General features: G+C 46.3%; 1 protein-coding gene across 4 annotated transcripts; it reads right to left on the bottom strand.

Moving 5' to 3' along the window:
- Positions 1-12,956: 12,956 nt before the first annotated feature.
- Positions 12,957-69,675, bottom strand: Hlf (HLF transcription factor, PAR bZIP family member). Of its 4 annotated transcripts, none has more exons than XM_075991124.1 (4): positions 69,103-69,675; positions 66,500-66,835; positions 22,172-22,392; positions 12,957-17,365 (listed from the first exon to the last, which is right to left on the bottom strand). In XM_075991124.1, exons 1-4 carry the CDS (start codon positions 69,215-69,217, stop codon positions 17,147-17,149), a joined length of 891 nt encoding a protein of 296 aa, XP_075847239.1. In that variant the 5' UTR covers positions 69,218-69,675; the 3' UTR covers positions 12,957-17,146. The 4 variants fall into 4 exon arrangements, with proteins under 4 accessions (XP_075847239.1, XP_075847240.1, XP_075847242.1 ...); XM_075991125.1 differs by having other exon boundaries at positions 12,957-17,362; positions 69,103-69,664; XM_075991127.1 differs by having other exon boundaries at positions 12,957-17,362; positions 68,462-69,126.
- Positions 69,676-72,089: the final 2,414 nt, after the last annotated feature.

The raw sequence follows: 72,089 nt of genomic DNA, 5'->3' as shown, positions 1-72,089 counted from the left end.
TTCTCTAACAGCAGCTACCAAATGCCAATAATTCCTCAGCTAAGGGTGGGACTTAGTGGCTACCTCCTCCCTCTGTGTTGGTTTTTTTTCCTGCCTTGAGTTTCTACTGGTCTTGTGTACACTGTCACAACCACTGTGAGTTCATATGCCCTATTGTGTCTGGAAACCAGTCTTTTCTTGTAGTCATCTGCCCCTTTAGAATGTAGTCATTCTAAACCTTTCTGCCCCTTCTTTTGAGATGATCCCTGAGCCTTGAGGATGTGTGTGTAGATGTCCCATTTAGGGCCAGGCACTCCACAGTCTCTTATTCTTTATACCTTGATCAGGAGTGGGTTTCTGTGTTAATTGCCATCTATCGGGAGGAAGGTTCTTTACATACAGCCTAGGCTGGCCTCAAATTCGACACCCCCCTGCCTCAGCCTTCTGAGTGATGGGATCACAGGTATGCACCACCATACCTGGAAGGAACCGTTCTCTTATGTATGGGTTCTTCTGGAGGAAAGGATCCATGGCTACCCTCATTTTTTTTTAAATCATCTGTAACCAACAGAGATTAAAAACAATCCTTTGGTTCTTCAGTAATGTCATATTACTAACGGTAGAGCAGCTTTTTGTGGATTGCCTACTGCAAAGAGGTCCTTGGGTATGGCCCAAGGCTGCTAAAGCATATAAGACCCCTTTCAAGATGGCCATTCTCCCACAGAAAAGGCAAACCTATAGAGAAAGGATTACAATAGGGTGTAACATGTAATAGTGAGACCCTCGGTAGAATAGCGTTGATGTTCCCAGGATGTCTGGGCAACCTAGAACTCGTAGAAATGTTTGGAAATTGTATTCTTACCTGCAGGGGAGCTGTGAATTTATAGAAAAAGGGGGGTTTTGGGGTTTTTGCTGCAGGGTCTCACTGCGGGAAACATACACCCTCAAGTTCCTCTGAAAGTCCAAGTCGCCGGCCTTCTCGTGCTCAGCACCTTCTGTCTTCCATCTCCTTCCTTCTGCTGTCATCCACATTGTCAGTCTTTGATGGACATGGGCCTCTTCTTTACTGTCTCCTGTGTCTTCTTCACACTTCTGTGGGGTCAGATGCTCCACATGAATGAGTTCAGTGTCTCTCAGCTCTTTTTTGCCCTCTGCCCTTTTCTGGTGGCCTCCCATGGCCTATTCTGTGACCCACGTTCCAGGAAGGTAGATGTCAGAGATGCTGGTACACGATCACGGCCCACACTACGTTACTGTAGCTACTGTGGAGACATTAGCGGTCCTCATTGACCAGGTCACCTGGCAGAAAGCACTGTTGGCGGGCTGGGCGGGGAGTTTCAGGCATATTTACACTGGCGTATAGTACGCCTGGAGCAGATGGTTCAGCGGGCTTGAACACTATTTCCTATTCTCTTACTTGCCTGTTTGGTTCAGGCCTTCCCATAGTGTCACTACCTGCAGTCCAGGCTGCCCTCACCTCTGCCATGGACTTTTCCACTCAACTTGCGTGCAAGCCTCGTTCTAATTCATTCGCCATATGGCAGCCAGAGGGACCACTTTGAAATGTAAACCAGAACCAGCCTGCCCTCTGTTAAAACTTTCCAAATATTTTCACTGCTTTTAGAGTGGAACCCGAGCTTCATACCATGCCCCCATAACCTCTTCCATGCGTTGGCATCTGCCCCCTCTTCTCTGCCCCTGTGCTGGACCTCTCTCCATCCCACCAAGCGCACTGATGTGCCCATCCCTGAATCAAGGTTCTTTGCACTTGCTGTCTTCTCTCCTCTTTCCTCGGATGGAGGCATGGTGTCTTCCCCTTCTGAACCATGTCTCAGTTTTAAAAGCTTTTTATTTTAGATTCTCTCCTGACTGTCGACCTCTTCCCCATCATCACAACCCTTTATCTCCACTCTCATTCAGTCTCTGCACAGTTTTCATCATAATCTGAGATCATCCTTTCAATCGCTTGCCTGTCCTCCCTGCCATCTTCATTACCGCTCACTGCTCCATCCCCGTCATCTGGATTACAGACTAGCAGGCAAGAGATGATGAACAATTCCTTGTTGGATGGTTATGGTAAAAGACATGTGATAGATACATCTGAGACCCCACAATTCTGTAGCAGAGAAACAGAGAAAGGAAAAATGGCTGCATAGGTAATCAATCATCTATAACCCTTAGAACAAGCAGATGCAGTAATAGAGTCACGTGACTGTTAAAGACCTGCAAAGTCAGGGCCTGGGGAGATGGCTCAGTTGGTAAAGTGCTTGTAACAGACACGGGGACCAGATTTCAATTTAAAAGCAGGGTGCATGCCGCACACAGCAGGCAGAGACTAGAAGATCCCTCGGACCTGCTGGTCAGCCAGTCTATCTACCTCAGCAAGCCCAGTGGTCCGCAGGAGACCCTATTTCAAAAACTAAAGTGGAGAGCAATTAAGGGGGATGCCTAGTGTTACCCTCTGGCTTCCAGAGATGCATGGACACAGATGCACAAGGACACACTCACACACACAAAGAAATGCAAAGTCAGGTGGCTTAAGAATTTTGACTGAAATCATAGTTGTAGGCTGAAATACGTTTTCATCAAGAGTTAGAAAAGAAAGGCAGGGGAAAGGAACTTTAAAGAAATACATTCCAAATTTTAAGTCTTGGTAAAATGATAGTCATTCACTGATAGTGGAACTCTACATTACAAGTGACTCAAAAATGCAGTCTGTGGTTCGGGCCGTGTTCGAATATGTTGATACTCCTTACACGTCCGATTCACTCTGAACACCTCCACCACGCTCACCATTCACTCAGGTGCACATAGGCTCTATCCTATCTCTACTGTTAACAGCCAGACAGCATATCAGGTGAATGGCGGCTGCAGGGACGAGTCACTGTCATGCTAAGGGCATGCTCCCTGACAGCTCCTGAAGAATGCAGTTCCCAATTAGATCAGTTGCTCAGACTCTCTCCTCTTGACCAAGTAAGATAATGGCTATGATGCCCATTGCCCAGGATTCTGGCATGGAGGAGAATTTTTTCCCCTACCAGATCCATCCTATTAAAAAAAAAATACAGTTCACATGACTCTTGTGGTCTTTTCTTAATCCACAATCTGTACAAGCAACTGAAAGTAATAAGCATAATTTAAGTGCTGTGTCTTCCCTAATTAAAATCTACCCCAAAAGGGATTCCAGAGTTATTTTAGTCTATGTGGCCGAGGAAGTTCCAGTATACAAATCCAGGCTTCTAAACCAAGTCCAAGGGGAGGCGCTCCCATGCATGTGTGTATCACATGCCTGTAGTATAATTTTGGGGGGCACCACCAGGAATGCGAAGTTGGCCCTGAACAGGTTGGAGGATCTGAATTTCCAAAGGCAACTGCTGACAGAGCTTTGGGAGTTGCTTTGGAGGTTCCTGCGGCTAGTAAAAAAAAAAAAAAAGTCCTGGAGTCTGCCCTGGCCTCCTCTGGTGGTTCTGAAGAAACAGACTTGAATGGTTTTTCCATGACGGAATGTTGTCTGAGCTCTCTCAGGAGAGGCCCCACATGCTTGGCGACCCTCCTTGGAAACACTGGTTGCCAGTGCAGCTGTATCAGTCTGGCTTTCCCCGGAAAAGAAGAAAGACGGTCAGCAAGCCCTCTGCTCACCCAAGGGCGTCCTCCCAGGTTCAGTCCACACAGGAAAGCAATCCAGGGGGACGGCCCATGACAGTGGAAGAAGGAGGGTAGAGGAAGGACAGCTCAGAAAAGCAAGAGGTTTTTCAAAGCTCAAGCTGCCGTCTCTCCAAGGGTGGGTTTGGATTTTCAAGGGCAACAGACTATTTCCGCGTGGGAGGACAGTTGGCAGAAGTCTGAAGATAATGTGGAACATTCTTTTTCATTTTCACAGAATTCTTCCCATCACCTGGCCATGAACCCTCACCACAACTCTGTGAGTGTTTTGGAAATGGACATCAATCTTTTGATACATCTGCTATCCCTTGAAAGGAACAACAACAACAAAATGTTTCCTAGATTAGCGTAGATAAATTGTTAAAGGAGTGTTCTACTTAATTATGGGTGTCAACTTGACATAGCCCAGAGTCACCTAAAAAGGAGTCACGACTGAGGGACTATCCATATCACATTGGCTTCGTTGCTAATTTGTGTAGGAGGGCCCAACCCATTATGGGCAGCACCTTCTCTAGGCATGCTGCCCTGGTCTGGATAAGAAATGCTAAACCAATAAATGAGCCAACAAGTCAATCTCTATGGCTTCTGCTTCAAGTTCCTGCTTGAGTTTTGCTCTGACTTCCCTCGGTGATGGACTGGGACCTGGAAGGATGAGCCAAATAAACCCTTTCTGGTTCGAATTTTATCATAACAGAAAGAAAACTAGAATAGTGGGAAAAAACCATGATGGCGCATACCTGGATCACCAGCATTTGAGAGGTTGAGGCAGGAGCATTGTGAGTTCAAGGCTATCCAGGGCTCCGTGATGCGACCTTGACTCAAAATGAAAAGGTAAAGAAATTCCCTACTCAGCAGGGGGAGAGGTAGGGGTAGTGGTTGTAGTTCTGAGGAGGTTCAGAATGGAACAAGTGTAAAGGAAGAAAGGATGAGGAGGAGGAGCACACGGGTGAGGAAATAGAAAAATCATTTACACCTGACCTAAAGAGAGTCCTTGGTCCACCCAGTTCAGCCTCCAAGAAGGCTTCAAGGCAGCAGGGTAAGGGCTGGGAAAGTGTCTGCATAAGTTGGCTTGAAGCCCTATATGCTAATCTGTGCAGATTCTAGTTGATGTAGGGGGGGACACCAAAGCTGAAAGAAATGAAGGACAAGAACAGACTAGGTGATCAATAACGTGACCTCAGGATGCAGAGACTCCACTCCTAGAGGCCATGTCTGGGAAGACACGTGAATCTCCAGAGAACAAGATGAACACTACGACTCCAGTCTCAAATATCCCGGAGATTAGCACAGACCTGAGGCCAACATGGGGTTCGAAACTCTACCATTCACTATCACAGGACTGATAAGTTACACCTGACCCCAATAGACAACCTTGAGAAAGATGCCAAGGAGAGAAAAATCATGAACATTTGACCTTTGAATTGATCTTCAAAGGGATTGTGCTGAGTGGAAGGAACTATTTTAATTTAGAAAAGAAGAAATTACCTTTAACCGAACAATTGAGTTTTGAGGGACTGAAATAATGAAGTCAGCTATAGATCTTTTGAAGAGATCCCTTTGCCCCGCCAATTGAGTCGTTACATCCAGTTCTTGACCTGTGTATCACAATGACTTTATGCAGCTGTACAAGTCACATCCCTGTGTGTTATCTTTCGTAAACTTTACAACAGATCAGAATAGCTGGCAATATTCCCTTTCTAGGGGACGGGGAGAAGAGGGAGGAAAAAGAGGAGTGCTCAACAACAGTTGGAGCCTTAGCCAAGTTCAGCAACACAAAAGGAACCCTTTCAACAAAGCTGTGCTGGGACCCAGTCTCTTGCAGTGGTTTTCAACTGGGTGATTTCTGGCGGGAAATCCTGTTGTTGTAATCAAGGGGGGAGTACTACTGGTATTTAGTGGGGGGACACCAGGGATGTAGCTGAACATTCTATGGTGCTCAAGGCAGTTCCCCCCAATAAATTGTCTAACCTTAAATGTCAATAGCGTCAATGTGGAGAAACCGCCTACCATGGGACAGGAGGTCCTGAGGATGGAAACACTTCTGAAAATGGACAAGGGCCAGAAATTTAATAAGAAGCTCCAAGCAATACACCTCCTTGCCAGAGATAGCACTTTAATTGAGTTTTGTTTCCAAAATTCTGTGGGGGATGTTGGAGGTCTTGTCAAAGAATGGATCTCCACAGCAGGGGAGTACCCAGTATTGTTTGGAAAGCAGCTAGCTTTTAATTTCCTCTCCTCTGTCTGTCTAGAGTAATTATTTTTAGTAATGTTGCAACTTTTAAAAAGTAATACTAGCCAGACAGTGGTGGTGCACGCCTTTAATTCCAGCACTCAGAAGGCAGAGGCAGGCGGATCTCTGTGAGTTCTAGGCCAAGCGTGGTCTATAAGAGCTAGTTCCAGGACAGGCACCAAAGCTACATAGAGAAACCCTGTCTCGAAAAACCGAAAAAAGTAATACTATTGGCTAGAAAGCCATAATTTGGTTCTTCAATTGACTGTCTTATTTTTTAAAAAAAATCATGGTAGTAAGATAAATATAATGAATTGGGGAAAAAAGAGTAGTTATAATGTTTTAAAATTTTCATTATTTTTTGTTTGTCTATTGTTTTAAGATAGTATCTCACTATTTAGAAGAGGCTGGTTCTTACTCCTCGTGATCCCCGTGCTTCAGACACTCAGGGAGCAGAGATTATAGGCAGGTGCGGCCAGATCTTTCTTTTAGCGTGTTTTGTATGTGTGCAGTGTATGTGTGTGTTTGCACATGTGTGGTGCACATCCTTGTGCATGTGTGTAGAGGCCAAAGGCCCACCTCCAGTGCCATTATCAGGAGCCATCCACCTTGGTCTCTTAGACAACCTCTCCCTGGTACCTAGGGCTCACTGACTAGTCTGGCTGGCCACTGGGCCCCAGGGAGCCTCCTGTCTGTCCTCCCAGTGCCAAGATTACAAAGGCATGCCTTCACACTTGCCTTTCATATGGGTGCTGGGGAAGGACTTGAGCTACATTACAGACCCAGCTATCTCCCCAGTCCCTCACTACTATATTTCGAAAGGGAAAACACTCACACTTGAATATTGGCCTGTTTCAAAATTATTTTTATTATAGAATTTATGTTTATGCTTTAACATAGGTAATTACTTTGACTGACTGACTAGCTGTCAAAACTTAACATTTTAGCATATTCAGTCAGTGGATGGGATAGCTTTTTTCATATCATGCTTTTTTCACGTGTGGGCAGTTGGAGAAGTTTAACAATCTAATCTCTAAAATTCTCTTTCACATAAAGTGACGAGGTTACAAATAGGAATCTCCCAAAAAGAATTTGAATATTCATGTGTGTCCAAGATCAGCAGTGATTCATTTTTTAAAAATCCCATTTCCCACTAGATTCTTCCAAATGACAACACTCCCAATGTCTTTGTTTCCTCCAGGGTCTAGTCGGACAGTGTTCCAAGTTTCTGCAAGTAAAACTTTCCACTAAAATACCTTCAGCAGAAATTTCATAAGTCTGATTGTATTTTGGTAAGTGTTTAGATCAATTTAGTCTGAGAAAAGATAAAATGGTTGGATAATAACGACTATTCTCTCATTTCAGATCACTTCAAGATAGGCCTGGCGGCACACTCCTGTGATCCTAGTACTTGTAACGTGGAGGCAGAAGGATGAAGGGGTCAGCGCCACCCTAAGCTGCAGGACTAGTGAAGAGACAGTCTGGGATGCATGAAAATCCTATTTCAACAAGACAGAACAAAACAAAATCACTTCTGAACAACTGGCTTCTTATTAGCTATCCCCGGGCTAACCCATCCTCCCACCAGCCTTTGGTGTGCACCTCTTGAGGGGAATCCCTTGAGGAGGAGTTTTGTTAGGGTTGGGCTATATGTGGCAAGGAGGCCTCCATTAACAAAAATGGTGCTCTGAGATTAGATTCTTTACTAAGTTTGCTGTGTTTCCTGTGTGTTTAAGTGTGCATGTTTCTGTGTATACATGTGTACAAGCATGTATGTGTGTATGGGTTTAGAGATCGGAGGCCAATTTCAGCTATTGTTTCTTAACTATAATCCACCTTGGGTTTTTTTCTTGTTTGGTTGTTTTTGTTATTGCTTTGAGACAGGGTCTCTTGTTGGCCTGGGACTTGTCAGGTAGGCTAGCCTGCCTGGCCAGCGGGGGTGACAGTCCACTCACCACACGCAGCTTTTTCAATGTCTAGTTATCATTTGTTTTATTTATGTTTTAGTACATTCTGGGGGATCAAAATCAGGTCCTCGTTCTTGCAAGACAAACACTTGACTGACTAACCATCTTCCCAATCTTTCGTTGTGTTTCTCACTTAATCTTCACCAAAAGCCAAGAAGAGTTTGTTGAGTTTCTTTTAAAAAAATAAAATCTTTGCAAGCCAAATCTGTGAAAATACAGAAGCACATTTTTAAAAAGATCACACAATGAAGTAGTTAGGGTTTAATACAATCACAGCTGCAGGCCCCAAGCCTCTGTCCTCAGAGATGCTGGCATCTTTTGAATCAGTGACAAAATGGACCAATGTACTCAGTCCCCATTATAGGACGTCAGCCATCACAAGGGAAGAACATAAGCAGCTTTCGTGGAAATGGGGGAAATTCTAAGGAGGGACCAACCACTGTCAACATGGGAGACTACAGGACATTTCAGAGAAAGGGATTTCAATTTATAATGAAGAGTGGGCAGGGCTTAGATATATAGAGCATATACTCGATCCTAGGAGGGAGTGGACAGAAGGGATGAAGGCCTTCCTGTGCTCATTTCTCCATCTGCAAAGCAAAAATCAGGCCAACTTCGTCCTTTGGGTCTAGTATGGGGAGACAGCCAAAGGAGAGAGAGGGTACCACATTAAACACTGTGGGCTGGACAGCGGGGGCTGTTCAAATGTGATTGTGTGTAACTGTGCGCAGTATTCTGCAAGACACCTTTCTTGTCAAGACCACAGACTTCTCGTCCAGAGTGTGAAGTGATTTGCTAAATGAAACACAGAAAGCGCACCTTCTGATCATGTTGTGATGCCAGGAATTAGTATTTTAAGATGGGAAATTACGCTGTCGTTTTGGTGAAGGGGTCTCAAAGCTATGGCATGTATATGAGGTCACTGTCAGAGGGCCAGGAGGTCTTGGGTGCCATCTGGCTTTTCCTCTTTGCCATCCTCTGCCTGGAATTATGAACCACATCCTCACTTTCCCTGATACCATCCCCACCTCTTGTCCACGTGCAGTTATCCCCTGGCACACAGCGGGAAGGAAGTGAGAAAGCAGGGGAGCAGAGAAGAAAGGAAAAGGGGGAGATGAAAGACCGTAAGATGGAGAGGGAGATGGGCTCTCAGCACACAAATATCTCAGATTCAAGGCTCCCCCAGGGAGCTGGGAACCCAAGGAACAGCTTGTCTTCTTTCTGTACACCCACCTATCTCCTCTTTCACACAGCAGCCTCTGCTTCTAAGGGTCATCTTCATTCAAAAGAATGAAAAGCCTTTGGTCTTCTAAGAGTTCTTTCATGCATCTCTTCTGTGTCTCTGCTCCTGCTCTGCTCCGTCTGTAGCTGTGGGAGAAGGCGACCTGAAAGAAGGGTCGCAGGGTTCTACAGCGCTGCCCGGTTAAGAGGTAGGCATCTGCAGACAGGGAGGGGCATTGCAGGAAGCTCTGGCAAAGAACACTCATTTTAACTGCAAAGTTTTGAACCGAAAAATTAGGGAGAACTAGATTCCAGGTGAAGGAGGTTCATTTCGGGAAAGGCAGCCCTGTCTCGGATGGAGTCAGCCCCAGACTGTCCTCTCCTTTCCAAATCATAGTCTTCCATTTCAGGGGGAGTGGGTGGAAACGCACTGGGGCGCAGGCTAGGGACTCGGCAAACTGCTTCCGTTGTTCATTTTCTTGAATGTATTCGAGATCATATAGTTAGGACAGCGGACTCTGAGTGTGTGCGCGGAGGACTGAGAGTGACATGTGCCCCCCCCCCCCGACCCACAGCAAATGAGGCTGGGTCATGATGCACCCCCTTAGGAATACAGAGATGTCAGCTCGCCTTGCCACAGAGGTCTGTCCCACTTCTCAGACCTTTGGGCGTGGCTTGCCATCCTGAGATCTGTTTCTTTGTTCTGCCCTGAATACCTCCCAGGGTTTCTGAAAGGGCCCTGATGAAAACCAGGTGAGGGAATATCGTTCATCGTGTGCAGTGATATTCAAACGTGGTGGAATCCTCCTTATTGGGAAGGGAGCAAGCCGTGACCCCCTCCTCCACTGCTGCCTCCTCCTAGGAGTTCCTGGGAAGACTGGCTACTTTCCCTCCTCCCTCTTGCTCCTTTCCAAGACATGAGATCCTGACAAAAAGGTGATTGATTTCTGGGGAACGAAACTGATTGCATCTGTGCCTTGTGGCTCACACCACGGTCCACCCAATCGACTTCCAAGGAAAACAGCACAGTTTCTAATTGGCTGGTGACGGCAGGTTCATCTACAGGACACAGATGTTCAGTCAGGGGTTCTTCATCGAAGAGGCTTGGGGGTTGCACTCTGAGTGGAGAGGTTACAGAACTGAAACAAAGCTATGTTAGCAAAAAAAAAAAAAAGCAACCTGTTCACAAAATTGGTGTGCCTTTGGGGAAGATGTGGGTAGAAAAGTCCACAGGGCTTACACTACTACATCACCTTGGGGGTGGATGGTGATGATTGTTAAGAAGCTGTCTTAGTTACTTCTTTAGTTATATTGATAAAATATTCAGATAATAGCAGCTTAGGCAGGAAGGGTTTATTATTATTCCAAGTTCAGGGCTCTGTTTATCACAGTGGGATAGTCACAGGAACTTGAGGCAGCTGGCTACGGTACACCTATAGTCAGACATGGGGAGTGAGGAATGCTTGCTCAGCTCATCATCCCACCCCATCCCATGGAATGGTGCCACTGTGGTGGGTGGGTGAGTCTTCCCACCTCCATTAACTAACCTCACCAAGGTCATCCCTCAAACGTATGCCCAGAGACTCATCTCCCAGATAATTCTAGGTGTCATAAGGTTGACAGTTGACATTAACCATCACAGAGGTGTATTGGTGACTTTTCTCATTAAGGTGACCAGATAGATAGCAGATATTAAAAAAAAAATTAAAGAAGGTAGCAATTATTTTGCTTGATGGTTGCAAAGCATTTGGCCCATGGCCCCTTGGTCCTTGTGCTTGGCAAAACAATATGGCGGCAAGAACGGGCAGCAAAAAGAGGAGTTCACATCAGACAGGAAGGAGAGGGGTTGGGGGTGGGGGAAGGCAAGAAGGAAACGGTGATCCCAAGCATCTGTCCCAGTGACTTACATCTTCCTTCTAGGTCCCAGCTCCCAGAGATTTTGAAACCTCCAAGAATAGCTTCCCTGGCTGGTGACCAAACATTCAAACTACAACTCTGGGATGGTCACGATTGCTAAACGGATCATAACAGATATACGGACATAGTGGGACTATTAATCCACTTCTTGTCCTCTAGTACAGGAGAAACCTTGCAAGTGAAGCTAGCCTGAGGGACAAAATGGCTAAATGGGCTCTTTGTTTCCTTATGCCCCTCCTGCTGCTCATTTGATTTTCAAAGGCCAGATAGAGGACACTAATCCTGAGCCAGTTCATTCTAGGGACTTCTTATCTGTCATTTGGAATGTTCAAAGAAGAGGAGAGAGGACTGGACAGTATTGGGGAGCAACTCATATTTGCTAGGAATTATATATCTGCCAAGTGATACATACATACATACATACATACATATGCACTCACACACATATATGTATATATACAATCACATATATATGTATGTATGTAATCTGATATGATGTAAATGATAATAAAATAACATTAATACTCCAATTCAGAAATATTAACTATAAAGTTACCAGCTAGGAAGAACTGGTTGTAAGAAATTGAAGCCCTCTCAAATTAGCCCTTTACAGGGTGGAGTTGGAGAGGGTAATTACACGGCTATTGATTTTAAGGGAATTTGAACAATGAGGCACTGGGAAGGTCAAAACTTGGAAAGTCTTGGAACACTGAAGAAACACAAAGGCCTTTATAAGACTGTCACTCATTGCTGCCCTGGTCCCTTTAGTGCCTCTCCATCATTTTGAGGCGTATTTTGCAAACTTGAGTGTGCACAGGGATTAGCTTGCTTTAACCAACCGTCAAACTGGTACAGCTGGTGGAGGGCAACGTATTCCCAAGAAACAGATGTACACAGGCAAAATGTAAAGGGGTTCCTGCCACTTTTATATGTAATTTTTATCCTGAAAATTGATCTGTCTAAGAAAGTACTTGATGAAGGCTCCAGCTGGATGTTGTTCTTACTTGCTGTGTAGTTGGGCCGAGGATGATTGTGTCTACACTGCACATGCTCGGACCTCCCCCCTCTTCATCATCCCCTACAAGTGCATCTTCTTACATAACGCTTACGCTGTAGCAGGAGTAGGCATCTCAGAGGTGATTTACAGCATCAGTTGGAGGGCAGATATAGGCTACATGCAAACACTGCACCACATAATATAGAGGCTTGAGCTTCACAGGTTTTAGCTACCATTGAGAGCCAATCCCCTTCAGATCTGGAGGGTCAGCATGCTCGATCACAGGTAGCAATTAGCTGGGAGCAGAAAAAAAATTCAGATTTCTGGGCTCCCACTCAAACCAGTTTCATAATCTGGGCCCCTATAACCTACCCCTGTAATATAATATATAATATATCTTGTGTTTGAGCACAGACCCAGACTAGCTTTTGTGATCTTCCTCTGTATGGTACCTTAGTCAACAGATCAGTACGCACTTCTGTAGCTTCTACGTTCATCACTTAGAGAGCACTTTATTTTTAAATTTTTATTTTATGTGCATGGGTAAGTTTTGGCTGTAGAAATGTCTGCACCCACAAAGACCAGAAGAAAGTGTCAGATCCCCTGGAACTGGAGTCATAGGTGGTTGTAAACTGCCATGTGGGTGCAGAAAATTGAACCTGGGTCCTCTGAAATAGCAGCCATGGCTCTTAACCATTGAGCCAGCTTTCCATCTTCTTATGTAAGTTTCTTAACTTACCCACATTATCATTTCCTCGTCTATAACAATTGTTACTTCATTTCATTATTTATTTTGGGACTTCAATATTCCATGTGTATGAGGCAGTATTTGTTACATAAGTCACTCACAAATGATACTTTATTACTAATTATATGGTATAATTATTATCATCTATGCAAATCTTTGTATATGACTTGTTGGTTATAGTGACAGAAACAGAATCAACTGCTAGCCGGCTGTTCATAAAAAAAATACATGAAAAAAAGGAAAAAAGTCAGTTTATTAAACATTTAGAAGAACAAATAAAGTTTTGGACTTGACAGCATAAATACCACCAACATCATGGTGTACAATTACACTAACCTCCAGCTAACTTGATCCTGTTTAACAGATGCAATCTTTGTGGTGTTGCCAAAAGGATAATAGCTCATTGTTGTGTCTGGTGAGGTGGTAAAAATTTACAATTTTACGTCTCCACTGAGGTATCCATACACAAACACACATTGCCTTGCGTACATTTTGGCAAACTCCATTGGCTGTAGGTACTAAAACTTCAATCCATAAGGACCTATGTCTTGTTCATTTGTGAAGGACACTGACTTAACAAAACTCCTGGAGTCGAATTTGGCTTCACCAGAGGGATGTACTCAGGAGCTCTCAGCAGGAAACGAGCAATGTCAGAGCCAGAGCAGAAGGCATCTGCCACAGAACGGGCATGGCATCTCAGCCCGCTGAGGACCAATCTCAAAGTCAAATACTGGCCTATGGAGACAGGCCACATACAGTCCAGTTGGCCCCTGCCTGGGGACCTTATATCTAACTCTGACAAAGTTCGAGTTTTCCCTCAAAGGAACAACAAGGATAAAAATAGATGAACCCTTAGAAACATCAAAGTCTACCTTGCACAATGTCAGTTGCTTCACTTTGGGGCAGGAGAGCAGTTGATATCAACAACTCACCTCATCCCGCAAGATCTCCCAAAAACAAGGCTGTGGCCCTTTCAAGGGCATATTTAGAATTAATGTAAGTTTCTACACCATGCTAATGGGCTAGAAGGACCCTCTGGGTTCTCTAATCTAGTTTCCCACTCACCTGGTGACTGAATCCCATCACGACATTCTCAGACACAGGGTCCTTCTGCTTCATGGGATGGTCCCTTAAGAGCCTGTGCTTTTTAAAGACAAAGCCTAGGCCAGCCATGCCTGATGTGGTTTGTGAATGGCTCAAAGCGCCACTTCCTCTAGAGTCAGAGATCATCATTATAGCCTTCCCATCCCCTCAAGGCAGCATGAGCAGAGAGACTCGCTGATCAGCCATTTGTTTGTTTTTATTTTTTACTTTCTTTAAAAATAGTTGAAAAGGGACACGATGTGACCTGATAAGAAAGTGCTATATGATTCATTCCAAATCATGCCTACCTGACATGGCATGCTATAGCTTGAATACATTTTTAATAGCCAAACAGTCATTGAAAGATGCCTGGGTTGAAATGGTGACAGTTGAAAACAGGACTTTCCTAATGGCCATGACCTCCTGTAATCATCTGACCCTGGGTCCCAACTTCTCGGGACATTCAGCTGCATTGCCTCATCTAGTTAATGTCCATGGACAGACAGAAATCAGCCTGGGAAAGGAGGGGTGACAATGACCTACATATAAGGCACCTGTGGAGACTCCAAAGTGTTGTTTTATATTGTTTTTAGTGAGGTAGGTTTCTAAAACCTTTCCTGGCATACAAAAGAGTAAGTTTTATTATGGTCTTTTTATGTCTTATGCAGAAAACATTTGTAATGTTCATTTGGTGCAAACAATTCCAAGAAAGACCAGTATGCTTTTCTGTCAGTTACTACTTAAGAGTTCCATGAATCTGGATGGTCCACGATACAACACTTCAACACTCTTCGACTTAAGCCTAGATAGATTCGTCTTTGCTCTGATGAATATTGTCATTGAACAGTTCTACAGTTCACCTCTTTATCTTCAGAAAGACCAACTCTCTGTCACCTCAGGGCTATTACCAAATGATCTCTGATTCAGTTCCACGTGATATTGTCAAAGTATTTTTTTAATTAGTAATCTGCTTGGAAAATGTATTGCAAGTCTTATACTCTCTCATCTCCTGCCATTATCTATGGCTTGAAACAAAACAGGTACCCGGGAATCAATCCTAAAGGTCTCATCTTCCAGAACTCTAACACTAGCCAGAAGTGTGGCTGATGGAATGGGAAGGGCACCACCAGCTCTGCAGAGAATTCCGATACCGAGGAGGCAGAAAACTGGAAAACATCCACGGATGAAAGGGGATTTTAATCAAGCACAAAATGTGCCTTTGAAGAAACAGTAGACTCTCTTGACATACAACTCAGTGAAACAAAAGTCCAACCATCTTTATCATCAAAACATCTATCAAATCATAAGCCATACACATAGCACCGAGGTCAACCTTACACTGCATGAGATACACAGGCCAAAAGAGAGCAAAATCACTTGGGGCTCTGGCAACAACACTTCAATCCAGCAACTCAGAATTTTTCAGTGAACATTTATGTGGCAGATGCGTTTCCTAAAAAACACTGTAGCATCCAATAAATATTTGACTAAAACCCATTTTGTGCTTTTGGGTGACGTTAACTGACTTCCTTCTGAGACCTAATAAGAAACAAGAAAGCGTTGGAGTAGGATTCGTCACAGCAAACCTCAATATTGTCATAAAATTTTAATTTTAAGCAGAAAACATGCTGATGTGTCAGTAATAGGTTTAAAATATTAAAGACTTCAAAAACCCCCAAGCACTCCTCTGAACAGCATTGGTGAATATATATCTTTGCTATATAATTTTAAAACATGGAATAGTTTTCCTTTTTCTCTTTTCTATATATAATATATGTCTTCCAAAATACATTGTCAGTATTTATATCTGAAAAATACTGTACAAAAAAAAGAACTTCCTATAATTACTCTGTATAAACATTAAACAATTTAATAATCTCTCCTTTTGGTCTATAGTAAACATTTAAATCGATTGGCTAAACCACAGTTTGTGACAACACCATCCCCTTCTGAGATACACCAGTGTCTTTTACATTCATTTTTCAGAAGTCCACTTGGTAGGCGCACATATGTTCAAAAGCAAACAGAGGGTAAGAAACACAGGCTCCAGGATCGTTAATTTGTGAGGCATTCAAAGAGGACACCACAGAGGGAAGGGGGGCTTTACAAAACACCAACTTTTTAACCTAATTAACTGATTTCTAAAAACAGCAAAATATCCTCCCAAAAAATACATGTTACAAAAAGAAAGTGGGTGAATTGAATCTCAAGTAATTCAATCGTTTTGAATATCAAGAGGGAAATGGAACAACGTTAACTAGAAACGTGGGAGTGGGCCGGGTGTGGGAGAAGGGAGACGGCAGAACGAAGCACATCCATGGCAAAGGCTTCTCCAAGATGCATTATTTTTTGGCTTCCATACCGATAAATCAACCCCTCATTCTGAGGCCTCCCATTGCCCTCTGCTTCCCTGTCCTGAGAAAATTCTGGTCATGCGCAAATGCATTACTTTAATTTTGATTTTTTAAAAGACAGTGAGATTCCTAGGTAGGGAGAAATTCCTACGTCCACTAGTAATACTCAGGCAGCATGCTCTAGCGTACACTAGGATTATTGCTTTAGGTACAGACAGTGCAAAACACACTCTGTGTTCTATAATGGTACTTACTTATCTGGGGTTGGTAGGATGAAAAGGAAACTTAGTAGGTAGCAGTAAGTAAATACGGGATCTACTAAATCTAAACAGCACTTTAAATTTGACGACAATTATCACCAAAACTTAAAGGAAAAATGAGAAAGGGTGGGAGAGAGGAAGAGGGGCCAGGGAGGGAGGGGAGGCAACCTATGAAGGGATTCAGCTGCGGCGTAGTGCTAGTAACGGTATGTTGTGCACCTTTGTAGCATGGTAACTCATGTTTGGGACAGAAACAAGAGCTTATGTTCTAGGTAACTGAGATCCACTGCTTTGCCAGGGCCCTGCTTCCTGAAGCCACGCAGACCCTGGAAAAGTAAGTTCGCAGGAACATGAAGCCAGGAGGAAAGGGGCAGGAGTGGAGAAGGGAAGGGAGGAAACCCCACAGGGGTCCCAAGAGTCTAATAAAAACATGGCACCTTTCTTGTTCGGAACTAAAAGACAACAAGAGGACTATCTTCCAATGGCAGGTGTGAAGGAACACACACACACACGCACACACATGCACACCGCTGAGCACACACGGGACCGTAAGCACGTGTACACGCACATACACACATACACACACAGATGCACACCGAAACATGAGTCGGTCGCATTTATGCCTCTGGTAAAGTGCTGATGTCGGAAAGGTTGGTTTGGGTGTGGTGCTACCAGACAGGAAACAAGCTGTCCATCTATTCAAAAGCCAGCCCACAGAAATGCCATCCTACAGGGGCCCGTGCCTGGCCTCGTACTTGGCAAGTATGTTCTTGCATTTGCCCAGCTCCTTCCTTAAGTCAGCCACCTCCTGGCGGAGGGCCGAGTTCTCCTTCTCCAGGAACGAAGCCCGGATGGCAATCTGGTTCTCCTTCAGCCGCCGGGCATCACGGGAGCGCTTGGCCGCCATGTTGTTCTTTCTGCGCCTCGCCCAGTACTTGTCATCCTGCTCATAGTTACAGAAGGAAAAAAGAAACAAGATATTAGGTTTCAGCCGCACGCACTGGGTGTCAGCCAGCGGTGTGCTGGGACACCCGCCTGGGCTTCTTCATTCCTGTCTCCTTCCTTCACAGCTTACACGTCTGCGGGAATGGTCTGCCAGCCATGGCTTCCTTCCTAGAGAAAGGACCGACCTGTCACAACAGGCTTGTGTGCCCAGCAAAGCAGAGATCAGAGCTCAGCTGAGAGCCGGAGGCTCGCCACACACCCTAAATTCTGTTCCAATTTTCTTCACTCTCTCGGTTGAAAGTCTTTTATAAAAACTTATTTTTTTCTTCAATAAATACACAGGTAGGCTTTTTTTAGGTTGGGACCCTGTCCCTGGAAGGCAATATGGTGATGTTTCTCAATATTATACATACATAATTTTTTTGTTTTTTAACTAACTAATTACCACCTCATGATAGTGTCTTGCATTACCCAGGCTGGTCTTGAACTCGCTATGTAGCCAAAGGTGGCCTTGAACTCCTGCCATTGGCTCCTTAGCACCATCATGCCAATTCTCTCTAAAATCTAGCTTCATGAATACTCAGCTGATAAAGCAACTCCAACTCTATGGTTTCGTCTCACATTCTCCATTTACATAGACCCAGGCACAATTTTTTTTTAACTATAGAATTGTTTGTAAAAGCTAAAAATGAGAAAAACCAATCATCTACATTAGAGGTGATAGCTACATTATCACAGAGCCACACAAAGGGATACTTTACAGTCATTAAAAATAAAGACCTTAGGGTGGGGGAGGCCACAAAGATGTGTGTGATACACTATGTTGTAGGGAGAAACAACAGCAATCTGCTGGAAAACACGCATGTTTATCACAGTTCGATTAAAATTATCCTTTACTAATAATGAGAGGCCCAGGTGGATTTGTAGTGGCCAATAAAGGTGCCTCTAAAAGAGGGACCAAACCAGTGAAGTAACAGACAAGAGGAGGATCCCCCACCCTTTTAGTTCATATCCTGAGCTATCAGAACGTCACATAAGGGGCATGTACACTGCGGGAATTGAAAACAGAAAATTAAAAAACGTATTAGCTCACATTACTCAATGTACTCATACCAGTGGCTAGCATTTAAATAATGTATTCTAATTTCCTATTCAATCGAAGCTTCCTGGGCTTCAATGACCCTATCTGGAATTCCCAGATCTGCCTCCATCATTGCTCTCTCCACCAAGAAAGCTCCTAGGAGGATTGAGGGGGATCTTTGGGACCTTCTTAATCCATTGACGGGATGATGCCAAAAGGACTCCTTTCGTATCAACAACTGCTACAACGCGGTACCCCTGTCTTAGCAAGGCTGAGACTGCAGTTCATGTCACCTAGAATAAATGGGTGAGGCCAACCCATCCCTGCTCTCAGGATGCCAAGAGACAGTTGGCGTTGGAGAAAGTCGTTTACAAGGGTGGGGCTCAAGCTGCAAAAGAAGTGCAGGATCCGTGGTCCGCCCCTACTCCTGCCCATTATCCTCAGCAGACATGCACCTTGGGTGAGGACTGTGTGTGAGATGGAAAGTGTGAAAGGCGCTTCCTGTCTGCTGGTCACAAGATTGTCCCTTGTTCCTAAAGTGTCTCTAGACTTCCATATGTTCCATAATGTGTCACGGGAGGAAAAAGTGATCTTCACTATGGCTGGCATGAGAATTCTTAGGGAGGAGGCAGCTCTTTGAGGAATAGTTGAGCAAGTGTGGACAGGTATGCTGTGGCTGTTGATAGAACTTGTTGCTTGTGCTTCTCAAAACTGGTGGGAAAGGCAGAAAGGGAGAATGGCTGGGAGGTCCTGGGAAACCCGGTGCCATCACTTAGGAGAGGGGACCCAAAGGTATCTTCATGCCGCCAGCTTTGACGGAGGCCGTTTGTCCCACTCGGTTGCCATCCTCCATTCCACCCCCGTTGGCGTGTCAGGAAGCCTACCACACTTGCTTGGAACCCAGCAGTATGGTTTCCAAGAACATTCCGATGAAGGGCTGAGTCAGAATGGAGCAGAAACTACACACAAGGCAACATGAGGGCAGGAGGGGAGGCTGTCCGTGAGAACAAGCCCTTGGGAAGCTACAGAATGGATCTGTCACCCTACGACAATTCTGACCATGTCTCTAGGGACTACGGAATCATCAACTGACCTTAGTGTAACAACCAACTCTTCTTACCCAGCTCTCTTCAGACTTAACTCGGTTTGTGTTCGGACCTCTTATCACATGGAAGGTGCTTTCTCCCCAGTCCCATCTGCCCACAAGTGCATATGAGCTACACATGTGGAATGGAGAAGAAAGCTCGGAAGCAGGAGGGAAGCAGAGAACAGAGGTGGCACGAAAAGATGGAGAAGACAGGAGTGATGGGAGAAGGGATGCTCTAGCCTAGAAAAGCCAGCTCACTTCCTTCTGTCATTCTGATGGGAGCCAGGAAGGCAGGATCTCTAGTAGGAATGATAGATTTGACACAGGGTTTCCTGTTCCATCCTCTGCCTGCCAGGAGCTGATGCTATCTGGCTATTCAGTTACCTTCACACAGCAGGGACCTACTTGTCCCTCCCACTTTTAACAGACTGGCACTCCCCTCTTCTCTACAGACTAGAATTCCTATAGGCCCAAAGACAGTGATCAGTGATGGTGTTGGCTCACTTTAGCATCCCCCAAACCTCTGAAAGATGTCTGTCAGGCGAATGAATGACCTTTAAGCGTGGTAAGAAATAGATGTGACTATGTTACATCTATTATGGTATCCATTAGGGACCCCTGTATATCACCATTTAGCTCTCCCTCTGTATGCACGCTAACCAAAGACAAAAGTTAAGCACTTGTAGGGAAAACCATTCTTGATTTTCCACCCCATTCTATTGGTTTTCTTGTCATCCAAATGCTGAGGGCACCACACACCTTGTCTCCCACCACCCCAGCTCAGCCCTGCCTGAGGAAAGAACACCTCCCAGCTCTTCTTCCCGCTTCTCAGCAGCTCCTCATTTGGGCCTTGTGGCTCCACCTGCAATTGAAAAAAACCCCTAAGGGCACATTGAAGGAGAAGGTTCCTGCCAGTTCCCTACCCAGCATGTGAAAAGGGCAGGCTTAGCCATGACAGCAGTAATATGTATCATTCCAGCACAGATGGTTTATCACGGCCTCTTTGCTGCCAAGAGTACACGGGCCATTAAGTAGGCTCACTCTTCAAACACGCAAACTTGGAGACTCTGAAGGTCTGGCTAGAGGTTCAGTCTACTACTTGTTAGCATCCTGTCAAACCACCTTCCAGTCAAGAAGTAGCCCCAGCTGAACAGGCTTCCTGGTTTAGGTGAAGGGCGAAAACTCTGAAATACACAGAATTAGATGACTAAGAACTCAAGAGACCGGAAGGCATCCAACTGCATGAAGGTATTTAACTTGGCTCGGACCTAATCTCATAGCCCCTTACAGTCTAATCATCCAAGCCTTGAGAGGTTTCATTTTTCGGGAATTTTTCTTGTAGATTTTCTTAGTTTTGATTCTTAGGGTGACAGCTCTTGATGTTTTTATGCAAGGGCCCCTTGTCTGGGCTTACATGCTACAGTGCCCTTTCCAGAACTCACCTTACTCTAAAAGTAGAATTCACCTCAGTTCCCCTTTCTACATCCTCCACTGTAAAGGGATAACTTTGGACTTCAGCCCTGACACTTGCCCGTTGTGTAGCAATTAAGGAGTTCTCAGATGTGAGGATAACAGCTGTCTTTAGATCTTCTGGGTACATCTGCCTCCTGTGTTCTTTCTAGATACAAAAAGATGGAAACACTGGCCTACACCAGTTCCCCCAATGAGTGTCCCACACACTCATTTTCCTAGGGAGTATCTCTACATATGAAGCATATTTAGGGCTTGGCAATGGGGATTGGGTGTCAAAAAGGACTAATTATGCTTGGTACTAATGCTTTGCATGCATAGAATCATATATATTACAATATAATAATTATAATATAAAATGCATATAATCACTTATTGTTCTCATGATCGGAAAGAAGCATGAACAGAAAATTTCCTATGAAATGGCTAATCATAAATAGTTCTGTGCTGGCATAATTTTCAGGAATCTCTCTCATCCCAAGGTAAATGTATCAGAATAAACAAGCAAGTCTGTTTCCCTGGATAAATGATGCATCCCCTTCAACACGGTTGAGGAAACCCACTTGGAGCTAACTGCTGAGTTAACATCAAAAGAACATGACTTGGCACGCACATTGATGGCCATGGACCCACTGTCTCTGCCCACAATAAGCTATCCTGGTCACCCAGAGCTGGCAATATGGAGGGGGCAGTTCAGACTTGTTTAGACTCCAAGGCACTCGGGAAAATGGTAACGTTCACTATCAGCAAACAATGAACAAAGGAGGTATGCCTCAGAAAACTGAGGTCCAGGTTCCCTTCTCAAATCATCTTTTACTATTATTAATTATTATTATTTTCCTTTGCACCCTTAAAAGATTTGGGGTTGATACATGGAGCTCATGGGATCCCTTGTAAAGAGGAGCCAATGTGTTTCCTTTGGGGACTTTATCTCTCTCCAGTCTTTTATTGCTTCTCCTTACTCCTGATCAGTATCAAGACATGAAAGCATATTTCAGAAAACTCCTAGAGAAGAAGTATCATGCCAAGAAGTCACATGCCAACAAACACAATGAGAACTCACTGGCCCTTGCTTTCCAAGTGTGTGTAGCGTTCCTGGAACCACCCCTTTAATTTCTCCTAATCCCGCCTTCCGTCTACCCACAACCTGATTACCAGTTCCAATTTACCTTCAAATCATCTGGAATGAAGACTTTGCGAGCTTTCTTAATCATGGGCTGTGGCTTCAGTTCTTCCTCAGAGAACTTGCGTTTGCGAGGGTCAAACATTTCCTGCCCTGGGATGCTGGAGAGGGCAAGATCTGCTGGGTCTGGTTCATACCCGACAGGAACCTGGATGGCGTCAGGATCAATGGGACTTGGTGTATTTCGGTTTGCTGGCAGCAGCTGGCCTGGAACAACATAGGAGTTTTCATTTATATTGACTCTAAGTCAACACAAGACACAGCCACTTAGTGATTCTCTAGGCGAGTTGAGAATCTTTAACCAGCTTATATCTGGCCCTACTGTCATTTGTCCTTATTCATCTTCATTGTGTTTCTGAGAACACAGTAGGCAGAATATGATTGACTCATGTCTTATCAGGCAAAACATGGCATATACATACTTGTTCACAAACAGGATTAAGAAAGGTTAAAAAATATATACATCCTTATTTTCCTATTACGTTCATTGTGCTGGTTAGTTTTATGTCAACTTGACACAAGCTGGTCATTTGGGAAGAGGGAACTCAGTTGAGAAAATGCCTCCACTAGGTTGGTCTGGGCAAGACTATGATGCATTTTCATAATTGATGATTAATGTGGGAGGACCCAGCTCACTGTGGATGGTGCCGCCTCTCCATGCTAGTGGTCCTGGGTGAGATAAGAAAGCAGGCTGCGCAAGCCTTAAGGGACAAGCTAGTAAGCAACACTCCTCCACGGTCTCTGCATCAACTCCCGCCTCTAGGGTCCTGCTCTGTTTTTGCTCCTGTCCTGACATCTTTCTGTAATGGACTGTGAGGCTGATGTGTAAGCTAAATAAACCCTTTCCTCTCCAAGTTATTTTTGGCCATGGGGTTTTATCACAAAAATAATAATCCTAATAAGAAAGAAATTGATACCAGAGAGTAGGATGTTGCTGTGACAACGCTGTTTTGGGAAGGTCTGTGGAAGGACTTTGGTGTTTGGGCTGGAAGAGCCAATGAACGCTCAGAGATCAGTGGATTATTCTATGGGAGTTGGGAAGATAACGCTCCACAGAATAGATTATGGAGGCCTGGTGTGTGAAGTTTCAGAGGAAAGTGTGCATTCCTTAAAGACTCCATCAATGCCATTTGAGAATCTGTGGTTCTGGCCAACAGGGTCTGAAGAGTCAGCTGTGATTAACCAGAGACCAAGACCACGGATGTGAGACCTTTGCTTTACTAGGGACAACTGATGCTGGGTATCTGGGTTAAGAATTTTGGTGATTAAGAAGAGACTAACATCACTGAGATGAAATCTTCTAAGAAATGTTTCCTTGGAGTCAGCACAGAGAAGATGTGTTCCAGAGATGACCAAGGTTGTAGAGCATGCTGGGAGCCAACCCTGGCCATGTGTAAGAGTTTCCCAGATGGTACTGGTTTTGAAGGCACAAAGGCGTCATGGAGATCAGCTGACGCTTGGCACCATGGGAAACTAGGTGAGACCACTAGGAGATGTGCAGCTTCAGTTGAAGTAGAAGTCCCAAGTTGAAGGGTTCCTGGAGAGCAGCTGAGGCTTGCCATTATGTGGCTGGATCAGAGTCCTCAAAGTGAGCCTAGGACAGGCTATTTGTGAAGGTGCAGCCGAGCTTCAGTGTAGACCCCAGCGGTCAGGACCACTGGAAAAGCACCATGGTGTTTCATCACAGCAATAAGAACCCTAAGATACACATGGAGCACCAACACATGCCAGATGGTGTAACGGATAGAATTATAGGGCTTTAAGAATACAGTTGTGGGACACTTCAGGTGTCTCCCAGGTGAGTCCCAGAGACAGACCTATATCCATCCAGGTAGGGTAGATGGAGTGATAGAGGATGGAAGGAAATCTCATGTGCTTCCGGTGTGTAGTAAACCACACATAACATAAGCAAGGTTAGGGGGCGATCCTGGTGATGACACCTGGTCCAGCTGCATCCTGGAGTAGATAGTGATCAGCAGAAAGGTACTCTAGCTGCAAAGTGAAGACAGACATTTTCAAGTATTTTGGTGTATGTATGTGTTGTCCTGTATATGTGCTTGTCAGTGTAGGCAGGCACACATATGCACATGTGTATGCATGTATGTTTGTGAGGCAAGAAGGAGACGGTGGGTGTGATTTCTCAATCATTTGCCACCTGTATTTTTCAAGATGGTGTTTCTCATTGAACTTGAAACTCATGAATTTAGTCAGGCTGGCTAATCAATAAGCTTCAGGGGTCTCCACCCTCATTCTCTTTTGGGTGTTCACCTGGGTTCTAGGGATCTAAACTCAGGTACCACTGAGCCATCTCCCGAACCTTTTATTTTCTCTTTCTTCCTCCTCCCTTTTTAACCCCTTCCTTCCTTTCTTTTTTTTTATACTGGGGATCGAACCTGGGGCCCTGAGCATTGTAGGCGAGTGCTGTGCCATTGTGCTACATCCCTAGTCCTCCAGTTTGCATGCTTGAGAAGCTACAAATAGTCTTCAGCAGTTGGAACCCAGAACCAGAAGACAGAATATGTTTAGGTAAAACTGCAAGAGATGTGGTCACCAGCATGGAGAGCTGTGGGAAAAGGACAAACGACTAAATGTCACAGAAGGACTTGAGGAGCGAAGTAATGAATAGCTGGCTTAGAAAAAGGTTGTAGTACGGTGGACTGAAGGGGGCACAGGTGGAGTCTGTCAGAGTCAAGACTGCTGCAATAGACAAGGGACACTTTAACAGTGGCTTTACAGATGCTGAGAGGGGACATTAAAAAAAATAGATTAGAAAGGACATCATGGAGAGAATCTAACTTCCACTTGAACCCTCTACACACTAAGCTACTGGACTACACAAACATCCATGGAACAATGGGTGGATTGTGTTTCTTTGTCTAGCTGGTGAAAGTGAACTTAATAACAGACCAAATGTTTATGCTGGGAGTCCTGAAACTTAACTTCCGGTTTCATCTGAGTTTTACAATTGCTCCTTTCATGCCCGAGCAATAAATAAGAGGATACAGCTTGGCTGTGTTTGGCCCAGCTCCTCTTCTTCCTCATTGCCAAAGGCAGGTCCTGTGTATGAAGAAATCTTTAGGTTTCATTAAAAAACCTACCCGAGGATGAAGCATGAAGTCCCTTGCTTATACTGTAGTGAAACCAAAACCCTGCATGCCTGTTTTTCAAAAGACCTGGAAGGGAACTTGAAAAATAAATGACCCAGATGACCTTCTAGGTCCCTTCTCCGCTTTGAGCTCTTTGTGTACTGCTTGCCAGAAAGGAAGAGACAGCCCCTGAGGCGTTGGCAGATGATGGGGTTTTCTCATTAGCCAAGCTGCCACACAGCTCCAGCTTCTGGGGACTGCAGAGCTTCGTATTGGATGAATACAATTTCATCTTGTGCCTCTTGACCTTGCTTTAAAAAGGAACCTCATCTCCATCATCTAGAGATGCTACTTTTCATGAAGGAAATCTCTTTGAACTTAACAACAACACTGCCTAATGTCCTAACATCACCCCACCACCACTTCGTAGGCTTCTATTCTCTTCTCATGGTCTTTTTGTTACATTGCATTCTATTGTGTGTGTGTGTGTGTGTGTGTGTGTGTGTGTGTGTGTGTGTGTGTGGTGTTGTCATGCATGTGGGGTCAGAGGATAATTTTCAGGAGTCAGTTCTCTTTTCCATCCTATGAGTCCTGGGGCTTAAATTTATGTCGTCACTGAATTTAGATTATTATTATCAGGCTTGGTGTCTCTATCTACTCAGCATCTTATTCACCTCTTTCCCTAACCCCCTCCCCCTTTGCTCCTGCTTTTTTTAAGACAGGGTTTCTCTGTGTAGCCTGGGCTGTCCTGGACTCACTATAGAGTCGATCTAGAATGGCCTCTAACTCATAGAGATCTGCCTGCCTCTGCCTCCCTAGTGCTGGGATTAAAGGTGTGTGCCACTCTGCCTGGCTCTGAATCATCTCTTTATGCTTCCCAAGTAGAATTTCTTCATTATTTGAAATTCCTTTTTCAGACTTCAGTGCTGTGGGACAATGGTCTTGTACCCTGTCACTTGTACTGTTTTAATAAAACACTTATTGGCCAGTAGCCAGGCAGGAAGTAGAGGTGGGGCAACGAGAACAGGAGGATTCTGGGACGAGGGAAGGCTCAGTCTGCAGTTGTAATCCAGACGCAGAGGAAGCAAGATGAGAATGCCTCACTGATAAAAGTTACCAAGCCATGTGACTGACATGGATAAGAATTATGGGTTAATGTAGGATGTAAGAGTTAATAAGAAACCTGAGTAAATAGGCCAACCAGTTTATGATTAATGTAGGCCTCTGTGTGTTTCTTTGGAACTGAATGGCTGCAGGACTGGGCAGGGCAAAACCACTGTCAACACTTCAATATTCTGTTTATCATGCTATCTTAAATGTTTTTAAACTTTACAAACATGAGCATGCATCTGTGAACACACACACACACACACACACTTTCTACCAGAGTGTATAGACCTTCACATTTTGACTATTTCATACCCATACAACCCCTTTTTATGGTATCTACTTCTATGTTCAGCTTTGGTAAAGAGCAATCCTTTTTCTTTGGTTGGTCCTCTGAGACACTGAACTCTGACATGCATCCACGGCCCTTCTAAGAGTGACACTTCCCACTTAGGCAGAACATTCTAGCATTCTATCTCTGCAGCCCCTTTCTCCAGAGGAGCAGGCCAGCATTTCCTGCAGAATGGGAAAATGGAAGTGTACCTGAGCATAAGTAAATGGCTGCCCTAGGGTCAAGCAGAAAGTGGCTAATGACGAAGGGACAAAGCCGGATCCCTCTTGTCATCCATCTTTTCTGCTACATTACCTCCTGCTGAAGTTGTCTTACCTTTTACTGAAAACTCCCAGGAGTCATTGGGTCATAGGGAGAAAGGCTTTTTGTTATATTTTTCTATTTTTTATGGATTTTTCAGACTTCTAATGTAAGAATTATTGACTTAGAGTGAAGCATTACATTTTACTTTTGAATTATCAAAAAATGTTCACAGCAAAACCTCAACTGCAGAATGTGTCAGGAAAGTAAATGTGCAGTTTTCATGGCTCTTCTCTCTACAGCCCCTCTAACCACCCCACCCCCAGGGGCGTGGATGAACACCGTGATGAAAAGCTCTTATTTATCATTTGAAAACCTTAGGTATTGGTATTGGGCATCAAACCCAGGGTTTCCAACATGCTAGACAAACACCCTACCACTGGGTTACACCCCTACCTCATTATGCCTTGGCTTTTTACTCATAAACAGTATAACCCAAATGGGATCATGCATCTTATATTGCTTTTTTAATATTTTAAGACATTAAAAATATTAATACAAATAGTAAATATATGTGAGGATCAAACCCAAGGACTCTTGCATGTTAATGAGGTGTTGTCACCCCACCCCCAGCTCCATCCCAAGTCTCTACTTTGTTGTTAAAGAATCAGTGTTGAATATAATAATATATTCAATAATTCTCCAGCTAATAAGCTTTTTCAGCAGTATTTATTATTTCTTAAAGATTTCTGTCTCTTCCCCGCCACCGCCTCCCATTTCCCTCCTCCTCCCCCAATCAAGTCCCCCTCCCTCGTCAGCCCAAAGAGCAATCAGGGTTCCCTGCCCTGTGGGAAGTCCAAGGACCACCCACCTCCATCCAGATCTAGTAAGGTGAGCATCCAAACTGCCTAGGCTAGAAACTGGGCTGCTCACATGAAGCCAAGTACAATTTTTTAATGTTGTGATGAATGTACTTCCAAATTTTGCCCTAAAATGCTATTCTATTCATACTTATACAGACGTAAATGAGAGTCCGAATTTCATATGACAAAACATTCATTTTAAAAATGGTGCCAGTTTGATCAGCACAAAATTCACTTCCCTGGTGACTAGTCAGGCTCATCATCCCACACATTTATTGGGTACCCACTTCTCCTCTGTACCCCACATATTTTATTCAACCCCAACAGATACATCTACAACACAGCTCCTATACCTATGGCTCCCAGAACATGGGGGAAGAGAGGGCAGAAAGATTGGGAGACTGAGAGGACCAGAATGTCTGCTATGAGACCAGTCTTCTACATATAACAGGAAAGCTACGCTCATAAAATCCCAACAGTACAGTTGCCTAAAGAAGACCAACACAATGACATCACCAGTTGACATGCGGATGGGATGGGGAATCTTACAAAGCCCTACCTCCAGATGTAGAGCTTCAGGTAGTAAATGGCTCCTGAAAGGGAGAACTGGTGTTCTCCTCCAGAAACAAATCCCTCCATATAGATACACACACACACATATACATACATATATATATATATATATATATATATATATATATATATATATATACATGAAATTAAGTAAAAGGTCATAAATTTGACAGGGACTGTGAGGTGCACAGGTAGAATGGAGGCAGAGAGGGAGGAGTGGAACTAATAATGTAAACACAGTATGTATATATATTTCTCAAGAAGACTTAATATGATGTAGATTTTATTAATGTTAAAATATATGTATTATAGTTTATTTATTTTGTGAGCCTGTATGAATATTTGTGTGGGCTCATGTGTACATTCAGAGTTGAGGTCAGAGGGCAACTTGTGGGAGTCAGTTCTTCCCTTCTACCAGGTGGATCTTGGGTATCAAACTCAGGTCATCATGCTCAGTGGCAAGCACCTTCACCTATTGGGCCATCTTGTGAGCTCAGTGTTTATTCTATAAACATCGTCTCATCTGGTTTACATAGAACTCTTTCCCAACACTGTTTATGACCTTACAGTTTTTCACTACTGAGAGATTTCCCGTTGTCACTGTATGTCTTACATATGCACACAGTGTGCCCATATATCTGTGTATAAGCCTGTGCTTTTCTTTATTACAACTGTAGCTGGTTTATTCTGAGCCACCCAGAATTTCTTTTCGCATACAGCATAAAAAGGATGTTAACTAACGCTTTCCAAACGCCAGCCTCTAATGACTGATATGGGGTAAGTCTTAACGCTTGACAGCACAAATTCTGTCTCTATTGTTGTTCTTTGTTTAAAATGTCTCTGGTTGCCCCAATACACACATCCTTTCTTTTAGGTGAATTTCAGAACGCATTTGTTAAGTTTTACATTAAATCTTCATTAGGAATTTTGTCAAGATCACAACTGAGCCCTGCAGGAACAGTTATCCTTAACATATTAAACATCTCATTTTCATTTTCGGCATCTTAAAAAAAAAAAACATGTGTTAGTTCAGTTCTTTCAGCAGTCTAAACGTCTCAGTTTTTTGCTGTTCATTAATTTTAAATGCTCTACAGCAGTTGAGCTGAAGTTCCCTTGTTTCCTGACTGGTTACTGCTGGCATGTAGGAAGGAGCTGGTTTTACGATGCCAGGCTCATAGCCAGCCACCCCTCCCCCGCCCATCCTGCTTCTAACAGTTTCAGCAAGTCTGACTTCCCTGAATAATTTTATCAGCCACCTCTAGGGCCAGTTACAGCTTGTTTCGAATGTTTATAATCCTCACATCTTTCTTGTGAAGAGTCTTAATCTCTGCATCAGCTGTACCTGCGACATGAGGCAGATGATCCCACTGTCCAGACGTCAGTGGGGCAGTGGAAAATGCCACTGACCCCTTGTGCCATTAAGCCTGAAAGCGTCACACAGTCTCCCGGTTCAGGAGTTCCACCCTTATTGTATTGGCAGATGCTTTTTTTGTTCTTAAACAGAAGTAAGAACATTAAATTTCCTCAAATGTGTCATCATCTTAAAAAAAATGTAAAGGATAATTGTATGGTTGTTCCCCTGTATCTTCTGTGTTCAAGCTTGATAGTTCTCTATCAAGTTTCATTTAAATCATGCAGGTTCAACCCTATTGTGTAAATTCCATAGTCTACTGGGCATGGTTCTTCGTCTACAGGCCTCGTGATGGCATTTCCAGAAGAGCCACGGAAGATTCTGGAGGAATGGGGAAAATGGAGGCCCTAAGAAAATCTGGGAAGAGATTCAAAGTCACCCTGAAACCCACAGTTGGTCTCTGGTCACCACAGAGCATGCAGAAGCCTCCCCATTCCTCCCCTTCAGGAAGAGTTTAGCAGCCCCTGTTCAGTTAGCTGATGAGCTGGCAGACATCAACGGACAGGGAGAGCAGCAACCTGCAACCTTTCTGCTCAGGCCCTGGGTTTGTGCTCTTAATTTGTGGCTGCATCGAAGTAATAAATCGTTATTTTACTTATTACTTAGACCTCACGTCTAGTTGCAGCAACCACAACCCCTCTGGTGCTCTCCTCATTCGGGTAGCTAGGTAGGCAGGTAGGCAGGCATTAGACGTAAAGCAGCCATGCGGAAAGAGTCCGAGACATATCGCTCAGCATTTGTTACTCAAGAGCGTGAGCAAGCCGAGGGAAACCATCCTCATCAAGAAAGGCTGAGAAAAGGAAAGGTGACGTCTACATTGATGGAAGGGGACCCTTTCCATCTGATGAGTCAAAAGGAAAGTCTTGTGATCCACAGCTCAGTCTCTGGTGGGTCTTCCTCTCCTGCCTACTTCTCCTCTCACCTGTCTCAGTTTGGGTCTGTTTGCTTGTTATGATCTTCTGAATCCCAGAGGGTCATAACAAGATCTTTTATTCTCTTGGCATCTTCCAAATATCAGAAGAAAACCACACTGGGGTTCATAGCCTGCTTGCTTCAATATAACACACCCCCCTGTTCCTGGACCCTTTCGAATGTAAAAAGCCCATTATCTTGGGGGACTATAATGATATTTCAGGATCAATAAGGAGAGTTTGATAAATGTACAGAGATTAAATAACCCCCCCTGAGCATATCCTAAAAGTGGGAGTTTCCCCAGACTCTGTGTCCAGGTCAGCTGGTTTCTGCTCTGATGACAGGGTATGTAATTTCCTTTAACAAGTACCCTACAAGCTCAGGTATGTCCCAATGGCCCAAGGTCCCATCCCTCTCCTGCCCATGACTTTCCCATGTGGCTTTGCAATTCCAGGCAAAATCTGTTTCCTAGCCTCCCAATTGTGAGCTGGTCTCCTACCTTGCACTGGCCAAGAGAATAAGGGAAGAATGCTTTGGTGTTTCTGCAGCTGGGCCTAAAGGCACCATGCAGGTTCCCATCTCTTTATCAGTACATGTGTGTCATTACCACAAGCCTGTCTGGGCGAGCCTGTTGGAAGATGAAGGGCACTGGAGAGGCCAGAGAATCAGCTTAATCACATGCTCTCTAGATGCGTCGGTCCAGCTAAGGTCAGGACAGCCACCGTCTGACTCACAACAAAAGCAGAGGAGCGAACAATAAATCCTTACTTGCGTATGTGCCTGAGTTTTTGCAACTGGTTAGCATTCTCACGACAGCAGATGACTGACCCAGGAACTGAGCTGCAGTACAGGGGATGTTTATGGTCCTGTTCACCATAAGCCAGAGGTTAAGTAGGTGATGTTGAACTGGGAATTGCAACGTGCTTTGCTTCTTTCTAATTCCAATTATGGTACCTGTACATTATACGTCAGACACTTGTGAACAGAAGAACAAAGTGAATTGTTCTGCCATACACATCAAAGTCTGTTTGGGAAAAGGAATGATTGCTCTCTCTCTCTCTCTCTGTGTGTGTGTGTGTGTGTCTGAGAGAGAGAGAGAGAGAGAGAGAGAGAGAGAGAGAGAGAGAGAGAGAGAGAGAGAGAATGAGAGAGAGAGAGACAGACACAGAGAGAGAGAAACACACACACACACACACACACACATACAGAGACAGATATTGAGAGAGCGAGACACAGACGGAGACAGTGATAAAGAAAGAGGGAACTGGAGAGAAACAAAGATGGGGAGAGAAAGAGTGTGAGAGAGAGGGACAGGGTTGGAAAGACAGAGATGTTTTAGGATATCTTTCTGAGTTTTTATTCTCTTGACCACAAAAGAAGATGAGCATGCTGGCCACACAGCCAGGGAGAGAACTGTGTGAAGATGAATGAGACAAAGCACCCGGATAAACGGTTAGCATAATACACAGTACCTGGAAAGAACTGGGTGAGTGTTCTATACATAACCACAAATGCAAAAATGTAGATTCCGTGATCACAGAGACGGGCTCACACAAAAATCCGTCCCTGTTTCGAGGCCAGCACATCCCTCTCCTGAACCTCGGTACTCCTAGCTATTGTCTGTCCTTCCTTCCCATGCCCCAACCATGTAATCCAGCTGCCAGAGACATTCTGCAAGCAGACACCCAGGCAGGTCTCCTCTAGTGTCAAAGCTTCCAGAAGCAATCCATGTTACATGTGACAACGCTGAAGACTCCTCTCCCACGCTAGCCCTTTCTCGGCACTCACACATCCAGGAGCCTGCTGCCTCGGGCCTGGGTGTTTGGTTTTGTCCCTACCTACTGTGAGGGAGACACTCTTCCCTCCATTGTCTCCCTGCTCCTTGGATCACTCCGTTCCAGCTCCACTGCCATCTCCTTTCCCCTTCTGTGCTGCAGTCTACCCCATTGCCCATTGAGCCCCTCTGGGTTTCCTCTCAGTATTCACCTCCATTCACAATACTATTTTTTATGGCATTGGAACAGGGGCTAATCTTTCTCATTTTCATTTTCTAAGGGGGTATCTCGGCTTTTCAAAATCTGAAAAATCAAAACACTATTTTTAAGTGCGCATGTTTTCTTGGATATGTTGTAGGGAGCTGTGCTAAATGTTGCCGAGGGAAGATCACCCAAGGAGCTAGAAAGTAGGAGAGGGGGAAGGAAGGAGGAGCCAAGGAGATGTCAAGAAATGGCATGGAGGAAGAAACCGAAGAAGGGACACAAGGGTGAACGAAAGCAGAAATGCAGATCAAATAAAAAGAAAGGATGTGGAAGGGGAAATGAGTTAAAAGGCAGGGGAGGAAAGGAAAGAAAAAAGAGATAGAAAAGGTTTACCCCGGGCTGGAGAGATGGCTCTCTGGGCACACAGAATGGAGATGATTTCAGGTCCCAGTATCTAAGGCACAAAGGACAAGAAAGCTGGGCATAGGCCTGCAGGTGCTATAACCACATCACTGAGGGGGCAGAGACCGGAAGATCACGGGGGCTTGCTGCCCGCCAGGCTAGCTCAGGGGAATGAGCAGAGAATAATACAGCAGGCGGTTCATCCTCCTCTAGTCTTCACATATATGTGTATCACACACACAGTGTGTGTGTGCATACACTCACACGCGCTCACACACATAAGTGCATGAACAAAGGGAAGGAAAAAGCTTAGCCTGAGATTATGTTGGAAAGGGTTCTCTGCTCCCTCAGGAACTAGAAGTCTGTCAAGACTTGGATGTTTTTAAATGTCCTGAGCCTGGGATACTGGGCACTCATTCTGTTTCTCTGTAAATATAATATAATATAATATAGATATACAATATATAATATATGTCTCTCTCTCTCTCTATATATATATATCTCTATGTGTGTGCAATCTCCCTCTTTACACACACACACACATACACACACACACACACACACACACACACACACACACACACTTCAAGACCTACTCAGACATGGTGCCAGGGAGTCTTCATTCTCAAGACTGCAGCACAAACACAAAGAAAGTCCCACTGTAAAGATGCCTTTGATCTCCAGGCTCTTATCCAACACCTCTATTCCCGGAGTAACAGGCTGTCAGCAGAAACAAGGGTAGGCAGTAAATCTGCAGAGCCATCTGAGCCCTGGTGTGTAAGCAGCAGGAGGGGAGCTGCTCTGTTCCATCTAGTGTGAAGAGGGACGCAGTGCATCCTGGGGGGCAAGCAGGTGGGCTCCCTCCCGCAAGTATCACTGTTACTAACTGAGGGGGAACCGGGTGGAACCCTTGCTTCCACCAGGCTTTTCCGAAAGATCAGGCTTAATCCTCACGTTAGCTCGCCGAGGGTGGAATCACTGGGATCCTCATTCTCTAGACATGGAAAGGAAGGAACAGAAAGCAGAGGACCAAAATCAGCTCTGAAATGCTGCGTCATCTGCCAGGCGTCACCTCCTCTTCTTCACTCTGCAACAGGAAGATGTGATAGTAGTGGGGCCAGGAAGCCTAGTCCTGCTGCTAGGGCAAGCTAGTGGCGGCCCCGCATCATGACTGGACTAGGGATTCTCTGAACAGAGCCACACTCAATCATCAGCCTGCCCTGCTCAGGGGACACCGTCTCGTGTCTTACAGAAGAAAAAGAGAGAGGCCCTAGTGATGAGACCACTGACACCGGGTCACTCAAGTCAGCTGGGACTCGGCCACCGGTCAGGCAGACCCTGAATGCGTACGCTCTCCTCTACTTCACCCTCCCTCTCACGGGCAGCAGAAAAAGAAAGAGGACCTCTTCCGATTCCCACATCTCCAGTCCAGCGGGCACCTAGACAAGCCCCAGGAAAGTTGGTCTCCACCCTTACCCCTCCTTCCTCTGTGCCATCGCTCCATCTCCACCCAGTTCTGGTTCCAGACTAGTGCATCAGAGCAGAGAGAGTGGACCACATTTGTCAAGACAACCACGGGCTAGCACCCCTGCCACTGTGGTCCCTCACATCAGCATATGTGTGAGCCAGACACCCCTCCTCCTGAGGAGACAGGATGCCTGAGGAACATCATGTACACCTTGTATGTGATACAAAAAGCTGGCTTCCAGGTCACTTCATGGGGAAGAAGTGTTTTATAATTATACTCTTTATGATTAGCATGACGATCATTGTTTGGTGTGGGTAGAATGCTATTCTGAGGCTCTCACTCATGCCTAGGACCATAAACTAAAACCTAGCCTAGAGGAGGGTGCATCGCTCTTCAGAAATGCAGGTAGATCAGGGCTTTTCGCCCACAGAGCTCTGAGGCCTGGGGCCAGTCCTAACTCCTCACCTGCGAACTGGGGAGACAGACAATGCTGCACACCTCACCGGGAACCATGGCATACACAGAAAAAGGAAAGGCCCTGCACAGGTCTGGACACTAACCTCTCTCCTGCCGTGCCCCATTTCCTCCAGCCCTAGCCTTGCTAAGCCTGTTAGACACCACCAAGTGTGACCCTGTGTCCAGGACAAGCACTTTGCCCTGGGGCTGTGTATCAGTACTCAAAGTGGCCCTGACTTGACTCGGCAGCTTCTAACTTGGCAGGAGCTTGGCCCTGAGGATTAGCGAGGCCTCTCATTCCAAGGGTGTTTGTCATCAGGCCTCTTGCCAGAGCTGTCAGCAAAATCTGCCTTCTTGAACCCGCTGAGCGGTGGGACCGGAGCTCACAACCACAGCCTGGCAGAAGCCAGTCGGGTGGGGAAGGAACAGATGTTTCAACTAGAGGTCAGTGTGTGTGTGGCCCTAGGCCTTCCCATTTTTATTATCTAGAAGAGGACCACAGAGCACCCTGTAGCTGCTCTTCCCGAGGCTCAGAACTTCTTGCAGCCCTGGATGGCGGCATCACAGAGTGGCAGAAATCAGCACATGCGGCTCTGTGGTTTCTCTATAGCCGTGACAGCACTTCAGGAGGCCACTAACAAACTCACAGTGCCAGCAATGCTGAGCACCAGCGTGAGTTCCATTTGGGATCTCGCAGCTTTGAAGCCCTAGAACTGGATACACATGCCGGGGATGCGGAAGGTGGATACAGATGCCACAGATGCTATGGGAAATAATGCCTATCCCCATCCCATACCTTGTCCCACACTCATCCCAATATTTGGAAGTACACAGAAATATAGTTTCTTAGATTCTCCTGCCCTTGTGAGGAACGGGCAGGTAGGGTTAAGTCCTGGGGAATGACAGGTGAAGTCAGGTAGCCAGTTACTGACTGGTTGGAATTCTATAAACTGATTGGCATAATAGTGGCCCCTCTGAAAGGGTTCCCTCTTCCCAAGACTGCTTTGGTGACGGGTGTAGTCAAGAATGGCCACCCCCAGCTGTCTTTGAACAACCACACATAATAAGGGACAAGTCAAAGGGTCCGGTGGAGTGGGAAGAATGGAGACAGACTACAGAGGCCTCTGTGGTACGCAGGGTGACAGTGGCCATCAGGGCCACCACATCTCCACAGAAGAAGAGGGAGAGCTTCTGCTCTTTTGGGATATCTGCTTCCAGCCTATGACCTCATTCTGTTCTTCTGCCAACCCTGTGAAATGGGTAGGACTAAAAGGGTACATTTTACGGGTAGAGGAACTGAGCCAGTAAGCAATCTACCTGACTCCCCCTAGGATGGGCGACCTCCTTACAGAGCCGGGAAATGAGCTGGCCCATACCTGCAGTCTATTTTCAGAAAGCGGCGCTTCCCTTTCTCAGCGGTGATGCCCACCTCTGGCATCAGCACTGCTAGGTCCCCGGAGACTCTCGAATCGCTGGAGTTGGTGGAAATCTGCAGGCCTAGTCATTTGAAACCTGCAGTTTACAAAGTGCTGCCAGGGTGGTTATTACAAGGATGGTGTTCCTTTGGGCCACGTGCAAATTTTGGTTTGGATTTAGAGAGGGGGCAGTGAGGCAGGAGAGCAAAGGAAAAGAGACTGTTTGCTCTTGTCCATTCTGAACCTGGGACCGCACCGCAAACAAAGGGCCTGTCCTCTCCAAGTGACACCCTGGCCCTCTCCCTACCCCCTAGCCCAAACTAAAACAAAACAGAGGAAGGAAACCAGGATTGTTTGAGAAGCCAATTTCTGGGTAACACAAATAGCATTCAGGTGTGTCTGTGGCACCTCAAGGAGAGCCACAAATTCTTCTCTGCACGCGGCACTGAGTTTGGCACCCACAAGTAAACGTGCTTCCCTTCCCCCAGCTACCCTCCTTGTCTTGGCTTCTGGCCAAGCGCTCTCTGCAACTCCCCTGAACTGAGGTTCACACAGAGTGCTGAGTGCCCCGCTGCCTGCCAGCCAGCGCCTGCGACCTCACTGTCATTGGCCTGCATGTCTTCAACCAGGATCACCCCCCAGCTTCTGCTGACCTTCACCCTTCCTGCAGGGCTCCTCGTGCCTAGAAACTGGCTCTTTCTCAATGCTGTCCGGCTTTAAACGTTAACCACTGACTCCCAGGCAGAATGGAGACATGAGCCATGGGCTGTGCTCCAAGGGCCCTCTATCAGTGATAGCAACCCCGGGGCAAATCCCTGAGCCTCAGCATGCAATCCCGTGAACTAATGAGCTAGGAGGCTGAGAAGAAGCTGGGCGGTGGTGGCGTACACCTTTAATTCCAGCACTTGGGAGGCAGAGGCAGGCAGGTCTCTGTGAGTTCGAGGACACCCTCCAAAGCTACAGAGAAACCCTGTTTCAAAAAATCAAAAAACGGGGAAAAAAAGGTTAGAAGCTAGACAAGGCTCCTTCTGGGTGTGGTTATCAACAGGGAGCCGTGGGTAGCCTCTCCTTTGTGCTTGGTTCCACTGTCACGGGCTGGATGCAGTAATGTTCATACAGGACTTGGACAACCAAGCTGTACTTGTACCTGGTCTTTCTGCCATCTGGTATCCCAACAGAACATCTTCGCCATGATCAAAACAGCCCATAATTTTCCATTGCCTCTCAGTTTCAGCTCTTTGATGGTGGATGACCTTCATGGAGCGGCATATCAGCCCTGACTTGCATAATCTGCCCAAGCCAAACTCTTGTCTTGCCTTTGCCTTGGGCTCTCTGCCCTACCACCCAATGAGCCCTGATACCAGTCCTCCACCTCCCAGGAACTATGACAAAGTTAGCTGGAGTTAGGGCAAATTGATCACTCTTAGGACACTATCTATGCCATTTTTCACTTAGCGTATGCCTGCCTGGAGTTTCTATCGTACTAAGTGACTCTTGAGTTTTAAGTAATTACCAGTTCTCAAATTTGATTGTAAATCTTTTCAGGCAAGACCACAGCCACAACTAATGTGTGTGTGTGCATGTGTGTATGCGTGTTTGTGTGTGTGTGACTTGCTTCAAATAGTTCTTCTGGGTGCCTATTGTGGACTGGGTTCTGAGAACATGAAAGGAAATCTAAACTCTAGGAACATGCAGGCTGTTTGTGGAGAGTGGGAAGTACACGGATGACTAGAGCAAGGGTGTTAAGTGATCGAAAGAACTCTGTCCAAAGAGCCAAAGGTTACAGTGGAAAGGTTGGTTGTTAATCTATCTCTTTGGAGGGAATACAGGACATTAGGAAATGCTTTTCAAACCGAGCTGGCATCTATGCTTGGCCAAGTCTGGAAAGTGGCCAGAAAGTAAAGAGATGGAGATCAAGGGAAAAGAACAAACAAAGACTCCAGACCCAGGAGAAGTTGGGGAGCAGTTGGAGCTCAGGGGCAAGGAGTGTGGACTGACAGCAAAGAAGAGTTAGAGACGTCTAGATTTTACCATGTAGAAAATAGGGGCCAGCTGGGAGGTTCAGCACAAGAACATCACATGCATGGCTCTTCTCTGGGAAAAGATGCACGCGGCTATTGCACGGAGGCGGGGCTAGACAAGAACCAGAACGGGTGAGGGTCCACACACACCAGGGGTCGAAGACTCATTACTGTCGTGGGACAAGTGTGGGTTCTAGACAACTGGATGCAAAGAGAAGGAGAGGATGATGTTAACGTGGATACCTGGGCAGGAGGGCTTATCATTCATGGATGAGGGAATGGTCAGAGTGAACACATTCAGAGGAGGAGGCAGAATCTGGTGGTCTGCCTACAGACGCCTGGTGGAGAAGCCTTGAGGACACGTACTCGGTTTTATGAGTAGATTTAGATGTCTGAAGAGCTTTGTTAACCAGTTACAGAGTGATCCTGAGGCTGCTCCAGGAGAGAACACAGAGTAACAAGAAAGGATCCTGTGGAAAGGCACATTGACCCTTTAAGGACAGGCAGAAGAGAGGACTCGGGGTAGTACACTTAAAAGAGGCCACCAGCTTCTTCATAAAACAGGAAAAGGACTGCCCAGAGAGATCCTCCTGCCTACACTGTTTATCGCTCAGGAGCAGTTACCAAGCCTCCTAAGCAAGCAGTAGACGAGAAACAGTACAAGCTGAGCATGGGTGCGCACTGTAACCCAGCACAGGGAAGTGGAGACGCGAGGGTGGTGAGTTCAAGGCAAGTCTGGGCTAGTAGCCAGATTCTGTGTTTAAAAAAAAAAAATAACTAAGCCAACCAAACAGACAAACAATACAACTGAACAAATTAAGTCCTCGCTGAAGTTGAAATGGTGTGTTGACAGAGGCTATATTCAAAGTTAGGGCTAACTCCAAAGTCCTTTCTTTCTACACCTCCACTCCCACACACCCAAGACCATCAAAGATATCACTAACACAAACAGCTAATGCCAGACAATCTCCTTCAGGCGACGCTCACATGGCCCACCGCACGAGGCAGGAATGCTGGGGCCCTCACATGTGTCTTGAGATGTTAGGTGGGAAAATTCAGAGAGGTGCTCCTAAAAGCAGCTTCATAGGCTGAAAAACCTAGTTTGACAAAGGCCCCTCTTTTTACTGTCTAGTAAACCCCGTGGCTGAATGGCGCTACGCCATCTTTTCATGTGTTTTTATATCTAGATCTGGAAAGTGATATTATGAAAGAGGAAAGGATGGCTAGGGGAATGTCTGCAGAGACATCCTCTACGGCCTGCTCTCAGGGACATCTGTGAAAACAGCACCGAATATTGGTCGTTCCCCCTCTCTATATTTGCCATTGATAATTCGGAAAGATTATGAAACGTGTGTTGTCAGGTGGGACTTCCAGGGTGTAGAGGTTGGTAATATGCTTAGTCAGGAATATGAACCTCAGAGGACAAACTGAGTTAATTCCACGGGGTCAACTGGTGCCTAAACAAAATGACTTTCATGTTTCCAAGACTTCAAGGTGAATAATCTCCAATGCCACAGTCTCTGCACTCAATGACAGGCAGGGTAGTGCCACGCATGTATTCAGTGCCCACGTCTTTTTGTGTTAACTGGTATGTGCCTGGTGTATGCTTTCTTCATAGCACAGAGGACAGCAGGGAAAAGCTCGGGCGCCATTGTCAGTCCCTGAGGCAGTAGGGAAGGGAACACTACCGAGCCACGTGACTCTTACAGACACCCATAATCTCAATTAGCAGTCATGGAGGATATATCTGATTTTCACATTCAGATGCAAGCCATGATTTGGAGAAAGGCCTACTCAGACTTTCCAAATAAATTCAAGCCTTGCATGGGACAGTGTAACAGTCACTGATATAGCAAGCAAGAAAAATGAGGGGGCTTCTTAAGAGGGGTACAGGCAAATCCTCATGTGCCTACCTAAGCATACAGTCATTCGGCTTTGCCCTATAGCCAAGCCGCTCTCTTATACATGCATGAGAACAATCTTCCACACCAGACAATTTCTTAGAAATGTGTTATTTCAGTTAAAATGTCCCAGCTTGCACTAAGATTAGCCAAACTGAACCCATCTGGCTTCTGCATAATGTAGTCTGTGCAGAAACCTTCATGGGACAAAACCTGCTTTTCTCTTTCACAGACACTAGGTGAGGTCTGTGGGCTTCTTGGTAAACAGACACTCAGCACTGAGTCATCATCAAGCAGTTGGGTCACTGATGCTCATGGCTCCCTTTCAGCTCCTCTAGCCCATGCCCATCAGGACCATGTACCAAAAAAGAAGTCCCATCTTAGTCTTCAACAACATTTCCGTGGACCAAGAACATCCTAGACCTCCAAAGGCCTTTGTCATTCCAATGTGTTGACAGATAACACTCTATTTGGTGTGTGCTTTCTACACAACACCCCATATCGAAATCAGTCCTTACCTAACCATGGGGATGAGATGAGTGAAGAGAAAACCATTTGTAAGGACATGCTGGGCTGGATAGTTACTTTGCTGTCAACTTGGCAAGACCTAGAACCTCATCCGAGAACAGTCTTACTAAGGGATTGTTTAGATCAGGTTGGCCTGTGTGCATGTCTGGGGGGGGGGAGGGTTGTCTTGATTTTTAATTGATATAGGAAGATCCACCCTGAATGTGGGTAGCACACTTCCCTAGGCAGGCAGTCCTGAACTATGTGAGGCAGGAGGATGCTAGCTGAAGCAAACGAGCGAGCAAGGATCATGTTTATTCTCTCTCTCCTCCTGGCTGTGGTATAATGCTTGAAGTTCCAGCTTTGACTTCCCTGCAGTGTTGGTCTAAACCTTGGAATTGTAAGCCAAACAAACCCTTTCTTCCCTTGAGTTGCTTTTGGACAAGTTTCTCATAACAGAAATGAAAGTAGAATGGTAGGAAAACCCTAGGTAGGAGGGGACAGGAGGAAGTTTCCTCAGGATGAAAAAGAGAGAAACCTGGTATGGAGCCCACAACACCAGCCATTCCCGTGCCTATAACACCAGCTATTCAGAAGTCTGCAGCAGGAGGATCAGAAGGTCAAGAGCAGGTTGAACCACATAACAAGCTTAAGGCCAACCTGGGCAACTTAGTCAGGATCTGTCTTCAAAAAAGGAATGATAAAACTGTGTAGGGGATATAGTTCAGTGACAAAGGAAGAAAGGGCTTGTCTGCCATGTATGATGCTCTGGGTTTAATCCCCAGTACTGAAAAAGAAAAGGGAAAAGAAAAAAAGAAAGAAACGCTATTAGGTGAAGACAAATGGTCTCTGTCTGTCTATCTCTGTGCGCATGCTAGTTAAGTGTGCACTGCGAGGGAGAGAGGGAGCGGGTGGGGGCTGCAGAGACCCCCAGGAGAGAATGGGATGGTACCGTCTCAAAGGACAGGACCAAGGAAACAGGCCACGCAGAAGGGCAGTAACTAGTGTGAGCCTTAAGGTGATTGACATTTTCTGTCTCTAGTTGTTTCGAGTTACCTGAGCAAGAGAGAGAAGAACCCTTGAATTTCAGAAGTGGGCAAGCTTTGCACCAACCTGGGACACTTCATATTGCAGTGTTAACTTTTAATAACTACGAACTAACTACTTCGAAGGAATCTTAGGTCATAACTTTTTCTTAAAAGCCTATACAAGGAAAACCTGCATCGTGATTGAACAGCTACGATGCCATGCCTATCTAAACGGGGTGTCCCGCTTTATGAGAATTTCGAGGAAAAGACATTATTCTGTTTCTCACAACTCACAACAGTGCATGAGGCCTTGCTTTTTAGATCTCAAAGGACACAACCAAGTAATGACTCTTACTCTCCATCCATGATTCCTATGCTCCACCTTGTTAGAGATCCACCTACGAGGCTCTCAGGAACACTGAGGTAACACTAATGTCCGGCACCCCTGCCAGCACAATCAGAAGATGGCCTGGGCGCTCTGATTTCTGTTTTCAATGAGAGAGGAAATAGCTTTCTTCCATGCTTCCAGTGGGAGTGTGAATTGGTTGGGTTCCTCTGGAGCCTACACATTCCGATCCAGCATTTCCACATCTAGGAATTAAATTTTGGGTCTACCACAGACGTGAACGATGGCATCTGCGGAGGAAATCGAGCTTAATGCCTAGAAGCAACGGCGAACCCCGGAGCACCCAGACAACGGGATTCCACGCATCTGGCAGCTCTGCATGTGCTAATAGGGACAGTTCTCCAGCAGATATTAAACAGGCAAGTGGTGCGAGAGCATGTGCCAGGAGCATGTAAGTATATATACATATATTTTCATGTCCCCAAACACACAATGTACACACGCCCACACACACACACACATATATGTATATGCTTACAAAGGCAAAGGAACTCTCTGGAAGAGCATGCAAGAGTCTGCTTTCTGGAAGCTAATCCGGAAATAGACTGTAAGAACTTAAGCTATATTGTTGCATGGTTCTGACTTAAAGAATGATCCTGAGGTACTTTGGTAATGAAATATTTAAAAATAGAAAATGTCAAGAATTGCCCCTAGTCATTCTTGTGTGAGCTCAAAGTTATCAACTACTACTAAAGTGGTTGGCGGAAGGAGCCTCTGTTTTAGGGGCTTGCTAACCCTAAGCCTGCCTCCAACTGCGTTATACGATTTGCCAGAAGGTGGCGCCACAGAGGCAAGCACTGAGGTCTTTGAAATTTGCCACAGCCAATTTTTCATTAGCCCAAATCTTTCTGCCACTCTATAAAATCTCTCTTATGTCCCCAAAGCACTCGACGCTGCTGCTTATCACAGCTGACACTCGTGGAGGTCATATGCATTTATGTTTCCATGGAAATCTACAGGCTGCTCCATGCTTTCTAATACGGGGAGATGCTTCCTGGGGAATCGGGGAGGCTGGCTCAGGTTCTCTCTCCCTCACTGTCTCCCTCTAACCTTCTTGCTGGTTTGCAAGACTGGCTGCAGTGAGCCACGTGGGGCATCTGTCCTTCTGAATTTGTCCAGACCTTTGGCCCACAGCGGATGATACTGGGTACAGCATAGTCCAGGGCAAAAGCCACGAGCTTGCCTGCCTTCCCGCAGACACTGACTCTCGAGAAGTAGGTGTGTTGCCACAGCAACTTCTAAATCATATCAATTATGCCGCCTCTAACCTCCCAACATCCTTTAAACACACTATGTTTGAGACACATGGTTTGGCGCCCCGGGGAGTGCTGACACAGACCCCACGCTGTGCCACAAACTCCGCCTTCATCTGGGTGAGAAGATCCAGTCAGGTTGAGTATTAACCACAACTTTCATTGTTTTTTTTTTTCTTCTTCCCTCTTTTCTGACCCAGGCCCTCTGTCCTGAAACACTCTGAATGGTTCCTGCCTGTGATTCACTGGTGCGGATTTGATCTCTTCCCTACTAATAACTGCCACACTATTGGTGCCTGCTCGGAAAAACTCATTAAGTCAGAAATCCTTCTTGTCTACAGATAGCGCTTTTGTTTATTCTTCAAGATATTGAGGACGGAATTGAGGACCATCTCTATTCCCTCTTCTGCCTGTGCCCAGATGATCATCCACATCTTCCCTCCACCACTTATCACATCCCAGTCACAATTACTTATCTCCTTTTCCGCTCATAAGCTTTTCAAAGGATAGTATCTTCCTTCTACCTCAGCTGTAGACACCCAGCTCCGTGCACGGTAAACAGCTGACTCTGAATAAATAAATGTGAGGTCAAAAACGAATACAAGCAGCTCAGAAAGAGTATCTATAGGCTATAGGCGTTCATTCATTGTTATTGTTGCTAAACAATCAAGGAACTGATGTGATAACTTGAAGATAATACCTAAAATCCACATATGCACACACGCTTTTGATAAAGGACGAGCCTCTTGAACCGTCCTTTTGTGCTCCTGTTTTTCAGATCCAAAAATCACATGGGAAGGGAGGGAGGCTTCCATCTGGAGGGAAGCGGTGAAGCCCTGCAGAAGGAAGCTGTCACATTCCTTGAGTCCTCACCAAGCAGCCTGACATCTGGTCCACACTCGGGGAAGAGAGACCACATCCTCACAGGCAGAACTATTTTTGCATCCTGAGTTGTTGAAGCCTCACTCGCTCGTACAACTTGCCTTACACACAGGAAGGGGAAGGAAACTAATATTTATCGAGTGAGGCTGATGCCCTGCGCTGCCTCCCATGAGCGTCTCCAGAGAGGCCGCTTCCTTCATGTGTATCTGGAAAGAACCCTCACCGGGTGCACGGGGAAAGAGGTGGACAAGAATACTGAAAAAGGCCTCTGTCTTCCACCCATATCTCACTGGGTGCTAAAGCCACAGCTTATGCCCAACACAGGTATTCATGCATGTATCTCTACAAGAGGAACCTATCCATGAAAGCTGGAGGCTCTCTTGACTGTGTTCACCTGTCCTCTGCTGCACTGGGCAGTGTGGGTTGTGACTTGTTTGACTCTGCTAAGAACTGGGCGCCAGTGGCCTGAGGTAGAACATCATTCCATATTTTTAATCCCCCTCAGCCATTTCTACATACTGCTTGATTGCCGAGTTCTTCATCCTGGGTACATCCCTGCTGCTATTATATCAGAAGGAACCAAGGTTTTGCAAGTCATACAAAAGCACAGAATTCACTTTTAAACTAAATCCTCATGATTTAAACATAAACCTTGTGTTTTGCAAGCTGGTCTGGCTGTCCTTTAAAATTAGATTCCATAGTTGCTGGCTGAAGGGAGCCTAGGACTTGAGAGATGCCGCTAGATCCAAACATCTTTTTCTCTCCTGTCCTTTCCACATTTAGGATCCCAGAACCGACCGGCCACCATGCCATATCATGGGCACAGATGCACTGGTAGTCCCCAACATCCTGCTACCTGCTGCGGGCAAAGAGCCCTCTCCTGCATAGTGGAGGAGGCGGCAGTGACCTACCATAGGGCCACAGTGCCAGACGGTGGCCCTGCATCCAATCCCAGCCCTGCCGGCTGACTGCTCTCTGTGACATTCTGCTCACTTTCTCTGGGCCTCATCTGTAAATGACAGCCATAACAGTACCAAGTCTAATGCTAGTAATAACCCGGGGTGGCTTCGGAGTTTAATGAGATAACTAACGCATACAAAACTGTGTAGCCCGGCACCTGAACTACCATAAGCGCAAAAGAAGGGGTTGGTAACCAGGGAGCTGTTCCTTTTCTACGTCCTGCCTGATAGAAGGTCGAAATTTGGCGTCGAGGGTACACAGTTGCTTTCCAGAGTAGGGTTCCGCAGGCAGAAGGAGGAAGGAAAGCCCTATCCTTCATCCACAGAACACAACAATGGCCGGCTATTGACTAGTGCAGCCGCCCTGCCCAATGGTCCTTCGTCTTCCACCCTGAGGACACTTGGGCCCAAGCCGCTCTCGGGTCTCGAGGCTGCACCCTTGTTGAGGTGGTTCTGTTTGTTTACATGTCTGTTTCTCTGGATTACTGAGAGGGGGCTCTCTCCATACGGTTTAAGACACAACCTTCCAGCAGCCCAGGGTGGAGCACAGAAGCAGCCCAGCCACTTAGTCTCTTGCTCTCCGACACAGTATAAACCAAGGGAATGCAGAAAAATCCATGAACTAGGCAAAAGCCAGGCTGCGTGTAGTGATAAAATGGAGGGGCAATTCTAGGAGAGATTAAAACGGAAGAAAACAGATGTGCCATCATCGCAGTTTGGTCTGGAAAAGGAAACGCTTCTTCTGTGAACACAAACGTTCTTAACGGCCCGACCTGTCGTCGTCGGGTTCACGCGTGACTATAATGAACAATGGACAATATAGTGGCTAAGGAATGCCATGCAGGATTTCAAGCTAAAGAACTCTGTTCTCTCTACCTGGTAGCTAAGAGGGCTCTTCCTCTTCCTGACAGGGATGAACCAAGGCATGGTGAACAGAGGCAGGGTTAATGACTCTAGCTGCTGCCAGAGACTCACACCCCGTTCCCTGGCATGGACCCATGGGATGGGATGACAGGCTCAGAATGGATAGAGGGAGGACTGAGGGCATCAGGAAGAAGCAGCTGGCCCTTCCACCTAGGGTGACACTGTAGTAGTGGCTGCAGCGAATCATGATGTGGCTCTCCTGAGCACCGGCCACGTCCGTTTCAGCGTCGACTGCTGGCTGGTGTGGAGATACTCACCATTTTGTAAACCAGCCAAATCCTACACACAGAGAAGCTGCAACTAGCATGTCGAGAAGAAGTGCTGGGCTTTATCTATTAATCAGAGAGGTGAGTCAATGGTGTGTGTGTGTGTGTGCGTGCGTGTGTGTGTGTGTGTGTGTGTGTGTGTGTGAAGTAAGGGATTTGAACTCAGGACCTAATGCTAGTAAAGCAAACACTTTACCAATTAAGCCATTTCCTTAGCCCTTGGGGGGACAGTTACTTTTAAAAAGAACATACATCCTCTTCCCTCAACCCACTTAGATTCTCCTTACCCAGTCAAACCCCAGGTAAGAACTTATTGGGTGAGTTCTAAGAATTAACAGGGGGCCCAGGCAGATACAGGAGGAGTGGCTGGATTTCCAGAGGTGTCTCTGTGATTACTGGGTGAAGAACTGGAGTTTGATAGCCACCTGGACTTTCAAGTATCTAAATTCTCTGCTCTAAAAGGGCTCTTCATTCTTTCCTGTTATACAGTCAATCAGAAGATAATGACACGTAAGAAAAGCAGGTCATGACAGTGTCCTGCAGAAGGACCCTAGGGCCTGCCACTGCACGTGACCTCCTCCAAGACCCACTGGCTAAGGCGTACATTTTGTAAACAACTACCACATTGGAGGAAAAAAATTCTGCCAGCACAAGCATCTAGGTAAAGCCATTTTTAACAAAAGCAGGGTCTTGTCTTTGATACATCATTCAACTAATAAGTTCTGGCTACCGATTCTGTTGGAAAACACATGTCAAGGTGTTAGCGACAAAAACCTAGTCACAAAGGGTTGACAAGATCTCATTATGAAGTACAGAGAGCTTCGGGAGCCTAGGAGATCTGTTTCTGCAAACCTTTTCTTATGAAAAGGCAATTCTGCAGGCTTTGAGTTTAATACTGGTGAAAGGAGGGGCCACAATCCGGTCCTACTATCTTAACGGCTTAGTCCAGAACCATAATTGTTCTCTTGTTATAATGTTTCAAAGATATATACTGTTATTTGTGAAATGAAATTACATTCCCCCAAGCACTCCCCAAGTGGGGCAGGGGTCAATCATCTTTCCCTAGGTGGCAAACAGTGACCAGCCAGGTATTCATTTACCATGCCTAGCACACTGAGAAGATAATGCACACATTCAAAGAGAAAAACTGACACATGCCGGACTCTCCACCCTCTCTCAGAGATTTTAGTCAAGTCTCCCCACTGCCGCCACTGTCGTCTGCCCCCCCCCCCGCCGTGATGGGTTTGAGGGTGTATCTCAGTGGTAAAGGGTACGCTTAGAATGTTCGAAGCCATGGTTCAAGCTCCAGTCTCCTCCAAAAAGAAATCAAGACTTAAAACTATCCCCGGCTCATATATGAAGGGAAAGGGGTGTGGCTCTGAATAGGTTTCTGAACTTCCGCTATTCCTCAACACTGGCAGAAGATCTCTTCGCAGGTACAAGGTGACTTCATCTCTGATAACCTGATGTAACCCTGCCTGGAATGACTAATGTCATGGCCACAGCGTGGATCTTGCGAAGTAGCATGCTCATCCCTCCTCCCTGAGTTAAACAGCTAAGCAGCCATGTGTAAACCTGGCATTATTTTTAAAGCTAATTACCAACAGGTTTCCAGGCAGGTGGATGGGTCTCTGTCACCTGCCTTCTGCGGAGAAGGCAAAGGCTTCGCCAGAAGCTGGCCGGCAGGAAGCTGCAGCCTGGTTCTGAGAGTCTCTACAACCTCTACATGAAGAGGGGGGCCTCCCAGTGGCTGCTTGGCCTATGGAGCAGCCGCCGAGCGCTTGCATCTGCCAGGAAAGGTTCTCTAAGTCCCCATCCGCTGCTGATTGGCCACACAGTGCTGACAGAAACCCCAACCTTCCCAAGTTTCAGATGCTAGAACGAGAGCAAGGCTTGGCTCTTGAGAAATCCTTCTGTAGCGTCTGGGTAGGGGATTGGCAAAGACGGAGTTTCTTCTCATGAGAGGGGCCTAGCTCAGTAGGAAATAGAGAGGTCCAGACTATGTCAATAAATGTTTTTTTGACCATTCCGACCTTAAGGAGAGTTAAAATTCCAAAAGCAACTTCACTGTTCAGACTCAAGTTAGGCTTCAGGTCGTCGTCGCTTTACCAGGAGAGAACCAGAGGCAACAGAAAAAGACTACTCAAATCCAAATGAGACTTTCTTTCCTCTGATTCCTGTTTTGAAGTTAGGCAGAAGAGTGAACACAGTCCTGGAGAATACGGAGGTGGGGCAAGGAGCAGTATAGAGCAGGCAGGGCACTGCAGCGTGCTAAAGAACAACGGGGGAAAGAAAGAAATAAAAATAGACAAGGGAGGGAGAGGGGATTGGAAGAGGGCTGTTTATTTTCATAGCATTTACCATTCCAAAGGCTTGCTGGAGTTCCTTCCTTCGCAGGCTGGCTGAGGCCCAACCTTAGGGAAGTCTCAGATCTTTCGGAATGAAAGATTTGGACAATGTTGTTTTATCTGGGAGAGAAGCTCCTTTGCTCCCGGAGTCGCAGAACTTGCTTTTGATGTTATTACCCAGGCCTAAGTTTCTCCATCCCAGGCACTGTTGGCTGTGTTTACTGATTATGCCGGGCAGCCGGGGACAAAAGGAGACTTCTCTTTCTCCTGCTGTCGCTGCCTTTTGCTGGATCGTATGGATATCTGGGCACCCCGAAGAGGTGAGCATGGGGAAAGTAAAACACGTTCTAAAGGTCCTATCTCCTGACACACTCCTAAGAGAAAAACAACACTTCTCTAGCTTACTCCCCAAATAGACACCACCAGGGATGTTCTGCCAAGGAGTGATTCGAAAGTGTGTTCCGAAGTGAAATGTAAGCTTGGCCCAGTGCCCAGCTCTCTGCTGTATTCTGCACAGAGAGCTGCAGGCTGGCGGACCAAAGAAACACATTTCTCTCCACGTGACTGCAAAACCAGGCAGCCCAAGCAGATGTCTTTGTGTTAATAAAATGTGATCTCTAGACTGTACATACACACCGACAGCCCCGGGAAAACATGAAGGACCAAAGAAACCCCTGGGCCTGGCTAGAGAGAGGCGGTGGATGCTGAACCCATGGCACACAGGGCTGGGAAATGTAAGATGAGAAGCCAGAGAGGAAGACATGTCAGGTGCTCCCGTGAGTGAGTGCTGCTTCAGCAGTAAGAGCAACCCACGGAACCCCATCAAACGGGATGTGTGCATGTCCCCTCTTTCATCATGATCCACAGACCTAAGTCCTTAGTGGACACCTTCTCAAGGTTTGGGATATACCTAAGACTCAAGGTATCTGCTACCCAAGCCAGGATGCGGTAAGATCTTGACTCCAGGTTGCGGGGTTCATTCTGACCTTGTGCAAGGTATGGCTAGCCTACCCATGTCTGCTCTCTCATCCCACGGGGACTCAGGCCAGGGTGGCTAGCTTTCTGTGAACTAGGATGACGATATCCAAGCACAAGCATCCCCAACAATCACCTTGGTAGATCAGGATCTTGAGGAGCCTACACACCTGCCCCCACTGTCACTACGGCCTCGACTTTCACGGACCTCGGATGGGAGCAGCGAAAGCCTAGTGTTCTGGGGCTACATGTGTGGAGAGAGGAGGTTCACGAACTGAGGAGGAAGCGGCGATGGCAGCCCCATAGCTGCTGTATACTGGGCCTCCTTTCAACCTATTAGATTTCTAATCACAATGACTTTTAAATTCACAGCACTCACAAATTCCCCGATTTGGAAAGTATGTTGGTTGAAACAAAAGGTAGGGTGAGGGTCCAAGAGCAGAATCCCAGAGTTTCAGAACAACTTCGACAACTAGTGAAAACCTCTGACTGAAGAGAGTCAAAGGTCCTGGACAAAGTTGCCCCTTGGCCACTCCCCATCCCTTTACCCCCCTCCCAGGCCACACCCCCACTGTAAGTAACCCAGGGCTTCGGAATCCTAGAGCAGGCAATCAGCCATAACCAACTAACTAATTAATCAGCAAGAGCGAGGGAGTTGAAGAGCACCTGGCAGACCCAGGCGCGCCTTCACCTTAGTTAATCTGCAAACTGACTAATCGGGCTCAGGATAATTGAAAGTTAATTGTACGCCGAGATCAAGTCACCAGGAAACAACAGGAAGCAGCAGGAACAAAGGAAGTCGGGGCCACTCTCCACTCTGTGAGGTCTTTCTTCAGCAGAGTCTTCACAATGTTTAGCCTTCAGCCCTTTTCCCCAACCTTGCCCAACACACTCCTGAACCCGCCCCGCCCCTTACTGCACAGCTACCAGGATTCTAAGAATCCCATCCTAAGAGTGCCACACAAGGTAAGTGTAAGGATGCCAATGGTATCATTCATGGGCTTAAAGTGAGGAGGCTCGGAGACATTTGGCTGGCTATGAGGAACACTTTGAGAGCTGGAAAAAGCACTCCTCGCCCCCTCCGCTGTTCTTGAAAAAAAAAATCTGAACTGCTCAAACATCACCGGGAAAGCAGATCAACAGCGTACGAGCATAAATCACCTCCCAAAGCTGGAGAGAAACAGACCTTAGATGCTCTGCCCCATCACCAGGGATAACTGAGAGACACCCTCAATTTTAAATAGACTGGCAAATTCTCCCAGGGCCACTGGGTACGGAGTGTATGACTGCTTGCCTACCAAGGGCCTAGTGTCCAGGGAATCTGTAGCCATGACCTTCCGGCCAGAAGCAGGCAAGATCTGTGGTCTGTGGTTGCCTTGGCTGGGTCAGGGGCATCTCGCCTGGTCTTCACTGGAGTTTCCATGGAATTACATGGTCAAGTTTCCAACTTTCTTGACCTTGCAGCTCCTGTCTTGTGACTGTGGAGCCGAATCAACAGACTTCCTCTCTTCCATCCTCTCTGCTCGTTTAACTAGAGTGAGCCTCCCCTAGAGACTGAAACAGAACCTGCCAGAGGCTTGGAAAAACATATTTTTTTTTCCAGGACACCGGAAACAACACTGGCCCAAGTCCTTGATCTGCTGCCCAGTGGAGGGGACACGTCCTGAAGGAGCTTCCCAACCTGCTCTGGGCTACAGCGAATACCAGGCACCAGTACTGCCGCACCTCAGCATGGCAGACATTGCTAATTAATCACAGAACCCTTTCTTTCCACTGATCCAGGCGGGGCCTCGGAACCTTTCAAGATGACATTCCAGGCTGTGAGAGGAAACTTGCCACCAAGAACAATCCTAGAAACCTGCATCCACACACCACACACACTAAAGCAGCGAAGACCAGATGGAAAAACTGCCATCAAAAGAAGTAGCTGAGGACCATGGGGGGGGGGTCCCCCTCCCGCTCTGCTTTGTATGCTGTCTGCTGATGTAGCCAACCCTTGGAACAATGATTCTAGACAGATAACTGAGGTTCAGAGCAGCTCTGGAATGTTTAAGAAACCAGTGGTTTTCTTCCAAAATAAAGGTTGTTTTAAACCACTTTATTCCCCCTCCCCCCGCCCCCAAACAGTGTCAATGCCTGGCATTTACGCTTCAGTTTTAAACACCATCGACTCTTATGAATGTCAGGCTGTCAGGTTCTCAATCCATTTCCATTGGCACCATGATTTCAAGAGGCTTTAAAAAAAATGTTTGTTTTCTTTCGGGGGGGGGATGACCCCCAAATGTAACTATTAGTGTTATCTTTCAGAGGCATCTTAGCATACAGAATCACAAAGTTAAAACCAGCACCTGCATTTCACAGACAAGAACGCTAGGGTCTTGAGAGCAGCGGTCACCTGTCCAGAAACACACACTGTCATCCTGCCAAAGTGGCTGCCAAGCCTAGATTGGCTGACTCTGACTTTTTGTTCCTCAAGGCTACGCTACCTTTGAAGTGGTTTTGCTACGTTTCCCCCTTTCGCCATTTCAAATCCAGTGGAAAGGAATAAAGCCAACCCAACTTGAGCTTAGCAATGAGTTTTGTTTGGTCCACTTTCTAACTGGCTATCTTGCATCTGGTACCCAGAGAAGACAAGCTGTTTCCATTTTATAGACAAAGAAGGAAGACCCGGAGAGGAGGCTATAAGACTATTCTTGTAACTAGTCACACAGAAGATCCCGCGAGATCTCTTCATGTCTCCAAGCGAGCATCAGGAAACTTGTGATGGCTCGGTGTAGCAACCTGAAACTGATCCGGCAAAGCTAGGAACTGCAAATGCGGTTTATAAAGTTTCTTTCACACAAGAGAATGTGACTCTGAATTAAAATGACAGTCACAGCTCCTAAGGAGGCCCAGCCCCAGGTTGTTTCACGGATATCATGTTTAATGTAACTTAATCCTCATGGTGACCGTGTGAAACAGGCCACCATTTCTAGATGAGAGGAGCAGAGCTCTTTGGTTCAACATTTCATGGCTTCCTGTAAGGGCTGTGATTTCAAATCCAATGTAATTTGGGGACACAAGGGTCCATACACGTGTGTGGATGCTCTCAGGACTATGTCTCTCTGGAGAGCTTTATCAAAGCATGTTATTTCTGCACTGATCATGATTTCATGCTGATCGCCATGGTTTCTGGCCACTAAGATATGCCCAACTTATTTTTAAGCTGCCTGTAGTCAAGGTGGAAGGGCTGACGGAGAACAAAAGGAAATGTATTTTGACGAAACTTTTCCAACATTCAAGCCTCCTAGGAAGAGACTGAATAAGAAACTAAACATGTTTAGTCTGAGTAAATTCCCTACCCCTCTTACATGAAATCTTTAGCGTCCCCCTGGCTCACCCTTTTCATGGGAGCTACAGAAGTGCATAGGTTGGTAGGTAAGGCACTTACTCTTCAAGCATGAGAACATGACTTCAAGCTTCAGAGGCAGAGATGGGACCCACTGGGCAAGCTGACTACCTGACCTAACCAAACTGGGGAGCTCTGTGTTCAGGAGAGACCATATCTCAGGGAATAAAGTGAAGAGTGTTTGGGAACGATATCTTGATCAACCTCTAGCCTCATCATGCATCTGTACACACACACACACACACACACACACACACACACACACACACAAAAGGAAAAAAAAGCTCTTATGCATAAGGCAATGATTCCCTGTTGCATTTTGCTAGTTTAAATTTAGGAGGATTAGATCTCATATTTTATAAACAGAGAGTCCAGAGGTACTTGAGAGGATGAGAAGATATGACGGGGGCACTTTAGCTGGGATGAAACACCCTTCTTATGAGGGGGGAAGATCATGTTAGGCTTGATGCTGAAGTACTATGTAACCACTTTGGCTTGCTGTACCTCCATTAGCTTTACCCTACCTTGGCCACACGGGCATGCAGCACATGACAGGGTCCCGATAAATACGCCCAAAACCTCACACCTCTAACGTGGTATGACAGCAAAGACATATCAGGTTAATAATCACTCTTCTTAATAATTGTTTTTAGCAATCCCCTTATGTTTCCATTCCATGTCAAGAAAGCGGCGACATTTCCCTTGTGTGAGTTTTCCTAAACACTTTGAGTCTCGCAGGGTGCTCCCCAAATAGTCCTGAGATTCCGATGAAGGGGAGCATGGCCCTTTGGGGATGCTAGCTTTGGAAACCCACTGACGTGGCTTCCTATGTACTGTCTCACTGGCTCCTGCAGGAGTCCTAGAAGCAGTGGTTTCCATTCCTTACAATGCAGGAAATAAACACAGAGCCTGCATGCTACTGGTAAGCAGTGGAGTCAAGACGGGAGCCAAGGGAGGAAGCTTACAAAGAATCACTTCTCAATAAAAAGGGAATGACTGAGAAGTGGCTCTGACAGATGAGTTTTTATTAGCAATATATATATATATATATATATATATATATATATATATATATATATATATATATATATATACTAAAGAAACATTATCTTTGGGAATTGTCTATGACATCCTCTCTGATGACAAATCAATAGAAGAAAAAGCTACTTGGGTTTTATGTACTTATATGGAATTCTAGAACGGAAGTAAGAAACGCTTTTATATTAAACGGCACTGCAGGGGGCAGCTGGAGATAAACGGTGACAATGTGAAGGGGACACAGATGTGATCACAGAAACATCTTTGGGTCTAAGGTTCTTTGACTTCACTAATACAGACTTGTGGTTAAGAGGATCAGTATAGATTCTCATGGCCAAAGTCCTTAATGACTATTCCCTGCTCAGGTAAGTCAAACAAGCTTCCCAAATTATGTTTTCAGAATATCTTTCTTTATAAAGAGACAAAGGAGATGTCTCAGTGGGTAAAATGTATGCAAGCGTAAGTACCCGAGTTTGTAATCCCAGGACCCACATAAAAAGCCAGGTAGGGTAATGGATGTGCCTGATCCTATCACTGACAGGGTAGAGGCAGGACGACCCTGGGACTCAGTGGCCAGCTACTCTGGCAGGATCAGTGAGCTCTACATTCAGTGAGAGAGGCTGTCCCAAAAAATAAGATGGAGAGCCATAGAGGAAGACAGCTGATAGTAATCTCTGGCCTCTGCATGCACACGTGGGCACACACACACAGACATGGGCACATGCACATACTACACACACACGAAACCAAGTTATGCAAACTTCAGGATCATTGATTCAAGATCAAACAATCATGACATCTAAGTTAATGCAAGGCTACCACCAGACAAGCCGCTACATACACACGAAACCAAATTATGCAAACTTCAGTATCATTGATTCAAGATCAAACAATCATGACATCTAAGTTAATGCAAGGCTACCACCAGACAAGCCGAAAGGCAAAACAAAAAGAAGCAGCAGACACAAGCAGGCTCAAATGTTTCTCTATGCCCAACTGATAAAATACCCACCTAGCTACAGTATACCTTCAAACGTCTAAGGAATCTAGTAACTGGATACTATCAGCTGGCCTTCCCTATTTGGGTGGGTTTCACTCATAAGCTAAAAATGAAATATATTTTTATACAGATCAAAACTTTCAAAAAGTTGTTCACATCCATGCATGTTGCTGGCCATTTAAACCTACTGTGGGTTCTATGAAGAAATGTAACAGTACGCTTCCCTGAAAACGGAGGTCAGTACAAAGAACTCAATTGTAATGAAACGGAACCTACGCGGGTGTTATAAAGTCAGCACTCTGGGGCTGTCATCCCCAGAAAGTCCACCCAGACTTTGTTTCTCTCTCCACATTCTCCCCTTCCTTTCTTTTCTACCATCCCCCATCCCCGGGATCTTTCCAGGGCTTTTGGCCTTTTAAAAGCAATACTAGGGCAGCGGACAGCTCACTCGGTAAAGGCACTTGCTAAGTCTGACAACATGCATTTGATCTCAGGGCATACATGGTAAAAGGAAAGAAGCAATTTGTAAAAGCTGCCCTCTGACCTCCACATATGAACTGTGGCACACAGTAAGTATTCGTACAAGTGCGTGTGTGTGTGCGCGGACACACATACACACACTAAATTAAATAAATCTTTAAAAATACAATGAAAGTAAAGCAGTGCTACCATGATTGAATTAGACAGCACTGCTTCCTTTGTTTCAAAGTTCTCTCAAGCAAAAGGCAAGGTGCGTTTTTAAGCCCTTACCATAATGAATAAGATGAATCAAACCTTCTGTGTCAGTCATGGGGCATTCTTTGCCCACATCCTTAACAGAGCTTCTATAATACCTAGAAGTCTGACGCTCTCTGTCCTGGGTAAGCTGACTGTGTGTATCTGGGTGATCTTGCTCATCTGGTTTCCAGCACTGATCCCCATTGGTCAGGGCCCTGTGGCATCCTTGGCAAATTTTCCTCTTTCGTGTTCACTCTGTTCAACTCAAGAGGCATTCCATGTGCTAGGATGGGCAACGGGCTGAACCATTTCCAGTGAGATGAGCAGCCCTTGGGCTGGGGAGCTAGCTCAGCTGGTAAAGGGCTTATCTCACCGGCGTGAGGATCTCACATAAAAAGCCAGTGGTGTGTGGTTTGTAATCGCAGCACTGGGGGTGCAGACAGGGGGATCCCTGGGGTCACTGGCCAGCCAGTCTTGCATAATCAGTGAGTTCAGGCCAGCAAGGGACCATGTCTCAAAGTAAGTAGACTGTATTCATGAGGTTGTCTTCTGACTCCCATGTGCACCTACACGTGCACTCACATACACACGCACGCACACGTGCGCACACACACGCACACACACACACACACACACAAATTTTAAAAAAAAAATATGGCAGTACTCAACAAACCACTAAGGAGACCTCAGCCCGGGTCTCTCAGCGAAGACATCAGGGAAGACTGCTACCCATAGCTAATTAGAGAGCAAACAGCGCTTTTCCCCACCCAAAGAGTTCTGCCAAAGCACTCATTTCTGCCGATCCATTTATGCAATTCCACTCTTTGCAAGAACATTCTGTCACAGATGATTTAGAGTTGTGGGTCCCAGGAGCATCTTTCTGTAGCACGCACTCATTGTCTTTTAGGAATCCAGGGTCCATGGGGGAAAGACTGGCGTGCCAAGGGGTTCCCATTAGCCACCAGCTACAAGACCTGCAGATTCCAAAGCATTCTTGCAGCAGTCACAACAATAATAAACATGCCATACTAAACTTTTCAAGTAAAACTTTTAGAAACTTGGTGGGACCGGTGATTTTTTTTTTCTTCAGGAGAGAACAAGAGACTGGGTAGGTGATGATTTCAGAAGGTAATGAGTCAGAAAAGAAGGAACATAAAACATTTTAGAAGATTTCATAGATACAGTCACAGGGAAACAGAAGCAGGTCCTGTGTAATTTCTTCTCTAGCAGACTTATCCCGGGGACTGTCTGCTGTATGCAGCAAGATGTGAAACCACACGAAGGTCTGTTATTTATTTATTTTGACTCAAGGGAACTGGTTTGGGTTCTCCTACATCGCCCAGTCTCCTGCAAAGCTACCTTGATACATATACACTCTAGGGGGACCCAGAGAGCTCATCTCATGCCTGTATCATTCTGCAGTTGGCAGTTATTCCCCATCCCATCACCCCCCACCAAGTCTTCTCTAGCAATACCCCCCTTGATACATATGAATGAGGTACAGTTCATTCTGATTTCAGGGAAGACAGACAGAAGCCACAAAAACAAGGTCAGATTACAACCCTGCAGCCATGAGTGCAAGGATGAGTCCTTTGTTTCTCAAGGAAAATTAATAACCTGGTGATAAACTTGGGTAAGTATTTTTTAGCGTGGTATTCCTGTTACAGTTAATCCTTACTATGATCAAGGACTGCTTGTACCACTGAGGCATCCACACCTCCCAAACTTGCATGTGCTTGCATGCGCAACTACACACACACAAGCACACACACACATATACACACCTACACACACATATACACACCTACGCACACAAGCACACACACGCGCAAGCACACACACAAAAGCACACACACACAAGCACACACACACAAGCACACACACATATACACACCTACACACACAAGCACACACACACAAGCACACACACACAAGCACACACACATATACACACCTACACACACAAGCACACACACACACAAGCACACACACAAGAACACACACACGCAAGCACACACACACAAGCACACACACACAAGCACACACACATATACACACCTACACACACAAGCACACACACACGCAAGCACACACACGTAAGCACACACACGCAAGCACACACACGCAAGCACACACACATATACACACCTCCACACAAGCACACACACAAGCACACACACACACGTGCACACACACAAGCACACACACACACGCAAGCACACACACAAGCACACACACAAGCACACACACACAAGCACACACACATATACACACCTACACTCACACAAGCACACACACACACAAGTACACACATACATATACCTACACACACACAAGCACACACACACAAGCATACACATATACATACCTACACACACACACAAACACACACACAAGCACACACACACAAGCACACACACACAAGCACACACACATATACACACCTCCACACAAGCACACACACACAAGCACACACACAATCACACACATATATATACCTACATACACACACAAGCACACACACACACAAGCACACACATATACATACCTACACACACAAGCACACACACACAAGCACACACACACACAAGCACACACATATACATACCTACACACACACAAGCACACACACAAGCACGCACACACACAAGCACACATGCACACAAACACACGCACACAAATACGCTCATAAAAATTGGTTCAATATACTTGTTGGCAAACCTAGTGAGCCGTATAAAATAGAGGCATTTAAAAGCAATGAACACTAATGGGCTGAGTTTATTAAAATCTATTTTTTACTCCTTTGAGGCCAGCTCTGCTTTTGGACATTTAAATTCTAAACCATTCAAATTCCTCCAACTACTTTCTTGCCAGATAGTGCTTCCCCCCAATCACCAAAATTATGGGTTTCACAAGTGAAACTTAAACCCTGTGTTTTGAAATTACTTCATCTAGATCAATTAGAACATCGTGTTTTTAAAAAAGCTGTTTGATGTTGGAGGGAGACTGTTTATTTTCAAAATAATAAAAAATAAGGAAATCCTTAGTCTGCCAGAGGAAACTATTGTCAAGTTTCTAAAAGTGTTCCAAATCTAACCTTGAACCCAAACAGAAACGCTCACAGGCTGTTTCCCTGCTCATCAACCTCAGTGCTTGCCACTTCCTCGGGGACACATTTGGGGCTCTGTAGGCTGCTAGGCACGGAGCCGCCTAGGGGATCCGCCACCAGAGCTCCTGCAGACCAACATTCTGCACCAGCCCCCCTCATTCGGGTCCTTGCTGCCCAAGCACACTGTGGACTTCATGCCTCTGCAGCTCTGTGCCTCTACTTCAGACTCTCCAACCGAGCTCTCCGACTTCCTCTGGGGTCCTAGCACTAAGTCCAGCTCTTCCAGGAAGTCAGTCCTGGGGCACTTCCTGTAGCGTGTGTCAGCGAGGCCTGGCACTGGTCCCTTCCATCATTTTAAATGTTATGTGTGTCTTCTTCATTCCCATGTCACCCTATCCTTCTCAATGGACACGTGAGTTCTCCATAAACTCACCACTTGGCCCCGAGAGCAAGGTTTGTCCTGTCACTTGTCTATGTGCTGGGAGTTTGAACTCTCTGAGACGACCGTCTGCTGGAGACAAGCAACAGGATCCTGCCTCGTCTGTCTTCCCTGAGGAGCACAGCGGAAACCAAGCAAAACCGGACGCTATATTTGGGCCTGTCCATCCTGCCCCTGGCATCTTACAGCCTTCCCTGTCCCAGTCCAATCCCTACATCACTAGAGAAAGACAGTGGAGTCGACCTGTGGGAAACTTAGTGTCTGCCAGGCCCTTCTTGTAGAAGGAAAGTTCAGGGAGCCTGAGAATGTACAATAAACGAAGACATGGAGGTGGGATTACCTTCTAAATTGTTAATAAACAGTTTTGCTGGATGCCGGGAGTATCAACTAAACCATCCTTTTCCAGCATCTTGAGAGGCCTTGCTCTCCTTTCTCCTGGGGTCACATACAGTTATTAAAACTTACTATTAAAAAAATTAGGTTGTGGCACTGGAAGATTTACTAGCAAATAACTCACGAGACAAATCTAAGCAAGGACTTCTTCAAGGTGCGCTTTGTTTGTTCACTTCCGGTTTTTTGATCCTGTAAGTGAGGAGAACTGAGTAAAGTCACAATTATCCACAGTCGAGCACCTGAATAAAACCGAGAGGCTAGTTGAGGGCCAGGCAAGGCACACTGGAGAAGAAGCAGAGAAAGCCAGGGTCCTTGACCCGACTGAACTCAGGTCACGGGGGCAGTATCAAGGCTCTCTGAGTTTCAGGCTATGTCCTCTAAGAGAATGACTCTCAGTGGACATTGAGGGTGCTGCCCACATGGCTGTGTACCAGGCCTTTCTGCCCTGCCCTGCCCTGCCCATATGACCTCCACACCCCTATGAAAGAGATCCCAGGACTATTCCAGAATTCCAGATGGGAATGCAGAAGCTCGCGTCACGTAAGTGACTTACTTGACATCAACTGGGGGCCTGGAAGTGGCTATGTCAGGATTCACACTTGGCTCTGTTTATCGGACCCATGCTCAAGAAGCCATTGCTACCTTGTATGTGGGTATCCATGTCTCTGACCCAGAACATTCTGAGACACATGATAGGTGGGGAGCCACCAGGCCATTAGGTCTTAAGAAATTTAGGTGTATGGCAAAATAGTGGTGATGTCTGCAGGGATGTCCATGTATCAAACACAAGGAATGAGAAGGTTGAATATGAATGTTCCCGACATCACAGGACTGTGAGCTGTGTCACCTGTTCCTCGCCGCCTTTTGCTTGCTCTTAATGCGTTTTTCCATCTTATTACTTCCTCTCTCTTCCCTCTCCCCTTCATTTTCACTGCTAAGACATAAAAAATGATTCCCGGGTAAAAGTGGTTAGTGCTAGTTGGAAGAGAGGTGTCGGAGTCACATAATAAATCACTGCTGTCTCCTCACCCTCTGGCCTTCTGTATTAGGATGGCATCAAGGCTTTCTCCCGACTCCCCCACCACCGCTCCCTTTTCTCTGCCTAATTCTGTCTTCCTTGCGCTATTTTTCTAGTCTGGTAGGCACGGCGCTGAACTGAAGACGCTCTGCCAAGACCCTTGGCAGCAGCCAGCCTCCAGGAATCCTGCCCACAGCCACGGCGCAGGAAAGACAGAGGAGACAGGGCCTCTGAGAGGCAGACCAGAGGGCTAGGCTTAGGGCCTGGCTTGGATGTTAGACAGAACAGGTTTCCCTGGCCTATCAATGGCTCTCCCTTTGGAGCTCAACTTTCTCATGCTAGGGTCAGGATTTCAATTGCTCACTGGCACTCGCTATAGTTCTCCTGGGAAGAGAAGCAAGAGGGAGGAGGGAAAAAGAAAGAAGACAAGCCAGTACACCACCCAGAGTTGGGCAAGCTCCACAGGGCATGGCCACGTGCCTGGAGCACACGGTCCTGCAGGCAGGCAGCCAGGGTGTCCAGGGCTCCCATGAGACCTGGGGTGGGGGGATGGATGCTGGGTTGTTTCCCACAGGCAGAATAGGAGTCCCTAACCTAGAGAGGATAATGCTAGGTTAACATCAGGGAAGTAATTCGTTCTAAGCCAGGAGAGAGAGAAAGGTCACACCAGCTGCAAGAATGATTGTTGGGCATGCTGAGGGAGGGAGAGAGGGAGAGAGGGAGAGAGGGAGAGAGAGAGAGGGAGAAAGGGAGAGAGAGAGAGAGAGAGAGAGAGAGAGAGAGAGAGAGAGAGAGAGAGAGAGGCATGTCCTATTTTTGCAGAGGGAAGAGGACTAGATGAACAAATCCCTATAATAGAGAATGGGGACAGGGAACCCAGCCATTCCTTTACCCTGCGACTGCTCTCCTAAGGACCCTTTCCTATGCCTGCCGGGCACTCCGCTGCATCTTGTCATGCTTTATCTTGTTTTAAGCTTGATAAAACTCCAGAGGGAAAAGATTATTTTTAGCCTCCATTCTATTTCTACGTAAACTGGGGCTTAGAGAGGTTAAGAAGCAGAAACAAAATGACCTGGTAAGCCAGGGGTGAATCTAGGATGAAAACCTCAGCCTCCAGTACCAAAGCCTAGGTTCCTACCACCATGCTTGCTTTCTTCCCATTTCCTGGTCCAAGTATCTCTGGCTCCAGGCGAGGGATTGCTATTCTGTATGTATCAGCCACATGGACGTGAGAATAGGGTAAGTCTGTCCACTTCTGGGGCACGGTGGACAAGAAAGCAATCCTAAGAGACTAAATTCAGGATCCACTGGACTTCTTGTCTGCCTTTCAGAATTCTTTTGGTCCAAAGGAAGTAGAAACCGCCAAGGTTCTTAAGGTGGTAGACATGACACCATCACTCACAGGGTTCCCAGCTAGCGGATGGACATACACAGGGTATGGAAAATACATGATCTGTAGGTCCTTCAACATAAGCTTCATTGATTTTCCTTTGTGGGACTTCCCATAATCCTGAAACCACCTGCCCAGAACTCCCCACATAATTACACAAATTCCATAGCTGGAATTTCCCTCCTGGCTCCAAAGTCCGACCACCAAGGACAACAAGAAGAAAGAGGGCACAAGCTGCAGACTGCAAAGCTAGAATAACTCCCTCTCCCCTTCTCTCGGCGCCATTCACTCAAAGTCCTCTTTCCTCACGTGACCACGCAGAAGGATTTTCACTTTTGTGTGTACCCAGCCTTCATCATAGCGCAGTCCCTGGGCTCAGAACTGAAAAGAAAACCTTCTTAATTCTCAACTGAATCTGGGACTTAAAGTGGCAGGACATCCCAAAGCTATATTTAAAAAAAAGAAGAAGAAGAAATGGTTTCAAATCCATCTTTACAAGCACAGGGTTTAAAAATAACTCTGCCTTTGTCTGCTATAGATGACTGTCCCTAAAGGGACAGCTGTCCTTAAAGAAGTCACTTAAATCTCAGGGCAAACAGATATTTTTCCAAGTATCCAGCACATGACATCCAGGAGCACGCTCCCCTGCCCCCCACTAGCTCTGATGCCATCTGATGTGCAAAGGGCAAAGCCTACAGAATGACTTCTGCCATCCTGCTGGGCTGAGAACAGCCAGGATGCTGCATTCAGACCCTCCGAAGCCCCCACATCCAAAACCCACCACTCTCCCCTTCGTGGACAAGACAACCCAAGACGATCACCATCACCACCACCACAGCTTTCAACGTGTCTCTGGAACAGGTCTTCAGGAAGAATTTTATCTCTCTAGCTATTCAGCCGGCCTTTGATCAGACACCTACCTATGTGGAGGAACTGGGTCAGGATGCTTAACATAGGGGAAGGGTCTAGGGAGCCGTCGTGATGAACAGATTTCAACTGTGCTCGGCTCGTCGTTTCCAAGACACTCTGGAGCTAGACCTCATCCTCCATGACTTGTCGGTCTGGCTTCACCACCTTTCACCCAGACAGGCAGCACTATTGACACAGTACCACTGGGCACTACTCAAAAGTTGCACACTGAGCAAGCAGTTGAAGGCAAATGTTTGTTTGAACTATGCTGAACTATCTCCTGGCTACCCTGATGACTTCATTCTATCCCTCCAAAGTGCCAAGCACTCTTATTAATATACATATTTTTCTTCTTCTTGGCAGCCCATTGTCTCTTGATCTTCCCAAAAGTCTTGCCACAGAGTATTATAGGGGATAAAGAGGACTCATTTATACGATAGCAGCTTAAATTAAGTCTACATTTTGCTGCCCAAGTTGAAGGTCCAGGTCATTAATTCTCAGCTAGGAGAGATTTCATCCGGGGCACTTTTGGAGGTGACATTTTCCCTTGCACAATTGGAGCATGGGTGCCACTGGCATCTAAAGGAGAGAGTAGGGTCATCCCTTCACATCCTGTAATCTACAAGGTTGTGCACCACAAGACTTAGGCCTCAAGGAAGAGTGCCAAGGTTGAGAAATCTCAGCTGAGTCTGAAATCTCACAGTTCCCAGAATGCTCATGGCTGCATCTGTGCTCTTCCAACTCTGAGGACTTATTTTCCTCAAGATTTACTTGGTACTTCTATTCTGGTCACTCCTGTGAGCTATGCAGAACAGTCAAGAACTTTGCCTTTTTTTCTGGTTGGCTTGGACATAACACATCCATCAAGCCTGTGAATTGCATTTCTCAGTATAATCTGTATCATGAGCAACATTGTGAGAATGACAGAATGTGATTTTTTTTATCTATTATCATTTGAAAAAGAGTTTTGATTTTTTTTCTTGTTACAACTATCACTGGGTTTTCAATTCAAAGAATAAAATCATTTTGAAATGTAATTCTACTAGTTTTTAAAAGATATTTAAGTGGAGGGGTTATTTCCAGACCACTTGGCATGTTTCTTCTGTCACTGGATAAAGTGATAACCACAGAATTCCTTGCTATGGGCAGCAACTCTGACAGGGGAATCCCCATCACCTGAGTCACGGACCGATGTGGTCTCTAAGGAGCTCTGAGAAATGACTTGACTCTCAAATTCTAAGATCCCAGTTTCTCACTCCCAGCAGGAGCACCCTAGACAATACTCACTGGGCAAAATCTCCTGCTATTTCTTTCCCTCCAGAGAAAGGCTGCGTACTACTAGTGACTTTAAGAAGGTATTTCAGGTGACATTGTCATAACAGTAAAAGGTAACAATGACACCTGGAGCTAGCCATCTGATCTTGGTACTTTGTCTATAACTTCCTAAACAGCTTCATCAAATCAAAATTGCACCCTTTTATTAAAGGGGAAACTGAGGCTCCAAGAGGTTATGCAATGGCTAAGGTCACTCAGACATGCAGAAAAATGTGAGAAGTGCCAGGGTTCACTCTCTGGGACTCTGTTCTCTCCCTGTGACACATCACTATATCCGGAATGGAGGGGCTAGCTGCCTCTCCCAGTGAAGAAACTGAAGATGGTGGCGCTATGCGTTCTTCATAGGAAGTCGTCTCAATCACAGCAAGAGTGTGATGCAGCCTTTGCGGGTAGCTGCTGGTTAAGACTTCATTCCAACAGAACCCATGCCTAGAGTTATCAAGCAAAGTGGATTTGGGAGATGGGGTGAAATAGATCTGAAAGCCCCGAGATATATGAAAGGGTGAACTTGAACTCCAGGCCTAACCTGTAAAGGGAGGTGTGCTCTCTCCTCCTTCCCTTCCTTCCTCTCCTTCCCTTCCATTTAAACCCCGCTCTGTGTGTGGCAGAAATTTCTGCCTGAGCCGAGGACACAAAGTTCAGCTGCAAATGCTAACACAAGTCTCTCATTGTCCTGTTTTCTGTCTTTCCCTGCAGCTAAGGCCTTCCGTTCAGTGACCTTCCTGTCAATTTATCAGTCTGAATCTTTGTTCCTGGTACCCGTGCTTAAAATGATCTTTCTTCCTTCTTGGTTGGCGCTGTGGTGAGTTAAAGGTATGGTCCGGGGTTGCCTCTGTCCATGCTTACCCCTGCCTATCTGGCAATGGGCTTTAAAGCCTGGTTCTTTCCAGGTGATGCTTTTGTTTCATTTTAAAATATCTTTTACTATTCATTTGTGTATTGTGTGAGCCTGTTTAAATGGAGAGGGGGAGATACATGTGTGTGCATGTGTTTTTGATCTGATTTGGCTGGCTGCCCACTAACCTCAGTGATCCTCTCGTATTTGCCTCCCTAGGACTAGGATTATAAGTGTGCCACCATGCCTGGCTTCTTACATGGGCACAGGGGTCAAGTTCTGGTCCTCACAGAAGCATTAACTGACTGCAGCTTGTCTCCCCAGCCCTGTCACAGCCTTGAGAAAGGTGGAATAAACGTGGGGAGAAGATGCTAGTGGAAACACTATAAAGGCAGATTGACTCATGGGACACAGAGTGCTTCAAAAAAAAGAGGCTTAGCCTCACTTCATAGGAGAGCCTGATTTCTTCTAGGTCTTTCTCAGTCAGGGACAAGAGGAGATGGTTGAAAAAACAAAATTGTCGCTCACCTCTACTGGCATTGACCCCTTTAAGCCAGAGAAGAAGGCATATGGGTTAACCCAGCTTTCTGGGGGTCTACCCAAATTATCCAGCATGATCCTATTATCTTTGTGTTTGGGGACCAGGGAAAGGGGGCAGGAGATAGGATGAATGTTTACATGGACCAATTAGCTCACTCATTTACTCTAGGCCAGAGTATCTTAAACTGTAGCCTTTGAACCAACAACCCAGAATTCCCCTGGGAGTTAGTTAAAATGAACACTCTGGCTTAGCACCCCAGACGCGAAAACACCAGCTTTCGAAGGGGAGGTCCACAGAGTCCGAATTTAACCGACTCTGCAGGTGAGACCTGCGCATGCTCACCGAAGGAGGAAGGATGTTCAGAAGGAGGAGAGGGCTCCTCTCTAGGACAGTGCGTTAAGATCTACTCATGCTTACTTCTCCCCGCAACGATCCCCACATCTAAAAGGTGCACTTTCCAGAATTTACCTGGTCTGATAGGACTCTGCATACAGTTCGGAGATGGGATGCCAGGGTGGAGGGGTGCAGAGGCCCGGCTGCTGAGGTCCATGACCGAAGGAGCAGTGGAGGAAGCCGGCTGTAACCCAGGAGGGTGAGGGCTGTGGTCATGCTGTGATGGACTGGGGGGGATGCCATTTTCCGACAGGAATTCCTCCAAGTCCATGTATTCCAACTGGAAAGTATCTCCGTCGTAGGGAAGGGTTTTGTCCCATAAGGTGGGTCCCAGGAAGGCCGACTGGGGGACCGTCGGGCTGTTGCTCTCATCGTCCAGCTTCTTTCCTTTGTCTTTATCTTTGCTAAACGCTGAAGGAGAAGGGAAAGGTGAGCTTTGTTTGAAAAGCAGAAAAGAAAAGGGGGTCACTCTCTCTCCAGCTTTCCTGCCATCTGTTACAAAACTACTTCTCGGGGGCACCGAGGTCCTCTAGGTGCTGTCTTTTCGACATCTTCCTATTTACTTTGGAAAGAAAGCCCTGGTCTGTAGGACAGGGCTACCGGCTGATTTTGAGTAAAAACAAGAGAGCAGGCTGGAGAGATGGCTTAGAGGTTAAGAGCATTGCTTGCTCTTCCAAAGGTCCTGAGTTCAATTCCCAGCAACCACATGGTGGCTCACAACCATCTGTAATGGGGTCTGGTACCCTCTTCTGGCCTGCAGACATACACACAGAATATTGTATACATAATAAATAAATAAATATTTTGAAAAAGAGAGAGAGCAGTCCCCAGTGTGCTGTTTGAAGGGATAAGTCACTGAAATCTACATTGGGAAAAAAACACCCAAGATTATAGACAACTGAGGTGATTTTCTCTTTAAGGAAGCCACCAACAACCTGGTATGATTTTTATCTTTCCCAAATTGATTACAGTCAGTACCTACCTGAGGTCATTCAGATTTATAAGCCAGGGTTTTCACGCTCAGTCTTAGGAAAGCATCCCTCCTACCCTTTCCTTAAGACTATGTATATCTCGTTCTCACACCATCCCTTTCCAGTGAACTTGCAGCTATCCCCATTTACAAGGAAGATAAGGAGGCTCCTGTCTTAGAAGGAGCCAGGGGCCTGTGGGGGAGGGGGAGTGTAATGGGTAGAGATGGGGGCGGTGGTTGACAGAGGAACTTTCAAACGCATCCAATTGCTTGAAAAGCCCCTGAGACACACACAAAATGAGTAAAGCGGCGTTAAACGGCGGTTTCTTCTTTCTTTTCCCCAAACATTTCAATATTACCTAATTTACACAGAAAGTGTACATTTATGCATTCCATCTGAAGCAGTGCTATTGCAAAGGTGCTGTGTTCGACCCTAGGATGGAAGAATGCAGCGACTTCCTGCCTGGAAATCACAGCTCCCCCGGATTTGGTCTTTACCAAGCTCTCTGCATTTTGCCAATATCCAGGTGTGGGTGGAATCTAGGATTACAGAATTTGCTTCTGAGTTTTGATTCCTTAGGGATCTGCAGCCCCTCTGCCACTCATTCTAATCTCCAGTCCTCCACAGTCTCATTAGAGAGTTGGACTTAAAACACCCACCGCAAAAGCTTATCGCATCCGCATCCGCTTTCTCCCGAACGCTACTCATTAAGGCGCGGGAGGGTACAGGGTTGCGGGGCGGGGGCGGGGGTCGTATGTAGCTCGCAATCAAGCAACAGCAACTCTGGCAATGCAACAGGCGTTTTCTCCCAGAGAAAATGATGCAAACACCCCGAAGCTATTTGCAGCCAAATAATCTTTCAAGACTTTATGCAGAAGCCGCATGATCTGCTTTTGCCACTGCGATACCACCAAAGGCAAGAAACTGCATCCGCCCGAAACAAAACACAAATCCGTGGGGCATCAGCTGGTTTCCCGGCCCGGTTTCACATGCATGCTCCCCACCCCACCCTATCCCTGTGTCCCCAGCTCCAGTCACGGTTGCCTAGGGAAGGTTTGAGACTTACCAAGAAAGGGCTCAAGCCAGAGAAGGCTCCTGCACGCGGTTACACGTGAGCCTGCTCAGCTCTCCCCTCCCACCGGGAAGAGTGCACCGGGAAAGTGTCAGCGCTGGAGGCGTGCACCGCTTCCCGCCGACAGACCACTCCCCCCACCACCCCCACCCCGCTTTGTGAATTACCCCGCTGCGGGAGAAAAAGCCTCCCCGCTCAAGCCGCGTGAGTTCCTAATACAAAACAGTAACGGAAACGGTATAGCAATTCTAATAGCCAGGCTGCCGAGTGAGACCCCCTCCCCTTTACTTGAACCCCCTGCTCTAACCAGCACCCTCCCTCCCATTTCTTCTCCTCAGTTACAGAGACCAGGCTCTCCCTCAGAAGCTCCTGCCCTGTCACTCCAGGCAAGGATCCAGACCTGTCAAGTTCACCTGTCACCTGCGCTGCGGGAGGACAGACTAGACAGTTCAGGCAAGGTCCCCAGCGCTATTTTAAATGGGATCCCCTTTACATTGAGGAGAAAGAGTGATGAGCTAGTCCCCAATTTCACTAAAGCCAGGAGAGGGGAAGAAAGATGAGGGTGCCGGGCCAAGCAGGGGGGTCCCTGAGAGTGTTGTCCCTTCCCTGAGCCCTGCTGCCGAGGTAACGCTCACCGTCTTCAGGATGAAGGGGGAGCTTCAGCGGGTTCTCCAGCAGGGACCTGAGCACGCCGTAGGGAGGCGGGATAAAGGTGGGGTTCAGGGGGAGCTGTCGGGACATTTTCTCCATCGTGATGCACTCAATTGTCTTTTAAAAAGAAGGCCAATCGCCGCCCCAAAATGTTGATGAGCTTTTTCCTCCGTCCTTTGCCAACCAAAAAGTACTCGCTTTCAAAACAGTTGCAGAAAGGAAGAAAAAAAAATATTTACTTCTGTCTTTGTAAATATATCAGCATGCAAATAGCAAAATAAAAAAAAACAAAAAACAAAAAAACTTTCGGGTTCTCAGTGCTGACAGTCCCGGGAAAGAGCCCTCAGCGCTGCGGGCTCCTCCGGCCCTGGGCAGGATGCTCTACCTGCCTCCAAACACTCAGTCTTGCAAAATGTTCAAAACTGCAAGAAAAAAAGGAAAGAAAAAAAAGAAAGAAAAACTAGGTAGATGGTAGCAGATGAGCAGAAGGCAAAGCGCGGGCCGCCGACCCTGGCGCGAGCACCCGAGGCGGTGCCGTCCCGCCCCACCCCCCTCCCCGGCGCGGCCGCTGCTCCCCGCGCTCCGCGGCCCCGCAGCGCCGGGCTCAGCGCGTCAGGCAGTCCATGTGCCGCTGCCCTGACAAGAGTGACGTCAGGGCCCGCACCGCGCGCCGATAGGCGTGCAGGGGCGGGGCACCGATCGTCCCCGCCCACCATCCCCGCCCAGCCAGGGCTGCGTGTGTAGCATCGCCGCACGCTCTGATTTTCTGGACCTTGCCGCGACAGTGGGCTGCTGAAAGCGCAGGTGCCAGATTCCGTGGTTCACTTACTGCCTTGAGCGCTGAGTAACCCCACTCACCCTCACCCCCTCTCCTTTTGCACGCTCGTTCTTTGTCTTTCGTTTACCAGAGTGAGCAGAACAATGAGGAATTCGCATCAGTGGCTTTCAATGTGGAAACTAGTGATTTTTAAAGAAAAAAAGAAGAAAAAAAAAGATGGCCAATGGCATCCCAGATTTAAATTAGACCTCCTGGGGTGATGTCCCGGCAATCGTTGGTTTTTCAAAGCTCCCTGGGTGGCTGCAACTAGAAGCCAAGTTAGGAAAAGTTAACGTGGACGGCTAAGTAGATGACTTCTAAGTATTTCTCCGGGCCCCTGGTGAGCTTAGTGCCTTCTCTCTAGTCTCACTCCATAGCCAACCTAAAATAACTACTTTCCTGAATTCTAAACTGGTGCAAACGTAGAAAGGCGCCTGGAACTGCAGACGGAGCTGAAGTGAACTGTCTCCCACGCTGTCAGAGGGAATTAATGAGAAAGATGCTTGCTTGTGAAGGAAGGATGGCGTGAGAGACTCACACTGAAGGAGAGTTTGGCAATAGGTACGAGACCTGGCACCGCTGTAATTGGTCTGAATTCTAATTAACATAAGTTTACATTTGTCAGAAGGGAAAGGGGATCTATTCATTTGTGACCTGCTGCACTTCCCTCTGGCCTGCTGAAAGCTGGTGGAGTGGCCAGTCTTTGGACATTGGTGCTGAGGTGTGGAGTGGCTGTGGCCACTCACCAAGCACATGCCAGGAGAGCTTCCCAAATCTTTCAGTTTGGTTTTTCACAGAAGAAGGGACTCACTAGGAGCTAAAGAGATGGTTTAGTGGATAAAGCATGAAGACAAAATGTTGGAACCCCTAGAATCTACATGAAAGGAAAGAAAGGAGGGAGGGAGGGTGAAGGAGAGTCCGAGGAAGGGAAAGAGGAAAACCTAAAGCAGCAAAATGGGCCTGGAAACCCGGCATTGGGGAGGCGGAAATAAGAAGATCCTGAAGGCTCACTGGCCAGCCAGCCTAAGCAATGGGTGAGTTTCAGGCTCAGTGAAATGCCATATTAATCTACACACACACACACACACACACACACACACACACACACTCACACACACACACACACACACACACACACACACACACACACACACACATGGGCTTCCATTCCCATGATCTTAGGAAGAGGTATCCCCCTAACTCACTTTCACTACAGCTTTGGGAGCCAGTAGACCAAGAGAGGTGCAAGCATTCTGGCTGGAAACAAATGAAGATCCAAGCATAAGAAAGCACGTCAGGCCCTGTGGGGTAACCCACTAGCATCCCGCAGCGCTCACCCATTCAGAGTTCCCTGCCTTTCCTCACCCCTCCACATTTCCGCATGTGAAACCGTCATTGATCCAAGGACTCTGTTTGCCCGGAGCAGTCGTTTCCTTTCCATCCGAGAGAGCTGCTACTGTGGCTTTGCATTGGTCATTGCAGGCGAATAAACCATCATGGTGACTGATCACTCAGTGTCCTCAGAAGTTGGTTCTTATCACTTACTTTCACTGGGCCTGGTCACCTCTGGATATAGGCACCCTGGAGCTCCAACCCCTTAAACAAGTGATTCTCAACCTTTGGGTCACCGCCCCTTGGGCAACCCTCTAGCTCCAAAAATATTTGGAACAAAAAAATATTAGGGAACCCTTACAGTTCACAACAATAGTAAAATTAGTTTTGAAGTAGCAACAAAAAATTATGGTTGGGGGGGGGTCCCCACAACATGAGAAACTGTATTAAAGGGTCACGGCATTGTTTGCCTTAGATCATAGCGGCTCTCTCTTCTCTCTAGCTCTGCCTCTCTACTTCAAGGGTATACGCCAGTGTTCCAGAATTTGAGTTACAGGGGACACTGCTTCATGGCGGACTTCCTGGCGTTCTGTCTCCTCTAATCTTTTGGCTCCCTCTTCTGAAATGTAAGCTGTGACTTAGGGCTCATGTAAAAGCTGTGACTTGGGGCTCATGCTCCTCACCGTCCATTATTCTCCTCATTGTGTCCAGTTGTAGTTTTCTGTGATGCTCTCTGTTTGCCAGGAAAGGGTGGCTCTCACCCTTAGCGGATTCTCAAGTCGATGCATTGGAGTGAATCACTGTAAAGGTTGACCTGAACCT

This window comes from Microtus pennsylvanicus, chromosome 11 (genome assembly GCF_037038515.1).
Source record: "Microtus pennsylvanicus isolate mMicPen1 chromosome 11, mMicPen1.hap1, whole genome shotgun sequence".
Taxonomy (NCBI): Eukaryota; Metazoa; Chordata; class Mammalia; order Rodentia; family Cricetidae; genus Microtus; species Microtus pennsylvanicus.
This window is presented reverse-complemented; position numbering and strand designations above follow the sequence as displayed.

Bases quoted from the DNA above. Each gene is read 5' to 3' on its own strand.
- Hlf (XM_075991124.1), bottom strand. From the start codon at position 69,217: ATGGAGAAAATGTCCCGACAGCTCCCCCTGAACCCCACCTTTATCCCG. The intron at 66,836-69,102 runs GTGAGCGTTACC...CTTCTCCTTCAG, and splicing joins CCCCCTTCATCCTGAAGACG to CGTTTAGCAAAGATAAAGAC. The intron at 22,393-66,499 runs GTAAATTCTGGA...ATGTTGTTCCAG, and splicing joins GCAGAGTCCTATCAGACCAG to GCCAGCTGCTGCCAGCAAAC.